This window comes from Adiantum capillus-veneris, chromosome 13 (assembly GCF_014529385.1).
Source record: "Adiantum capillus-veneris isolate H3 chromosome 13, ASM1452938v2, whole genome shotgun sequence".
NCBI lineage: Eukaryota > Viridiplantae > Streptophyta > Polypodiopsida > Polypodiales > Pteridaceae > Adiantum > Adiantum capillus-veneris.
Genome location: NC_140943.1, coordinates 59,379,992 through 59,452,080, shown reverse-complemented (window position 1 = coordinate 59,452,080; position 72,089 = coordinate 59,379,992). Strand labels below are relative to the sequence as shown.

At 40.6% G+C, this 72,089-nt stretch overlaps 2 protein-coding genes and 2 pseudogenes across 8 annotated transcripts in view; all 4 read right to left on the bottom strand.

The window, feature by feature from the left end:
* Window positions 1–3,848, bottom strand: part of LOC147444086 (uncharacterized) — a 4,407-nt gene extending 559 nt beyond the window's left edge. Inside the window, exons 1-4 of one of the 7 annotated variants that reach the window (XR_015190105.1) lie at window positions 3,547–3,848; window positions 363–490; window positions 141–259; window positions 9–66 (exon numbers count right to left, since the gene is read on the bottom strand). Coding sequence is in view for 1 of the 7 variants with exons in the window: in XM_086527787.1 (XP_086383913.1) it covers window positions 9–66; window positions 166–239; window positions 457–490; window positions 760–906 (313 nt within the window). In the remaining 6 variants the exon portion in view is untranslated. Of the gene's footprint in view, window positions 1–8; window positions 260–362; window positions 491–759; window positions 907–3,546 lie in introns of those variants that run through there. The other 6 variants (XR_015190103.1, XM_086527787.1, XR_015190106.1 and 3 more) reach the window with 6 other exon arrangements.
* Window positions 3,849–20,233: 16,385 nt separating this feature from the next.
* LOC147444085 (uncharacterized) lies at window positions 20,234–21,749 on the bottom strand (annotated as a pseudogene).
* A 4,971-nt stretch (window positions 21,750–26,720) lies between these two features.
* On the bottom strand, window positions 26,721–28,677 carry LOC147444084 (uncharacterized). Its single transcript, XM_086527785.1, has 7 exons — window positions 28,531–28,677; window positions 28,228–28,261; window positions 27,937–28,010; window positions 27,780–27,837; window positions 27,631–27,651; window positions 27,519–27,555; window positions 26,721–27,408 (listed from the first exon to the last, which is right to left on the bottom strand). Exons 1-7 carry the CDS (start codon window positions 28,675–28,677, stop codon window positions 27,390–27,392), a joined length of 390 nt encoding a protein of 129 aa, XP_086383911.1. The 3' UTR covers window positions 26,721–27,389.
* A 2,587-nt stretch (window positions 28,678–31,264) lies between these two features.
* LOC147444083 (uncharacterized) lies at window positions 31,265–51,444 on the bottom strand (annotated as a pseudogene).
* Between the last annotated feature and the right edge of the window lie 20,645 nt (window positions 51,445–72,089).

Here is a 72,089-nt window from a genome sequence, read left to right as displayed (position 1 = left end):
AAAATCACCTTCATACATGTCTTTGGAGTGAAAAAAGAACTTATATCCATAGTTTCCTTTTGAAGTCTGCAAAATACTCTCATAAGTATAGAATAGCAATATATGACTCTTTATTTGCTAGACATCAGATGGCTTCTTGCCAAATATGTGTGCCGTTCAGAAAACGTTGCCCATGTTTTTGGAACCTTGTCGTTCTACAAAATGTTTCCCTCGGACAATCAAGATCCAAAATGGATAATCTGCAATCACAAAAAAACAACTCCAATGTACATCTATGTTAGATGGCACTATCTAGAAAACCATTTAAAGTACACTATCATCTACATTGAAAATCAAAGATCATTCAAAATGATAGTACTTACTCTATCTTGGCATTTCATTCTTATGCATAACTTGTAGCCACTACTTCTTTATGAGGACATTATTATATTTTGTAAGTACACAAAAGTAATACACCCTTTCCCTCATTGGATGTCCTATGGTTTCTTGCCTGCAAGAAAAACATCAAAAAAATTTGTTATGTCATGTTGGCAACCACAAACAAGATAGATACAAGGTATAATTTGATTACTTACATGAAATGCACAATTATCAATCAACTCCCATCACAAAATCATTAAACAGCTTATAGTCATTTGAATCCAATTCATACTTATCACTTGTTGCATTGTATGTTAAATTTTCCAATGCAATAATGGACTCGATTGACACCATGTTCAAATCAGTCAGGTCATACATATACATCCGAGTCCCTTTCACCTTTTGGTACCAACCAAGTTGAACTTCAGTTCCTTGAGGTCGTGTTGTCAAATCTAATCCTCGCTTGTAGTCTACATACTTGTTTCCTATCTTTTTTTGCATCTTTTGTACCCTCCCAAGATACCAAGTGTTGTTAATTGTGCCCATGATCTTCTTCCTGCCTGTGGCTTTTCTAGACCTCTTTGAAGTTTGTCCTCGCTCACTTGTATCGTCATCAAAATAAACAGCACAATCAGACCCTATTCCAAGCAAGTTCACATTGCTGGCTGATGGTGATTTTGAGTCGTTACTAAAATAAACTCCTTGCTTCACCCTTGTCAACCTATCCTTTGATAATGTTGAATTTCCATTAAGCTGGCTTACTAATGTAGACTTGAAAATAGTTTCTCCATCAACCTCCACGACTAGGCTGATTTTGTTTTGGTGTATATGATCACTTTCTTCATCTAAAAGTCCATCCACCTCATGTCGAATCTCACTCAAAGCTATGATATCATCATTCTCATCACTATCCTCGTGTAGCAGCTCATCATCATCAATTGTAGGCCCTTCTAAATCATTATGTTCACCAGCATCGCTCATTTCGTCTTCACTCATTTCACCATCTAATTTCGACCATGTTAAATCTGCATCATCCCAAGGCTCCAACCACCACTTCATCTTGTCTACCTTTTTGGGCTTTAGACCCAATGACTCACATAGGCTTTGAGCTTGATGTAGACCCTCTTTTAATGCATGTATTACCTTTGCATCAGAAGACACGCTGTCATAGTTTCCAAGGTCTGCTTGAAGACCACCTTCATGTTTATTCAAATCTTTCCAAATATGTTCCTGTTTTTTATGAGCTCTTGCAAAAGTAAGTCCATTTGAGCTGCACTCATGCATGGCTATGTTGTTTAGGCTACCAATGCTATGCAAAAGGTCTCCAAAGTCCAAAGCTCTCTCTTGCCCAATCATACCTCCTATTTTGCTGAAAAAAAATTATGTTGCATCTGATCCAGTAAGATGTAAAGGACACTTCATATTTGGATAGAATTCCCGAAACATCTTTATCAAGAGCACTACAAAATGGCATGATAGCTGAACATCAGTGTAAGCCTCTTTACTAATGAAGTTTTTCTTCAAGGTGTAAGTGGGATGGTGATGAATCCATGATTTCCAAAGCTTGAAGAAGAATACTACTTTAGAGGCAAGCACAATTCACTCTCGCGAGTTCAAAGATGGTGACAGAAAATGTCAATATAGTCGCCTACAACCTGTAAGTATGACTCCGTCCCTTGCATGCTTCTCTCTTTCTTTTTCAATTGCCTCATACAATTTTGAACCTGTCTACTTGCAATTCTTTCAGCTGCCCCCCAATTTTGGCGATCATTTTGTTGAATATCTCCATCGCGTAGCTTATGCTCATCAATTGGGAAAGAACTATACACCATAGCAACATGGTTGAGTGTAATCCAAACACGCCCTATTGCAAGTTGACGAGTAGGACTATCAAGTGGAGATATAAGCTTCTTTCCATTATGCACAAAATCTTGATCATGCAAACCATATACATCATCGTCAATCAATCTGCTTTTGAGCTTCCATCCACACCAATCGATGAAGAACTGCTGATCACTCTTTGCCATATAGTCCTCAACCATAAGCCTACGGTGTCTGCTATCACCATCTAAAGCATGTCCAATTATAGGTCCGATGGTGTCTTTTAGACTTGAATTCCACAGTCTTTCAATATGACTCCATTGAGCCTTGATGAAAATGCTATCAAAGCGATTGCAAGTGCAATGCACAACTAGCGCAAGACGGGGAAGGCTCTCATGAAGAGGATTGACTATGAGAAGACGAGCATAATTTCCAATCTCATGGTTTTGAAAGGCATTGATGATTTTCTCATATCCTTGTGACCCTTCTCCAATAGTGATAATGTCATTTGAGCAACATTGATGATTCTCTCCTTTACTTCCACAAAATCCTATGAGAGTGTCATCCTTTGCATTCCACCTGATTGAAATTTGGTTGCTTTTTTGCCTTTGCGTTTAGTGGTGAAGATGGATGGCCCTCCAAGATTTCCACTCAAGAAATCATGCAAGCGAGGCCCACCCCATAGTTTCACAACTTCAAAGATTGTCTTCGTGGACTCGGTGAATCTTTGCCCCCTTTTGGGTCTCAAAAGATTTCTTGCAATATCTTGAAAGAAGTTCCATAGAGCTGATTTTCCTCCAAAATTTCCCTGTCTATGAGCCTCATGGATATTATTGCAAAAGCGCCGCACGTCTTTCCTAATTGCAAATTCATCATTTGCTTCTTTCAAAGATCGAACTCTCACAGAGAGCATCACAATTCTCACCTTCAACCACCACATGTTTCTCTTTGTTTCTTTTAGTTTTCTTTTTGTCTCAAGCATTACATGCCTCAACTCTTTGTTGGAAAGATAATCTAATCTCCTTCCTTTCCGGTCTGCCTATCTCCTCTCTTTTCAAGAGAATTATTCTCTCTATAAAGCCTCATGCGAAAATCATCGCACATTGGGATCTTCTTGCAATGGTCACACATATAATCTTGAAAGGGTATGTTTGATGCCGAGATCCGCAAACAATCTATGTGTCTAAAACATCCATCTACCATAAAGGTCATGGACCCATCATGCAATGTCATTTTGGTATAGGGCTCACAAAACCATTCATGTCCCATCAACTGATCTTGTAAGAAGGGCTTTATACAAATGTCACCATTAATATTCAATGTGTGCTTCCAACGTCAAATGCGATGAAAACAAGCATGAATCACCTGAGGCATTTGGAGGCTGCCCTTTGCATTGTGTGAGGAAAGAAGACAAAGATTGTTGGCGAGCATCTTTTCCAGGAAGCTTTTTAGGTCGTCCACGTGTCCCAGACAAGAACATAGATGAATGATCCGATGGCTTTTTTGACCATGCTGTGATGTGAGATTTTGCTTGGATATGTTGTGTTAAGATGGTTTGCAAGTCACTACCTCGAGGACACAAATGTAGCCACTTTCCATCATACTGGCATTCCACTTTGACAATACTTTTGTCCTTATATCCATTTAAAGTAGGTTCAACCAGCTGAAATTTAGCTCCTACATGAACAAAGAAAGAGTATCTTTAAAAAAATGCCAATATTGTCAATGCATCATTGCAAACATCTTCTTCCTTGTTTGTACCCTTGTTCATTGTTTCTACTTCCATTTTTAGCCCTCTATTGCTTAAGTATCGTTTTTGATGTCCTATACTCTCTAGAATGTGATATCTCAAGAAATTGGAGAAGCATGAGTATGCTGATTGCTTTCCTCCACCTGTTCCGGTTCCATAAGCACTCCTACACTCATGACACCACACTCGAATCACTGGATTATTATTGACATCCTCGGTAGCAAGCTCAAAATTATCATCCCTAGGTGGATTCCGCTCCCTCAATTTCTTTCGAGTCTTCTCACATTGAGCCTTCCAAAGCTCAAGAGATGATCTTGTTAACAAAAGACTTTTAAGCATGTTATTGCCTTGCACTTCACCACCTTCAAAACTTTGCACCCTTTCACATCCTTCTTCCACTACATCCATAGCACTATCTTCCTTGGTATCATTCATGCTTCTACAAACACGTTTGGACGATCCGCTTTGCTCAACTGTGCTTACCAACCTTTTGATACCAACTGTCTTGTTTTCTACTTGCAACGCTCCTCTTGTGTCAAATTCAATGTGCAAAGTTCATCATCATCTTCATCTTTGATGACAAAATCAATTCTTGACTGACAATGCCATCATTTCACCCAACAATTTAACATCACACACCTTTTTATTCCTTGCCCAAGGCAATGGCCACAATTCCCTAAAAGGTTTTCGGCCCCTTTCTCACCAAAACTATGGTTTGTTGCCTCTCTATTTACAAGAATTACTTTTGGGCATTTAGGGCTATAGGGTTTTTGACCAAAATAGAACTTAGCACTCTACACTTGTACATATTTGTTGATGCATAGCCTGTATATTCATTGTGGATGACTCGTACCTTCTCTTCATTGAAAATGAGGAGATAATGCCATACGGCGGTATCCTTTGAGTCACCCTCTGTGTGAGATCCACTTTTCCATTGGGCAAACGATCCATCTTGAAGGCGGACTACAAGGAAACAACATTGGATTATGATTGTAAAAAATACCAATTAAAATTGAGAGGAATGAAGTACTTACTAGTGTCACATCATCTTGTTCACAAAGGTTCTTGTTAGTTATGTCAATTGTGCCACTTGATCAGTGCACTCCAAGAAGACAAGACATTTGTGGGGTGAGAAGCTACTCTCTAGAACACTAGAAATCTTTCTCCTCATCAATGGTTTGTAGAGCTAACACCACAAGGGAATCCATGGAATTATGTCCCTCTGGCAAGGCGAGCCTGTTGATGAGGGACAATGGAGTAGTCTTCTTGGAACTCGATCTTATGACTGGGGTTCTCTGTATCATGAATCCCATCATATATTGTAAGGGCAAAGAGGGATTTGTACTGATTCATCTCAAGGGAGTGGGTAATGTCATCAAGGAGTGTTGAGCTTTATGTGAAGCTACTCAATATATGGCTTCTCTATATATGGCACCCAGGTCCCCCTCTATATATACATCATCTCATGTGTGTATTTCAACAACACTTTGGGGTTCTATTCCTTGCTCTCTCTTTCTCTTTCAACATGGTATCAGAGCAGTACGTTTTTGTTTTTTGATTTCTTTGCTATGAAAACGATTTTGCAGAAACAACCCACTAAAGAGAGCAGAATCGATGTGGTCTACAACTTTGCAGAAGGAAGTTTTTTCAAATTCTTCATCGATTTTGAGTTATCGTTCGCGGACTGCGTACATGCCTGAAAAGCATGTTTTGCTTTTTGTTTTTGATTTCTTTGATAATTGAAAACGATTTTGCAGAAAAACGATTTTGCAGAAACTACTCGCTAGAGAGACCGGAATCAATGTGGTTTTTAACTTTGCAGAAGGAAGTTTTTTCAAATTCTTCACCAAATTTGAGTTATCGTTCGCGGATTGCGTACATGCCTGAAAAGCATGTTCCGCTTTTTGTTTTTAATTTTTCTGCTAATTGAAAACAATTTTGCAAAAACTACTCAAGGTAGGGATCAGAATCGATGTGGTCTACAACTTTGCAGAAGGAAGTTTTTTCAAATTCTTCACCGATTTTGAGTTATCGTTCGCGGACTGCGTACATACCCGAAAAGCAACTTCCGTTTTTTGTTTTTGATTTTTCTCCTGATTGAAAATGATTTTGCAAAAACTACTCGCGAAAGGGATCGGAATTGATGTGATCTACAACTTTATAGAAGGAAGTTTTTTCAAATTCTGCACTGATTTTGTGTTATCGTTCGCGGAATGTATACATACGTGAAAAGCAAGTTTCGTTTTATGTTTTGATTTTTCTGCTAATTGAAAACGATTTGCAGAAACTACCTGCGTGAGGGATCGGAATCGATGTGGTCTATAACTTTGAAGAAGGAACTAGCCGCTGCAGGCATCGGAATCGATGAGAAACTATTCGCTTGAGCCATCGGAATTGATGTGGTCTATAACTTTGCAGAAGAAAGTTTCTCTAAATTCTGCACCGATTTTGGGTTATCGTTCGCGGACTGTGAATATGTTTGAAAAGCAAAATTTTACTTTTTGCTTTTGATTTTTCTCATAATTGAAAACTTCTCAATTATATTTTTTCTTCATCAATCATATATTTGTTACTGACGTAACTTTGCTGCAGAAGCCAGTTACATATCGTTCCGATTCAGTCGAGCAGTTTATGATCGTCCAAATTCTATCGAGCTACTGTTGGTACATGATCTTTTGTTATATGATATACTCGTTCATTGATTCTCGTATAATTATTCTTTTAGAGATATAGTTTCGTCGTTTTATTGATAATTTCTCGTTGATACCATAGTGGTTTTTGATGGTACCATGATGATGTTTTGTTAGTACTTTGGTCATGGTGATTTTTGTTGATACCATGATGATATTTCATTGATACCATGGTTATTCTCGGTGATGCCATGATGATGTTTCGCTGATACCATGGTTATTCTCGGTGATTCCATGATGATATTTCGTTAATTCCATGGTGATTTTTGTTGATACCATGATGCTGTTTCGTTGATACCATGGTTATTCTCGGTGATACCATGATGTTGTTTCATTGATACCATGGTTATTCTCGGTGATACCATGATGTTGTTTCGTTGATACCATGGTTATTCTCGGTGATGCCATGATGTTGTTTCGTTGATACAATGATTATTTTCCATGATATCATGATGCTTTTTGTTGATACCATGATGATTTTTTCATTTTTATTGATACAATGATAATGTTTTGTTAATACTTTGATGATATTCATTGATCACTACGTTGATAAATGTTGTTTTATGTAGTATATACACATATCATTTGTATCACGTAATCACGCATCTTGTACTTTTACGTTCATACTCTATGTACCATATGTTTTCGTGCGTATATATGTCGTCAAAAGAGTGGCGTCGCAAACCATATCTTATGGCATTGTGAACGTAAATTATTTCACTAACGATGCTAATAATTTTCATGACTATGTTTTTTTGAGTCTATGATCTATGTAGGATTTATCAAAGAATTGATTTTATGAAGACAAACTTGGTGACAATAAAATATTTATGAAGATATGTTTGGTGATGTCATATTGATGACAACATGAAGATATGTTTGGTGATACGATAGTGATGACAAGCTACATAGCAGATTCATGGAGACACTTCTGATTACGAGCTAATCGATAGCCTTTACACCTCTTTATTGAACCTTTGTATTCATTATTGTATTTGATAGGATAGGAGTAATGTAACTCCTCATAAAACATTCATTGTAAAAGGAGTGATGTAGCTCCTCATAAAATATTCATTGTAAAAGGAGTGATGTAGCTCCTCATGAACATTTGTATATTCAATGATTTTTATAATATAACGGTGGGTGTATATAGAGCTGTGGGTTTTTCCCTTGATCCCCCAAGGGTTTTTTCATCCACAGTTAGGGACCCTTATTTGAGCGGGGGTGTTGAGCTTATATGTGAAGCTACTCAATATATGGCTTCTCTATATATGGCACCCAGGTCCCCTCTATATATACATCATCTCATGTGTGTATTCTACACACTTTGGGGTTCTATTCCTGTGCTCTCTCTTTCTCTTTCAGCAAGGAGGAGAATTCCTTGACCATCCACTATAATTGGATGCAAGGTGCACAAGAGCAGCTCTGGATCTCATCTCTGATATCCTCCCCTTCTAGGTGTTGGTCAACATATTCCAAAGGAGGCTTGCCTTGGAGAAATAGGAGGGCCTTTGAAGCCTCTTCCTAGTTAGACATCGTCTCCTCTTTGGGCTTCACCTCCTTTACAAGAGTCCTAGGAGATGGGTTCTTGCGGTTGCTTACTTTACCTTTCCCCTTTCTTTTATCAATTACCTCCATCACCATCACAACGAAAGAAAGGGGAAAGGTAAAGTAATGTTCCGCATTCCCAATTCTATGAGGTTGTCCTCCTCTTCCTCTTTGTAGTGTTCCTTTGCGAGCCCTTTGATCACCCTACCCACTTTGAAGAGAAAACTATTGTCTTGTTTAAAGGTGTCCTTGAGGAGATCAATCGACACCTAGAAACCTTCTTCATCTTCAAAATTGATGGAGTACTTTGCTATGTGTGTCTCCATGTAGGATGTAAGCGCTTCAAATGCATCAGCATGTAGTTTCATGGTAGCCTCCATGTCGACCTAGAACATAGCGCTAAGCTTCTCCATCATTTGTCCTAGGTCAATGAGGACTTGATTTGCAGCGGCTATGCTTACTGGAGGAGTGCAAGAAACAATTGCACATGCTTGGGGGCAAATAGAGCAAGTTAACAGTGGAGTAGATACGAGAAGCTCAAAAACAAGAAAGTGACTTTAGAATGGGCCTTGAAAGTCACTTATAAAGGAGACAATTTTAAAAAATAAACTTTTAAAAAAACATAAAAGTTCAGAGGTAATTAAAAATTTAACGCCCTCTTTCGCGGATAGCTCAAGGCTATGCTGCATAGTATTGTGGTCCAAACACAATAGTTTTAAACATCACAACTCTACCACCCCCCACAGCTCTAAAGTCACTAGCACTTCTAAAATTGAAAATTAGACATTCCCGAAGCCCACAAATTAGGCAAAATGTATCGTATTAATATGAGAGTATTACATTGCAACAATATGCTTCATATGGATACATCTAGGGAAGGGGATGGTCTTACAAAGACAAGCCCTTTCCTTTGTCTTACGCAAAGGGTTGCCACCAATTACAAACAAGTAGTCTATGTTGAGAGAAAACCTAAGCACCAAGTACTCCCTTAGATTTTCCATATTCCAATCAGCATTGACAGCCACATCCAACATTTCCTCTTGCTTGCATACATGCACTTCAACCTACTCATATTGGTGATGTCTAAATCAAAATGATTCCCATTTACCTCACGTCTGCTTCCACTGTTAGTAAGTTAATATAATGGAGATTTTCTAATTTGCAATGTGGTATCGACGGATGATCATTTTCTCTATCACAACCATGCACTTTAAGGTATCCCATTGTGCTAAAAAGTCTTCGAGTCCCCAGCAGATGTAAGGAAGGCATTCATTGATGTTCCACCCTTAGTAATCCACATGGCAGGCATCCGTCGATGAAAATTATCTACCTTAAACAAAAATAAACAAAAAGATACAAATTCATAAAAGATATCAATGTTGCTCGATGTGACCCGTATGTGCACTTCATTGCATTAAAGATTTCATTTTCAATATGGCGCCTGGTTAATACAATAGAGGTATTGTTGGGTGTTGGTCAATCACCATCCATCAGAGCTAGTGGACTAAGCCTTTTCAAGGTCCTGTAGACATTCCTTGTCCTTGGGACTACATACTCTGCATCAAAGAAGAAGATGGGTTGTTCTACAAGCTGACACGGTGAATTTGGAATATAGCAATGGGCCAAACTCGTGGTGAGCCTCAAAATTCTTAGAGATCAGCGCCTCTAGAGGCTCCCATTCCATACACATTGATGGACTAATATGTGCACAATCTAAACACGATGCCCATCGAATTTCATCATTAGATACTTCATGCGAAAGCATAGCGTTTGCTACAAAAAAAAGCTAGAAATACTTACAATTGGAAGGAAAGTGCTTGTGATCGGTGTCATTGATATGTAGTAGTTAGAAGCTTTGTAGATGTTTGATATCTTCACTTACTTGCTTCTATCGACCACCTGCTTCATCTTCAATATACAACCCTTCCAATGATGGGACTTCAGTCCGATAAATCGATGAGAGACATTGTGGGCTCCCATTGTGCTCGGTCACATTGTTACCCATAGACCTATCACAAATCCTGTGGTTACCCAATGGTCATTGTCATCTTGCTCGTTGATGTAGTAGAATGAGTCTACCCTTGAACAAGGTCTACGACTCATTGTATCCAAGGTTCTTTCATTGTGCAAGCTTAAGATCCCTTATCCCTAAAGCTTTGCAAGTTGAAGGTTCCTAAACCCTAAATCTTTTTTAGCTAAAGCTCCCTAACCCTAAAGCCTTGCAAATTGAATGTCCCTAAACCCGGTAGCTAAAGCTACTAAGCTCTACAAGATGTATGTGAGCCCTCAAGAGATGAGAGTGGAGAATGGATGCAAGCATGAGAGGAAGGCCTCCATGAAGGGGAAAGTAGACTGTATTACAAGATCTCCATAGCCAAAAAGGAGCCACAACTCAAAACTAGGCTTGTGAGAGAATCAAAAGGTAGATTGGAGAGATAGAGAGGAGGTCAGAAAGGTACTCTTCCAATAGAAGAGACAATGAAAATCAATATTTTTGATTCGAGAGGGAGGAGAGGTTAGATCTGGTATGCAGAGAGAGAATAAGTCAGTAGAAAGAGGAAAAATAGACTTGAATGTTAAATTAATGGGGGGGGGGGTCGAAGATTATGTATGAGGAAGATGATATGGACACTTTCCTTGCTGGGGTCAAGGATATCAATGAGCAACTTATTTCTGCAGGTGAAGTCATTTCAGACAGTTCCCTTGTGCAGACTATTCTTGATGCCTTACCAGATTCCTACCAGACTTTTGCTCGTACTTGGAGACTGATGACCCAAGGAAATCCTGAAGTCATCAAGTTTGATGCATTATGCACATTGTTGTTGCAAGAATCACTTTCCCGAAAAAACAGGACTAGGCAACGTGCATTTGAACAGGCTTTTATTGCTTCTCAAAGAAAAGGTGGTAATAGCAATGCCGCCACTTCTTATGGTTCTGCTGCGAGTGGAAAAACTTATGTTCATAATGCTTCTGCTGGCAGCAATTTGTCTGGAAATTTTGGTGATAAGGGGAAAAAGAAGATGCGTTGCCATTATTGTAAAGCTAATGATCACTTGATCAAGCAGTGTCCTAAGTTGAAGGCCAAAGAGGCTAAGAAGAAAGAGGGTGGCTCCACTGCAAATTCTGGTTCCACTACTATCGAGCCTTCTGTAAAAGGAGATTGTAATGCTGATTTTGATGCAGAATGGGCTTTTAGCGCAGAGTGCACTTACAATCATGTTGTCCATGATGCATGCTTGTGAGTTGCTGCAGATTCACATGTGTGGTATTTCGATAGTGGTGCTACAAATCACATTACCTCACATCGTGAAGTGTTCACCTCTCTCGAGTCTGTCCATCATGGGAATTCAGTCACTTGTGCCAGCAATGCCTCTTATCCGGTTCAGGGAGTTGGAAAGATTGTGCTTACTGCTGCAAATGGCAGTTCTCTCACACTTGTTGATGCACTTTATGTACCTGGGATCAAGAAGAATCTTTTGTCTGTATCTACACTTGCTAGACCTTAACTTGTAGTCAAATTCGTGGATGACAGGTGTACAGTTCATGATCTCAATTTTGGTGATGAAATTGTTGTATCTGGGCTTTTGTGCCGTGGGCTATATAAGCTCACTTTTTTTGAAAAGTGTGGACAAAATTTTGCAAATGCAGTTGCAAATTCAAGGGCTATTTCAGATGCAAAACTTTGACATGCACATTTTGGTCGTCTGAATTTTGCCAGTTTACTGCGTTTGCAGAAATCTGATATGGTTGCTTCTTTGCCTCCTCTTGAAGCACCTATCAAACATGTTTGTGAAGGCTGTATTTTGGGAAAGATGCAGCGTTCTAAGTTTCCAAAGGATGGTTCAGTTTGGGCCACATGCAGGTTGCAACTTGTGCATAGTGATGTTTGTGGGCCCATGCAAACTCTGTCCTTGGGCAATTACCTTTACTTCATGACTTTCATTGATGATTACTCCAGGCATGCATGGTTATTTCTGCTTAAAGCGAAGTCTGAAGTTTTTATGTGCTTCAAACAATTTCTGGCTATGGCTGAAAATTTCTCGAAATGTACTATGGGCACCCTCCGTTACGGGAGTATATGTCTCATGAATTCAATGCATTTTTGTCTTGGGATAAAACACCAATGTACAGTGCCTTATACACCTCAGAAAAATGGTGGTGTTGAGAGGAAAAACAGGTCACTTACAAAAATGGCACGATGTATGGTCAAAAGTCAAGCTTTATCGCATTCTTTTTGGCTTGAGGCCATCATGTGTGTCAATCACGTACTAAACAGGTGTCCTACGAAAGCTTTGCAGTCTATTACTCCATATGAAGCATGACGTGATAGAAAGAATTCTATTGAGCACATGCGTGTTTTTGGCTGTTTGGCATATGCTTTGGTGCCACAAACATAGCGCAAAAAATTGGATGATCAGGCTGTCAAATGCTTTTTTTTTGTTATAGTGCTGAAAGAAAAGGTTATAGGTTGTATCATCCGCAAAGAAAATGTATTCTAGTTTCACGGGATGTAGTGTTTGTGGAACATTCTGTTCAGTCCTTGCTGTCATGTACTAGACACAGTAATGTAAGCTCACAGGACATTTATGACACTTTGTTGCCTCTTTCCAGTGCTGGAAATACGCATGTAAGTTCCAATGAGGCAAATGTACAACCTATGGGGTTTTTGAAAATGCTACAGATCAGCCTAGTACTGATGCAGATGTACATGATGTAGTTGATGAGGAAAGGGTTGAAAATGAGCAGGCTAGAGGTATGCCAAAATGGCTGGTGCACACTTTATGTGACAATAAATTGGATGCACCTTTGTTTAGTCGTATTCGTTTAGGCTCTCGCCATGCATCTTATGCATTAGATTGTTATGCTTTGGCTGTGTCCAGCTTACATGATGTTGAGGAGCCTCTATCTTTTGATGAAGCATAGAATTCAAAAAATTGGATGGCTGCCATGCAATCGAAATATGATGCAGTTATAGAAAATTACACATGCACTTTATGTGGTTTGCCTCCTGGCAAAAAGGCCATTGGTACGAAGTGGGTTTACAAGTTGAAACGCACGCCAGATGGTGAGATCGATCGCCATAAGGCTCAACTTGTTGCAAAGGGCTATGCACAGCAAAAAGGCATAGATTATGAAGAGACTTTTGCTCCCACTTGTTGTGTGACTATTGTGCGTTTTCTATGTGCATTGGCAGCCCATTTTGGTTGGGATGTATATCAATCAGACATTGTTACTGCTTTCTTGAATGGTGATATATTTGAGGAAGTTTATGTAACGCAGCCTCGCAGTTTTGTCATAAAAGGACAAGAGGACAAAGTGTGCATATGTAAAAAGGCCTTGTATGGGTTGAAGCAATCTCCTCGTGCTTGGTATGAGAAATTTGACACTCATTTGGTCAAACAAGGCTTTCGTAATAGGCCAACAGAAAGCACATTGTATGTAAAGCGTGAGGGTGATGTACTTCTCATTGTGGTTCTTTATGTTAATGATTTGTTGATCACTAGACCAAATGAGAGACATATTGCTAAATTTAAGGCAGATTTGGATGCTACTTTCAAGATGAAAGATTTGGCGCTGTTGCATCATTACTTGGGTATACAGTTTAAGCAGTGTGAAGGTGGTATTGCCTTGTGTCAAAAAAGTTACATAGAGACATTGCTATGTAAGTTTGGAATTGAGGATGCAAACCTATTGCCACTCCCATGGAAACAGGTTTGAATTTGAGTCTACATGATGCTCGCAATCCTGCTGATGTCACTCTTTATCAAATTGCTATTGGCTGCCTCATTTATGTATGCAACACGAGGCTGGATATTCAGTTTGCAGTCTCACAGTTCAGCAGATTTATGCATAGCCTAGGGTCCAAGCATTGGTAGGCTATCAAGAGGATTTTCCACTACCTTAGTGGCACTTTACATCTTGGCTTGTTTTATCCCAAGGGGGGATGATTGCCGCCATATTTACATGCTTTTTCGAACTCAGATTGGGCTGGTTGTTTTGACACGCGAGTGTCCACAAGTGGTTTTTGTTTCATGCTTGGCAGTTCATGTATATCATGGTTGAGCAAGAAGCAACCTACTTGGCCACTTCGAGTTGTGAAGCTAAGTACAGTGCAGTCCTCACAGCTACGGTTGAGTGTGTATGGCTCAAACGCCTTATGGCTGATTTGGATGTTGGACAGGACACTGCCAACACTATCTACACTGACAATCAGAGCGCATTGGCAGTTGCGAGGAACCCAGTTTTTCATGCTTGCACAAAGCACATTGAGGTGCATTACCACTATGTCAAGGAGAGGCTCTCAGCAGGAGCGATTAGCTTGGCTTATGTGCCAACACAGGACAACCTTGCAGATATTTTCACAAAGGCATTGTCTCGTGAGAAGCTTGAAGATTTTTGCAAATCTTTGGGCTTACTTTCCTTTGTGGACTGATCATGTCCTCGGGGCATGGCACTTCCCTTTACTCATGTGCCAACTCTCGTTCACCGCATCACTCCAAGGGGGATTCATTACCATATACATGTGGTAGTGATGTGTGTGAACACACTAGGACCGCAGGGCATTTTTCCCTCTTTAGGAGGTTTTTTCCCCCGAGCATTGTATATACGCCCATCACTCGGGCTATCTATGTTTCCATTGCACACTAAGTAACATACTCTCTATTGTGTGCCTTGAGCTTCCTTCGTCTTCTCCAAACTGTGTGCGTTTCTCTGCAACCCTAATTCCAACATTTGTGTCCAGTATTTCATGCCAAAGTTGTGGAGGGAGTTGTATCAAATTATGCAGAGTTTTCAAGCTGCATCTGTCATCAAGACATGTATGATGCTCAAGAGGATCTAGATTGGTTTTTGATTTTCTTGATGATGCACACAACTTGCATAATAGTAAATTTGGTAAGAAGATAAATTCGTGCTCTACAAATATCAAGGTTGCAAGAAGTGTGTGAATGTATTTCAAAGCGCTATGAAGAGGAATTTGATGATTACATTAGTGATACTGATGTCCAATTGTCTTTTTATCAACCTAGTACTGGTTCTAACATAGAACAAATTCAAGTTAACAGTTTTCAGTTACCAACCATTTTTCAGGCACCTGCAGTTTCAAAACCTGAAGTTTCAAAGCCTGAATCTGATTTTTCAGCACCTGAAGTTTTTCAACCTGATCTTGATGTTCTTGAATATGGGATCAAATTTGTAGATACTCAAATTATTGAAGAGAAGAAATTGATTCAAGAAGGATATGTTGTTCAATGCAAGGGAGTCCAAAAGATGATGAAGGAAGAAGGAGGAAGCCAGGAGTAGCTAATGAGCCAAAGGAGCCAAGAGGTCTGCCAGCTATCCCCAAACTTCACATCAAAGAGACTCACCTCTTTGCAGGAAGAGAAGGCGAGTTACCCAAAACAAGATTCGGTGATTGAGAACAAGGGAAGAATCCAAGTGGAGGTGAGCAAGATAAGCCACCAATATCCCATACAAACCCATATACGAACCTTGGCCATCAATCTTGAAGAGGATGAAATTCAGATAGAGATCAACTTTCAGTTTATTGATCGAAGTGGAAGAGATGAAGATAGATAAGAGATAATGTGTATTGATGATGAGGATGATGTGATGAATGAGTTTTTGATGTATCTTGATGAGGAGTATCCCGCAAGTGATAGTGAGGGTTGTGTCGATGGAGAAGTGTTTTTTGGAGCCTTGAAGACTAAAAGACAATTTCAAGAAATGGATATGATTTATTCAGGTTGTGAAGTCAAGGATCTTGAATTTCAAGTCCCTAAATTACAAGTTTTAATGCTGAAGGTTCCTGATTTACTGAGTTCCACAATTTAGGTCCCTGATCCTGAGATTACTGATTCTCAAAGAAGTTATGTACCTGAATTTGTTGAACTACAAAGTCTTGTTATTTCTCAAGCGGAGATGATCCATAAGCTTTCTTTGGAGTTGGAGAATGACAGGTATTCAAATATGGTTGTGGAAAATGATGTTGTTTCCAAAATCAGTCAACTTCAAGAAGACAAGGCATCATTGATGGTGGAGATTTCTCACATTCAAGTTGAATTTGACTTGCATATTTCTTTCTGTTATGAAGTTTATGATGCTCTTTACCAAGTTATTATAATCAAATTGAGGATTGGAATCTTCAACTTGCTCAAATCATGAATATGGATTCTTCTTCAAACCTTGATGTTACAGAAGGTGTCTTGAATGATGATCTTGTCATCAGTGATCTTCATGATGTTGGAGCTTTTACAAATTCAGTCAAGGAGATTGAAAGTCCATTTTTTTCCAAGGAAGTTTAGTTTACTGATGAATTCTTGATAATTTATACCAAGTTCCTGTTGGAAATGGTTTTGTTGATGTTGAGAATGTGGTTTTGGCTAATGATTATGAAAGCCTCGAGGGGTGCACTATTAATCATGTTAATGTATAATGCAAGTTCGAAAGGAGGGATTTTAAAATGCAAAATTTTTAGTCAATTTGACAAAGATACATTAAAATAAGGAGTTTTTATATTCAATTTTGGAAAATTTTTGTCAAATAAGGGGTCATTTTATTTATTTAGACATGTTAAAAGAGGGGTGTTTTAAATACGCCGTGAATGCACGTTATATAGGGAGTACTGAACAATGAACCCCCCGAGATGCAAGCAAGTTCTTGATGATGGTGAAGTGGGTTTTCTTGAAGATGGTTCTACATTTCTATGTGATGTTGATGATGGAGAAGATAATGTTGACATTCTTATATCTCATTGGTTTTATGTCTTCATGCTCGATGAATTAAGGGAAGTTTTTCTGGGAACAAAAGTCAAAAAATTTCAATTTTAGGGAGATCTCACTGATTGGAGAGATTTGCAACTACAAAGTTGATTTATTTACGCTTTTGAAAGGAGATGTGAGCAAGCCATCTTGGTGGTGCTTTTTATGTGTGAAGGAGAGTTCAACTTCTTATTTTTAAGCCTTGAATCAGATCAGTTTGATGAAGAAGAAGATTAGTTTTGGTGTTTTCTGAATCAAATTTTTTAGGAAAATCAATGGTTTTGGCATATAGAGCCTAAAACAGGTCTCCCAGTGTTTCATCTACATGCAGAGACATTGTATATGTTCAAGAAGCAGTGTCTAATGGTTGCAAAGTTTTCATCCTACCTTGAATCTTTCTTCAATCTTTTTGAAGAGAAACCTGAACCTGACCTTGAACTTGAACCTGAATCTAAACCTGCTAATGTGTTTAGTAAGCCATACCAGGCCTTTTATGAAGAAGAGGCTAAGGAAGAAAATGTGTTGTTGCAAAAGAAGTTCACTGAACTGAAAGATCATTTTATACACTTGAAGTATAAGGGGGAACAGTAGGTTCATCACCAACCTGAACCAAAGGGTTTTGAATGTGAAGTGATATTCTTGGTCACCCACCTTGGTCGTGCATTGTGGAAGGTGTAGGTTGGCAGCTGTGATCGTTGTCCGCTACATCTTCCATGCATGCAGATCATGGGAGAGGAGATGGGCGTTGCATGCACACTTTGTGCCCATCTTCTTTTTGTTGCATTGCAGGGGCAGCGTCTTTCCTGCCTGCAGATCGTGGGAGAGGAGATGCGTGTCGCATGAACATGCAACCCAATTTTCCCCTTTTCGAAGAATAGCTCGAATATCAATGAAAGTCAAGAGTAATGTTGTGTGCTATTCTCCACCCAACCGTGCCATCTTATAGCCTCCCCCTAGCATACGCACTATCTACTGGCCCTGCCGGTGGCCTTGCCCACAGACCTGTGTCCTTACAATATTATTGATGTGTAGAAAGAAGAGTGAAAAAGGATACATCTTAAGCTAAGCAACATTATAGTGCCTAGGGATGACCACTTTGAGTTGAAAATAGAAAATTATAAAGGGCATGGAGTTGTAAGGATATGGTGTCATGAATGTGGTGAGCCTTATGGATTTAGCTCTTGCAAATGAAAAATTGTAGCCTATACATGTTTGCCAAAAACATTTGTAGCCACATTCAATGCAAGAACCATGAAAGAAGCTACTATTCAAAAGGAGAATTGATGAGTGACAAAGTGGGAACTATCAAGTGTGCCAAATTGGATGATGATCTAGTAATTGCATCCTCCTTGGAAGCAATGAAGAATTTTAATGAAACCAACGAGAGTACGTGTCGTTTTGATTTCAATGCAATCACTATAGTAGAATGGCTCAATCAATATTAATTTTGTATTTTAAGGGCATTATTAAAGTTTCTCTATGATACATCCATGAAGTTCTCATCTTGGGGGCATGTGCCAAGGAACACACTTTTGTGCTTTTCTAAGGGCACCATTAAAGTTGATATGCATATTAAACAAATAATTGGCCTTGACCATTGCTTCATTATCTCTGCTTTTTCATTGTGTCAATTTTTGCGTTCACATATGCTACCATGTCTATCATCACCAATGCTTCTATATTGTTCCTCTTTTCTCAACTTTAGATGATGCAGATCAAGAAGTTCAAGATCAATTAATTGAAGATACATTTCCAATCACATGAGAGGAGAAAGAGGTAGAGCATCTGCATTTTGGGGAGGCATTATTGAACACTGTCATGGAATTGTTGGCTAAGAACATTGAAGAGCATACAATGGATGAGGTTGCAGCTGAGATGGAAGTAAGTATTGACATAGAGGAAGAAGCAAAGGAGGAGAATTTTGTATTGCAAAGGAAGTATGATCAACTGAAGCATCAGTATAAGGAATTGTAGAAGCAATTGGAGCAATAGAAACATCATCAACCTGAACAACTGCGCACTAAGAGTGATACTATAATGCTGGAGCAAACTAAAACTGAAGTTAAGATGCAATTACAATTAAAGTTGCAGGTGAAGAGGCAAGTGGTGATGTTTAAGGCACAGACATTCAGAATAGACAAAACAAAGAAATCAGAATGGAACTGGAACTGGAACAGAACGCAGAAACTGACAACAGACTAAAATCCACCATAACTTCCACTTTCACATTCCCAAGAAGATACTGATCGACAGTTACATAGTTCGATAAGACTAATAGGCAACACCCTTTCCCAAGAACACCCCTTGGAATCCCAAAAGTACAAAATTTAACATTCCAACTTCCACTAAGGTAAAACATCCAAAAATTCCTAGGCTTAACACCTGGCACAGCCCAGTGGCTAGAGCCATAGGCTGACCTGGACCCACAATCCCTTGATCAAACAACCTGCTCCCCAGCATCCCCTTCTGCATCTGCCTTTTCTACTGCAACATTCGAATCCGCCTGCTTTTCCACTTCCGATTCCACTCCTCCTGCTACAATCCGATCTGGTCCCAAAACATCACTGCTCAGCTCCGCCGTCCACTTACTCAAACCCCCTGCATTCACTTCAATCTCCTTACTTTTTTTCTTCAACTCTTGCATCTCTACCACTAATTTCTCATTCTCCACCTTTAATTCCTCATTCTCCCTCCTAATGCTCTCTTTTCCAGCTAGCTGAAACTAATTTTTGAATCTGTCAGCCGTCGACACCTCGATGTGCTCCCTCCAAAGCCTAGTAGCTTTATTCCACATCTCTTGTGTATACTCCAGCACTTCCTGCTTCAGAATATCCGCATCCAAATCAGCTACTAAGAGACCTGTCATCCCCGCCATCAGCTTTTCCTTAATATTTTCAAAAAACATTTCGCCCGTCTTCTCCTTAAAACAGTCAGTGAACTGCGACGTTCGCACACATGGATATGATCTCCAACACTTCTCACCACCTTAATCTTATAATTATGAATTTTCACCTCGATTCGGGCACGCCATTCAAGATTCGTCCAAAAAATATTCGTCCTTAAGTGAGTCACATCAACACTAAGCGAGTTTTTTGCCTTAAAATGAGTACCCCCACTTATTAATACCTATGTACCCTTTTTCCCAATTCCATTCCTCCAACTTTCCAGTTTCGAGACTTCAAATCCGACAGTCCAAATTCCGACTTCCAGTCCGCAATCCGAATTCCGAATCCCAGATCCCTTTACATGTTGAACATACTTTGACATTAAATCTGCATTCTGCTGAACATCCTCTACTTCCACGTTTACATCATCTGCTTGACTCTCAAATTGACAAATGGCTTGACAATTGCCATGAAAAAATTCAGCTCCATCTGCATTTCCAAAGATGACTTCATCATTTGCTGCAATGTCTTTAGCCTTCCGCAACATCCATTGTGAAATTTCAAGAACTTTTAATATCTGAATTTGCATTTGCATTTCCGCCTGAATCCGAATTCCAATCTGAATCTGAATTTGAATCTGAATCTCACTCGGAATATGAATCTGAACCAAAATTTGACACTTGGGATACTCCTCGTCATGTCCCTTATACAACAGTGCCCTATCAACTCCTACATATTTGTTCTGATTTTGTCCAATCCAAGAAGCAAATGATGTTAATCCCCACTGAGTATTGATGTCATCCTCCTTGTGAAACTGATTGTCATACCTCTTCATCAAGCTTTCCACGGCTTCCATTAAAATTTGCATCTGAATTGGTCTTTGCATCCAAAATTGCAGTTGAATCCAAATCCAAAATTGAGACTGAATCTGAATTGAAATCTGAATTTGAGTCTGAATCACATTCGGCATCTTCCAAAATTTGACTTGCTTTATCAACTGAAAATTTTCCCTCAATATCTCTTCATATCCATCTATATGAAACTGCTGCAATATGGAATTCCACCTCCAACTTCCAATATGAATATCATCATCCTCAATCCCCTCCGTTATGTTGTTGTCATCTTCTAGTCCTTGTTGCTGCAATTGTTGCTTGGCTCTTTTGACATCCTCTTTTGACATTTGCTTTGAAGTCCACTTGAAATGACAAAATTCTGACATGATATCTGCATTAGCATGCACATCCTCCATTTGCTGCTAACAACTATCCTCTTCAAATGTATGTGAATTCCCAATGAGCATGACACTTTGATCAGTCAAAAAGGAATAATCCTCCTGTGCTTCATGGACACACTTCTGTGGTAGGACAGAGGTAACCACGGTTCCTGCCCGGCTCTGTTTCCTGACCTCATGTTGCTCCTCCTTACCTTGCTGCCTTTTATCATGTTGATATTGTTGATCCTCCACATGGTCTTCTTTCCAACTTCCCACTTGCATTTGTTGAGCTACCATCCATTGATTTTCTGATCGAAACTGCTGTATACATTGTTGGGATACAATTTTCACAAGATTTTCTAACTGCATATTTCCATCAGTGGATCTTCGTGGTGACAATTCCTCGGAAACTGAGTTGTTCATTGTTGTTGCTGCAAACTCCTCCTGAGTACATCTGATTTTTGAAACTTCGTCCTGCTTTGACTCTTCATTTGTAATCCTACATACATTCTCAATTGAACCCAAAAATAAATCAATCACCTCTTCTTCTTCATTCCTCTCTCTATCCATCACCTCTCCATTCATCCGACTATCCACCTGTCCATTCCTCACATTATCCCCCTCTTCAAATGGTCTTTGATTTCCATGAACAACATCCTCAATATGTATGATTTTCTTCTCCTCTGAATAATAAATCTCATTGACAAGTGACAACACCGACATCAATATCAGCAATGGATATTTTGTCTCCACTCTATGAGCACACTCCAGTGGTAGGGTAGGGGTATCTAGGGGTAGTATTAGGCTCTCTTGGCCAACCTCCTTTTGCACCTCCTTCTCCTCCACCTTTGGTATCCCCACATGATGGATGTCTGTCTCCAAGCCAACCCATCTGTCATCATCATCACTTAATTCATCTTCGAACTCAGCCGCATATGCATCCCTCAATCTCTCACATGCTTCTTGCAATTTTCTCACCTCCTTCCTACTGGAACATGATGTCCTCCTCTTTCCTTTATGATTAGTCAACCACTCATATGCCCTCTCTAAGTCATCCTCAAAATCTTCCAACTTATCCCATGCTACCTGTGTCCCATCAACTAATGCTTTATGCATTCTTCGGCTAAATTTTTGAATTTTTGAACACAAATCAACCATACACCACTTCCTACATGCATCTCCCTCTGAACACTCATCAACTCCACATGGGCAATCCTCCACTTCATGCTTTCGACTCATGCATACCTTGCATTTCTTTCTCTTCTTCTTTTGACTCCCCATGGCACTTATCCGCTAGAACTTTGATTTGAAATTTGGCTGCTTTCTGACTTCCACATTTGCAACAGTTCTAATTCCAGATTCCACAATTTGACTTCAAACTCTGCAACAACAGTCATTTTGATTTGAATTCTGATTCTGCAAACTTATCTGATTCTTGATTCTGGTGGTACTCAACTTCCTGCACTTGCTCCTAGTGGAACTTGACTCCCATAACTCCCCCTCGTGGAACTGATCCCCCGGAATTTCTTCTTGATGACCCTCAAAATCTGTGATAATAAATCTGGTTCATCTTCCACTTCTTCCTTATGTCTATCTCTCTGATAATCCTCTGGTACATCCAAATCTTCTTGTCCAATCTGGATATGTGTCCTCTTTTGCTTCTTTTAGGGCAACATCTTAATTTTGACGACTTTCAAAAAATCAGCCCAACTCCATCAACGTGAATGTAACTGTCTTCTTCTAGAGCGCAAATAACTGCCCATAAAGACTTGCCCTATTTTGAACGTCCTCCCTTCATTCAGTAACTACTTCCGTCTCTTCAGCACTTGCTCCCACAAGAGAAATCTGAATCCGTCCATACTACATCACACATACACCGTGATCGCCAAGTGTTTAAGGCACAGACATTCAGAATAGACAAAACACAGAAATCAGAATGGAACTGGAACTGGAACAGAACACAGAAATTGACAACATACTAAAATCCACCATAACTTCAGCTTTCACATTCCCAAGAAGATACTGATCGACAGTTACATAGTTCGATAAGACTAATAGGCAACGCCCTTTCCCAAGAACACCCCTTGGAATCCCAAAAGTACAAAAGTTAACATTCCAACTTCCATTTAGGTAAAACATCCAAAAATTCCTAGGCTTAACAGGTGCAGAAGGACAACAAAAATGTAAAGATCCAATATTGATTATTGTTGAAGACGGGGATTTTATTTTTGCGAGCTTTCAATTTCGAGCTTACAATTGAAACAGTTTTTTTGAGATTTTGAACCCTGATTTTACACTAATGATATCTTTAAGTATCATTGTGTCGTGGAAAAACTCAAAACCTCATAGTACAATCCTTCAACTACCAAACAATTTTAAGAAATATGGAAGCATGTCTATGCTTATGCGCAATGCAACTTTATAAAAAGCACCATTTGTATGTATTTTTGAGCTTGTACATAAAACGTGAGTCTTTAAAATTTTGCTAGAGTCTCCTTTGTATGGATACCTCTTTATACAAAAAAACCGTACACACTTTCTTGGGCTCCCACATGGGATTTCCTTCACATAAGCTCTTATTTTCATCACTTTGATGATTGTGTTATCTCACAAAATTCAACACATTCTCAATAGTGTCAACATAATCTAACTACATAGGAAAGCTCTAATCAAAGTCATTAGAATATCATGTGGCCATCATGTACACAACAAACACAAATGAAATATCCAAATGAAATGTATGGGTTAGAATATCATGTGGTCATCATGTACAAAACAAACACAAATGAAACATCCAAATTTTTCATGGCATTTTGGTATGGAGTATACCAAAATGCCATGTCAATGTCATATGGCTGCCATGTACATAGAAACATAAATCAAAACATCAAGATGTGTACTGTTAGAGTAGAGTTTCCTCAACCAAGTGTGCATCCGCAATCACCATTTCACAGGTCCACATGCAATGTCGGAAAAACATCTTTCATAGAGCACATCATCTAGCTCTAGACACATGCAATGCCTCATATCTTCTGCAAAAGCTCAACCTAAACCACAACATCCTGCAAACAAGTCTAAAACTTAGTCATGAGGCTCAATAAATGTTGCCAGCAACCACCTGACCATATAAAAAGTAAATTAGAAACCTATTGCAAACACATATATACTATAACATTCACTAGTGTCATACTTTGAACTAGTCTTATCGAAAGAATAAAGAAGACCGCTCTGCCCCGTCTCTAAGAATAGCACCATCAATCTCAATGGGGAAGACTACATCATCTATCATGTAGCTACAATCTACTGTAAACAATCTCTCGAAAATTTTCTCCCCTGCCTCTCTATCATAGTGTGGCGCAAGATGGCTAACACAATACCAAAGACACATGGTAAGATCAAGTACCTGCATAAATAAATAACTCAAAGAATGAATGTCTTAGCTATAATGTTTTTAGTTAGGAAATTGAATTATGAAACTAAGTTTGTTATCTCACCACCTCTCTAGTGAGTGGATGCCAATATGCCATCTTATTACACATGAGAGTCCATGTACGTAAGAGCACAAGTCCTACCCTAGTTGCATCTACAATAAAATGAAAAATGAAATAGCACAAACATCATATAGAAAAATAAAATAGCACAAACATAATTATCAAATGAGAAACTAATAACTTCATTACCTCTCATAAGTGATTTTTGAGCTTGTCCAACAATAGAGCTTATCTCTAGTGATCTTAATCATGCCAGGTTCATCCCATTTAGCTAAATAGAAACTTGGAGAACTCATCACCATTAAGAGGATTGGTGATTGATAGATATTTGTATCCCCTATCTTTCAACCGTTCTTCTTCTACCTTTGTGGCCTTGTCTCTTGGGGGGTACACCTTAAGTAGTTCATATATATAACGTGCGTTCGTAGGATTGTATAAAAACCCCTCTTTTAACTTTTTCCCCTATTTACCATACCCATCCTGTGGATTTTTTGCTCAATTTTTATATTTTATATACTTCTAGTTAATTTAAATATAAAGAGAATGCGTTTTTCTAAATCCATCCTGTACAATCAAATGCAACTAAAATCAAATGTCAATCACAATAGTTTTTGCTACATGTGAAATTTGATGTTTTGACATTTTTAAAACTTCACATTGCAATGATATTGACGTAATCAAAGTACTAGGAGTTTTCGATCTTGGTAATACATTAAAGTGCCATTCAATTTCATATTGAATACTTCACACAAAAGGGATTGTTTTTAGATGCTAACTTATGGTTTGAACTTTGAAATTTTGATAAAGCCTTCTTAAAATAGAATATCACTATGCATTACAATATGAAACAAAGGTTATGAGATGCAAAAGTGCATGGGTTCTCTTCCTCTATGCAAACTGAGTCTTCAAAAATAATCTATGCATCTTGTTTTTTATAGATATATGGTGAAAATGTAACATCATTCTAGCTCTCGAAGTTTTTGGATTTGATCAAAATCTCTCTTTTTTAAATCAAGAAAATTTTGTTGAAGCATCATAGGACATATGTACCACTCAACATGGAAGATTTTACAATATCAATGAGTCACAACTTGGACAAAAAAATTCACACTTTGGAATCTACATGGGTGCTAATGTCTTAACTATTTGCCTAGATGAATCCACAGAAAAGCCCAAACTCGCCCATAAAGCAAAGTGCAGCTATAAGTTCATGGTAGTTAGCCACAAGACAACACAACCATCAACTCCATCATGAGTGAAAAAAATATTATGACATCATTAGTGGCCACCAATAGAGGGTGTAAGACCAAGCATGAATACTCTCTCTCTCTCTCTCTCTCTCTCTCTCTCTCTCTCTCTCTCTCTCTCACACACACACACACACACACACACACGTGTGTGTGTGCATGCACATGTGCGCAAATACCCATATGAAGCTCTACAAACTAATTTTTGCCATTTCTTTCTTGCGTCTCACCAATAATGATGCTTAACATAAAGAAAAACATTATATAAAGATAAATGAACAAAAAGTGAACCAATAAAGATACAAACGACAAAGCATACACACTATTAAACATGGAAAGATTTAAGCAATACCAATATACTACATTTCAAATGAAAATTGTACACTAGAATCACCGTTATTATGACAAAACATCATGCCTAGATGAATCCACAAAGAAAAATTTAGTTTTAAGCTCATGGTAGTCAAATACACGACTATATAAATAATGACCATTAGTTTCATCATGTATATTATTGACAAACTACTATGAGGTCCTCGTCATTTACATCGTCAACACACAATAGAGGGGGAAGAACCGTGTATGACACCCTACCCATGCACACATTAGCATACACACAATTATGAAGCTCTAAAAACTTGAGTTTCTGTCATTGCTTCAGATATGCAAGGCAAACTCAACCATAATGAAGCCAACCAATAAAGAAAAACATTAAACCAACAAGACTAAAAACGATAGGGCATATACACCACTTCACATTTACAAATTTTAGCAATATCAACTAGTCAAAAATCTACCAATGTGTGTCCATGTCCATCAGCTAAGCTTTAAATATACCCTGATGCTTTACCTTGGTGACATTTGTGCATCCAAATGCAAAGCATGTGCTTTGTGCTCACATTCAACATATGCTCCATTCATGCATTCCATACAACATCATCTTGATTGTAGGGGAGTTGGCTAAAAAGGCTTCTTCCATTCTTCTACAAATGGCATACATATGGATCAATTATATGGTCATCTTCAAGTCCAAGAATAAAGACATAGTTATTCCAAAGGTTCCCATGATCTAGTCTCTTCAAACTTGCACAAGCCTTGTGAACATATGGAACTATAATCTCATTCGGTTGCATTCCATTCAATTGCATGTCCTCAAAAACCTGCATGTCCTCAAAAATCTCATTGGGCTGCATGCCATTCAACTGCATGTCCTCAAAAATCTCCAAGCATTTCATGTCATAACCATGCAAAGCATATATAGAGATAATCACGGACCATGAAACCACATCTCAAGTTAGCAAACTTTCAAAGATTGTGTGTGCATCCTCTAGACTAGCATACCTTATATACATGCTCATCAAGCTCAGATTGACACCTAAAACATATTCTGATCAAAAACAGTCTCCCTACTAGTTCTATCGTCACGATCTCTTGTTCAATACCCTCCTTTTGCTCTTGGAAGAGATGATGAATATAATCGAGCTTACTGTCCAAGAACTATCTTTCCAAATATCTGGTGTTGAACTAGCCTCAACCATACTGCATCAAAAATATTTTCCCTTCAACATTGCCAAAAGCTAGACTGTAGATCGCCATTTCTCAACCATAGGTAAGGTCATCTTGGCTCAGCTTTCAAATCTGCACCTAATGAAGAACCAGCAAGGTGGACACAATTGTTACAAAGTTGACGTAATTTTTATCGAGACACTCAGCTATGAAAAAAATATATATATATTTCAACATTTTTCATGTACCTCTGGTCAAAAAAGAGTGAACAGGTAGAGTCTACACCTAATTTCCCACCCAGTTATCGCTGCCATAATTGAGTCAAACACTCTTGCATCCTTGTAGATATCCAACATCTACCAAGTGTTGATGTGCCATAACCTGGCATTCACCAAGCAACATGTCAAACACATATAGACCACATAACCTAGCATCTCATCCACTAAGAGGTTCATATCCATCATTCATAGTGTGAAAGCAAGTCGCTAATGGGAAACGACTAAAATCACCTTCATACATGTCTTTGGAGTGAAAAAAGAACTTATATCCATAGTTTCCTTTTGAAGTCTGCAAAATACTCTCATAAGTATAGAATAGCAATATATGACTCTTTATTTGCTAGACATCAGATGGCTTCTTGCCAAATATGTGTGCCGTTCAGAAAACGTTGCCCATGTTTTTGGAACCTTGTCGTTCTACAAAATGTTTCCCTCGGACAATCAAGATCCAAAATGGATAATCTGCAATCACAAAAAAACAACTCCAATGTACATCTATGTTAGATGGCACTATCTAGAAAACCATTTAAAGTACACTATCATCTACATTGAAAATCAAAGATCATTCAAAATGATAGTACTTACTCTATCTTGGCATTTCATTCTTATGCATAACTTGTAGCCACTACTTCTTTATGAGGACATTATTATATTTTGTAAGTACACAAAAGTAATACACCCTTTCCCTCATTGGATGTCCTATGGTTTCTTGCCTGCAAGAAAAACATCAAAAAAATTTGTTATGTCATGTTGGCAACCACAAACAAGATAGATACAAGGTATAATTTGATTACTTACATGAAATGCACAATTATCAATCAACTCCCATCACAAAATCATTAAACAGCTTATAGTCATTTGAATCCAATTCATACTTATCACTTGTTGCATTGTATGTTAAATTTTCCAATGCAATAATGGACTCGATTGACACCATGTTCAAATCAGTCAGGTCATACATATACATCCGAGTCCCTTTCACCTTTTGGTACCAACCAAGTTGAACTTCAGTTCCTTGAGGTCGTGTTGTCAAATCTAATCCTCGCTTGTAGTCTACATACTTGTTTCCTATCTTTTTTTGCATCTTTTGTACCCTCCCAAGATACCAAGTGTTGTTAATTGTGCCCATGATCTTCTTCCTGCCTGTGGCTTTTCTAGACCTCTTTGAAGTTTGTCCTCGCTCACTTGTATCGTCATCAAAATAAACAGCACAATCAGACCCTATTCCAAGCAAGTTCACATTGCTGGCTGATGGTGATTTTGAGTCGTTACTAAAATAAACTCCTTGCTTCACCCTTGTCAACCTATCCTTTGATAATGTTGAATTTCCATTAAGCTGGCTTACTAATGTAGACTTGAAAATAGTTTCTCCATCAACCTCCACGACTAGGCTGATTTTGTTTTGGTGTATATGATCACTTTCTTCATCTAAAAGTCCATCCACCTCATGTCGAATCTCACTCAAAGCTATGATATCATCATTCTCATCACTATCCTCGTGTAGCAGCTCATCATCATCAATTGTAGGCCCTTCTAAATCATTATGTTCACCAGCATCGCTCATTTCGTCTTCACTCATTTCACCATCTAATTTCGACCATGTTAAATCTGCATCATCCCAAGGCTCCAACCACCACTTCATCTTGTCTACCTTTTTGGGCTTTAGACCCAATGACTCACATAGGCTTTGAGCTTGATGTAGACCCTCTTTTAATGCATGTATTACCTTTGCATCAGAAGACACGCTGTCATAGTTTCCAAGGTCTGCTTGAAGACCACCTTCATGTTTATTCAAATCTTTCCAAATATGTTCCTGTTTTTTATGAGCTCTTGCAAAAGTAAGTCCATTTGAGCTGCACTCATGCATGGCTATGTTGTTTAGGCTACCAATGCTATGCAAAAGGTCTCCAAAGTCCAAAGCTCTCTCTTGCCCAATCATACCTCCTATTTTGCTGAAAAAAAATTATGTTGCATCTGATCCAGTAAGATGTAAAGGACACTTCATATTTGGATAGAATTCCCGAAACATCTTTATCAAGAGCACTACAAAATGGCATGATAGCTGAACATCAGTGTAAGCCTCTTTACTAATGAAGTTTTTCTTCAAGGTGTAAGTGGGATGGTGATGAATCCATGATTTCCAAAGCTTGAAGAAGAATACTACTTTAGAGGCAAGCACAATTCACTCTCGCGAGTTCAAAGATGGTGACAAGAAAATGTCAATATAGTCGCCTACAACCTGTAAGTATGACTCCGTCCCTTGCATGCTTCTCTCTTTCTTTTTCAATTGCCTCATACAATTTTGAACCTGTCTACTTGCAATTCTTTCAGCTGCCCCCCCAATTTTGGCGATCATTTTGTTGAATATCTCCATCGCGTAGCTTATGCTCATCAATTGGGAAAGAACTATACACCATAGCAACATGGTTGAGTGTAATCCAAACACGCCCTATTGCAAGTTGACGAGTAGGACTATCAAGTGGAGATATAAGCTTCTTTCCATTATGCACAAAATCTTGATCATGCAAACCATATACATCATCGTCAATCAATCTGCTTTTGAGCTTCCATCCACACCAATCGATGAAGAACTGCTGATCACTCTTTGCCATATAGTCCTCAACCATAAGCCTACGGTGTCTGCTATCACCATCTAAAGCATGTCCAATTATAGGTCCGATGGTGTCTTTTAGACTTGAATTCCACAGTCTTTCAATATGACTCCATTGAGCCTTGATGAAAATGCTATCAAAGCGATTGCAAGTGCAATGCACAACTAGCGCAAGACGGGGAAGGCTCTCATGAAGAGGATTGACTATGAGAAGACGAGCATAATTTCCAATCTCATGGTTTTGAAAGGCATTGATGATTTTCTCATATCCTTGTGACCCTTCTCCAATAGTGATAATGTCATTTGAGCAACATTGATGATTCTCTCCTTTACTTCCACAAAATCCTATGAGAGTGTCATCCTTTGCATTCCACCTGATTGAAATTTGGTTGCTTTTTTGCCTTTGCGTTTAGTGGTGAAGATGGATGGCCCTCCAAGATTTCCACTCAAGAAATCATGCAAGCGAGGCCCACCCCATAGTTTCACAACTTCAAAGATTGTCTTCGTGGACTCGGTGAATCTTTGCCCCCTTTTGGGTCTCAAAAGATTTCTTGCAATATCTTGAAAGAAGTTCCATAGAGCTGATTTTCCTCCAAAATTTCCCTGTCTATGAGCCTCATGGATATTATTGCAAAAGCGCCGCACGTCTTTCCTAATTGCAAATTCATCATTTGCTTCTTTCAAAGATCGAACTCTCACAGAGAGCATCACAATTCTCACCTTCAACCACCACATGTTTCTCTTTGTTTCTTTTAGTTTTCTTTTTGTCTCAAGCATTACATGCCTCAACTCTTTGTTGGAAAGATAATCTAATCTCCTTCCTTTCCCGGTCTGCCTATCTCCTCTCTTTTCAAGAGAATTATTCTCTCTATAAAGCCTCATGCGAAAATCATCGCACATTGGGATCTTCTTGCAATGGTCACACATATAATCTTGAAAGGGTATGTTTGATGCCGAGATCCGCAAACAATCTATGTGTCTAAAACATCCATCTACCATAAAGGTCATGGACCCATCATGCAATGTCATTTTGGTATAGGGCTCACAAAACCATTCATGTCCCATCAACTGATCTTGTAAGAAGGGCTTTATACAAATGTCACCATTAATATTCAATGTGTGCTTCCAACGTCAAATGCGATGAAAACAAGCATGAATCACCTGAGGCATTTGGAGGCTGCCCTTTGCATTGTGTGAGGAAAGAAGACAAAGATTGTTGGCGAGCATCTTTTCCAGGAAGCTTTTTAGGTCGTCCACGTGTCCCAGACAAGAACATAGATGAATGATCCGATGGCTTTTTTGACCATGCTGTGATGTGAGATTTTGCTTGGATATGTTGTGTTAAGATGGTTTGCAAGTCACTACCTCGAGGACACAAATGTAGCCACTTTCCATCATACTGGCATTCCACTTTGACAATACTTTTGTCCTTATATCCATTTAAAGTAGGTTCAACCAGCTGAAATTTAGCTCCTACATGAACAAAGAAAAGAGTATCTTTAAAAAAAATGCCAATATTGTCAATGCATCATTGCAAACATCTTCTTCCTTGTTTGTACCCTTGTTCATTGTTTCTACTTCCATTTTTAGCCCTCTATTGCTTAAGTATCGTTTTTGATGTCCTATACTCTCTAGAATGTGATATCTCAAGAAATTGGAGAAGCATGAGTATGCTGATTGCTTTCCTCCACCTGTTCCGGTTCCATAAGCACTCCTACACTCATGACACCACACTCGAATCACTGGATTATTATTGACATCCTCGGTAGCAAGCTCAAAATTATCATCCCTAGGTGGATTCCGCTCCCTCAATTTCTTTCGAGTCTTCTCACATTGAGCCTTCCAAAGCTCAAGAGATGATCTTGTTAACAAAAGACTTTTAAGCATGTTATTGCCTTGCACTTCACCACCTTCAAAACTTTGCACCCTTTCACATCCTTCTTCCACTACATCCATAGCACTATCTTCCTTGGTATCATTCATGCTTCTACAAACACGTTTGGACGATCCGCTTTGCTCAACTGTGCTTACCAACCTTTTGATACCAACTGTCTTGTTTTCTACTTGCCAACGCTCCTCTTGTGTCAAATTCAATGTGCAAAGTTCATCATCATCTTCATCTTTGATGACAAAATCAAATTCTTGACTGACAATGCCATCTTGCACAATTTCTTGGCGTATAGCACTATAAGTACAATCAAGGTCTGCTCTAACATAGCCCAAAAGATTCTTCTCATCAACTCCATACTCAAAGACCTTGATGCGAGCTTTTGATGCCATATCAAATTAAACATGTAACCTTGTCAAAAACAAACATTCATTTTATTTGTTAATGCTCAAAAAGCAAGAAACAAAGTTAAAACATGTGCATAATTACATAATTGTTGTCGCTAGTTGATAATATGGAAAGTGAAACCCTAATCAATTGGTTAAAATCCTAATCTTAGAAAACCCAACCTTAATTTTGAAACTAAAACCCTAATTGCAGTGTTCAAACCCTAACCCTAAACCTAATTGGTGACATGGCATGGCAAGAAAGCATTGAAGCAATAGCATAAGAATCAAATAAAATCTCTTGCACCAAGAAACTGATAAAAACATTAGTGAAACAGTATCTACGTAAAAAATTCTCTCACAGCTAGAAGGGCACCTTTGGGGCTGATTTGGATGGTGATATATGGATGATCTCAATATTGACTTATATATGCTGAAAACGCACGTCTTATGGGCTGATTTAGGCTGATATGGTGGGCTAAATATGGCTGATCTGAATGTTGACTTATAGATGCTAAAAATACAGCTCTTGGGCTGATTTAGGCGAATGTTGACTTATAGATGCTGAAAACACAGATCTTATGGACTGATTTAGGCTGATCTGAATGTTGACTTATAGATGCTGAAAACATAGATCTTATGGGCTGATTTAGGTTGATTTAGGCTGATATGATGGGAATATGGCTGATGAATGGCTAAGAATTTCCTCCTAACCCTAGGTCTACAGATGGCAATGAGAGAGGAAGGGGGGGGAATGCTAGCATGGGGGTGGCCTCATGATTGCCAATGATAGCTAGCATGCTCTCTATCTCATACAGCTAGCAGGTGGTGATAATAGTGAGACCTCACCAAAGCTTGTTGATCCTTGTGATGCATGTGAAGAGGGTTGATCTTAGCTGATTTGAGCTACATTTTCAGCTTGTGGAGTTTGTTAGGTGCGTTAGAAGAGATAAGAGCACACAAGATATATGCTTTGCACAAACTCGCAATCTAACTGTTGATGTGTTATGGTTCCTTCAATCTAACTTGCAAGCTAATCTAAATCTTGACTTACACCTGCTGAAAGTGCAGATCATATGGGCTGATTTAGGGCTGAATATGGCTGTAGATATGGCTAAGAGTCGCCTCCTAACCCTAGGCGATGGGGGTAGAGAATGATGATGTTGATGATAGACAAGGAGCAACAGATGAAGGGAGCCAAAGCGCAAGCATTATGGTAGCCAAGAGAGCATGATGGCAGTCAAAGGGAAAATGCAGGTAGATTTTGGTCTACATATGGCAATGAGAGAGGAAGGCAAAAAATGCTAGCATGGGGGCAACATGATGATTGCCAATGATAGCCAGCTTTCTCTCTACTTCATCCAACTAGAAGTGTTTGTCATGTGAAGAATCTATATCTGCTTACTTTTCCCCTTGCACAAGAGGCAAGGCATACTACATCTCATTTTGTCCCAGTAACCTCTCCAATAGTGCTTGCATTAGCTAGGAAGTTCTTGCATACTTTAAGAGGAAAGTGGTGGAGCAACCATCGTTTTTGCTTGGCAAAGAGGTTACCTATACCTTTTCAGCTAGAAGGTGGTGGAGTAGTCTACATTTTTGCTTGGCCAAGGGGTCATCCATTTCCATCTTGTCATCACCTAAAGCGGGCTTTTTTGCAAGCTGTTTCTTAGCCCTTAGAAGCTCCTACAATAGGTTTTGGTAAGCGGTGGGTAGAAGGAAGGAGGGTTGATACCGAATCTACCCTACCCTTTGTGCTTTCGCACATCTCAACAGGGTGCATACCTTCAAAGGGGCCTACGTTTTTAAATTTGCCAGCCTCATGGCATCGTCCCATCTAGAGGCAATGGGACACTTCCACTCCGTGCGTGAACCTCATGTGGTGATTTTCATGTGGATGATCACCTCATCTCCTCGTACAAACCTAGGATGAAAAACACAAGGTAGAACCCTTGTTGGCCATCACTGCCGATGGCATTGGCTTGCTATTGGGGATGACAAACGCTGGGGAGAATGGGAGAATGTGGGGCTGATCTACAGAAAAAACGCTGGCTAATCTGGACCAAAAACGCTGGTTGATCTGAGCCAAAGATGTTAGCTGATCTTCTAGACTCTCTGTGGATCACCCCTCCTAGGGCTGCCCCCTAGGGGCACCCTGCACCCAAGGACCTTTGTGCACACTGCTCCCCCCAAGAACCCCTACCCACTCAAATGTACACCATGCAATACCTCAAATGCGGACTCTACTAACTCAAATGGGAAATGTCGCAATGGTAACTCTTCGAAATGAAGCACCTCTGGGACTGATTTGATGCACCTTTGGATCCGTCTTGATGTGGGATTTCTAATGTCCGCCAAGTGAAGATCTGGGGCTGATTTGCACTCTTGATGTGAGACAAATGAAGGGCTGAAAGCTGGCTGCAAAAATGCAAGTTTGGCATGCAAAACGCACCAGATCTGATGCAAGATATAGAGCTGAGAACACAGCTGATGATGAAGCCAATGATGGGCAGCAATGGGAGCACTCAATGCGGCAAGGGAATGCCCAAGCAGAGGTTGAATGGGCTGCTAGAAAGTCCGAGATGCAATAGAGTGACGAGAGTTAGCAGATCTGTGCCACATCCAATGAGGGAAGGGGCTAAAAAGTGAAAACACTCGGTTAATCTATTGCCAAATGGAAGCGCTAAGCTAATCTGTATGCTGGGCTGAATCTGGCGATGGATGCTCCTCTGCAAAAACACTAGGCTGATCTGTGCTTTGCAAAAGCGCTATGCTCCTCAAGTGCTTGCGATCTCAACTGATATAAATTGCTAGCTCTCTTGCTTCCCTTTAAAGGTGAGGTATACTGCTTCAGAGGTTTTTAGGGCTTAGGTAGGGCAAAACCTTTGTCAAAGTCTATCACCTCGTTTGGATAATCACTGAGTCTCCTCATAGATGCCCTGACATGAAAAACGCAAGGTAGAACCCTTGCTGCCCATCACTGCCGGTGGCATTGCCCTACTATTGAGAATGACAAACGCTGGGGCTGAATGGGAGAATGTGGGGCTGATCTGTAGCGAAATTGCTGGTTGATCTAGACCAAAAACGATGTCTAGTTTGAACCAAAAACGTTGGCTGATCTGGAACCTTTGCCCATCACCCCTCCTAGGGCTGCCCCTAAGTGCCCTGCACCCAAGGGCCTCTGTGCACACTACTCTCCCCAAGTACTCCTCTATACTCCCAAGAGCCTGGGGCGGGCAACTATCCACCAACCCAACAAACACATCCTGGCATGTGAAAACAACCTCACACTGGCCGAGTACAGCCACAAATCAGCCCTCACTCCCTAACACATCCCTGGGAAAAACTGGGACGAACTGGATGAATACAGAGAGATGCATGAACTCTAACATCTTCATTGGCCTAGGGCATCGGATACCTATCTACATCTGCTATGTGTACTTTTGTTGATTGCACATAGATGATTTCTCTAGGCAGAGAGGGCATCCATCAAGTATTGTCATCTACTAAATAGAGGTGGTTTTGCAAGCTTTTTTTCAGCCTTTGGAAGCCTCTACGTAGTGTTTTGGCAAGCGGTGGGCAGGAGGAAAAGGGGGTGATACTAAATCTAACTCTCTATGTGTGTTTTCTCATGTCATGAGAGTGCATACTTTAAAAGGGGGCTACGTTTTCCAAGTGTGTACTCTGATACATGCTTCCACTAGGTGGACCTTCATTATCCTATGGCATCGAATATATTTCTACATAATTACTTGTACCTTTGTTGATTGCACTTGGGTGATTTCTCATCTAGTAGAATTTGGTGAGACCTTGCTAAAGCTTGCCGAACTTTGTAGTGTGTTTGAAGAGGTCTAATATTTTCTGATTTGAGCTGGAATTTTAGCCAACATTTTGTGGAGTTTGTTGCGTTTCTTACACAGAGAAGCTCCATATGTCTATATTTCCCCTTGCAGAGAGAACGAGGCATATTGTGCTATGTTTCCATCATGGTAACCTCTTTAAAAGTGAGTACCTTTCCAACCAAAAAGGGCTTGCATTATTGGATTGGAATAACTGAGGTAATCGGCATTTTTTCTTGGCCACGGGCCATCCATTTCCTTATTGTTATCACCTAAAGAGGGCTATTTTGCAAGCTATTTTTCAGCCCTTAGAAGCCCCTAAAGATCAGCCAGCATTTTCTCATCAAAATCGTTTTTTGATCAGTTCAGCCACCACCAGCATTTTGTTTCAGTTTATTCCAGCATTTTAGAGTTTAGCAGATCAGGGCATGAAGCATTCAGTTTTCAGTCTTTAGCCTTGTCATCATCGGGCATCATCGTCACAGTGCCTAAGTACCAACAGTTCCCTAGTACCCGCAGTACCCCAGTACCCATACCATCAGTAGCGTCAAATAACAATAGCATCTTAGCCTCTCATCATTTAGCATCATTCTACCAGCATTTGTGTAAGTCAATAAAGCAAGTACTTGCTCTGGCAACGGAGCAAGGGGGTCCTTGAGGGTGGTTGGAACCTGACGTGTGGTGTCGTCTCTCTTTTCTCTCTTTGTGTCTCTCTCTTTCATTCAGTTCAATTCAGTTCTTTCAAGTGAATTAAAGTAACCCTTGTGTTTGTGTGGAGTACTAGATCCAAGCTAAATCCTTAAACACTTCTGTTGCACCCGACATTGGTATCAAAGCTCTGGACGTGCTTCAGCTTTGCGAACTCAAGGAAAGAATCAAGAACCCAAGGACCTCTCTCAATTTTTTTCTATAGAAGAAGCTTCACATCCCTGCACCTGACATTGGTATCAGAGCTTTGTGTGTGCTTCGGCTTCGCGAACTCAAGGGAAGAACCACCAAGGACCCAAGCAGAACCGAGAACCCAATGAACCGCTCTCAATTTTTTGTCCTTAAAGAAGCTTCGTGTCCCTACCTTGGACTTATAAGCCTCTCAACACCCTCAATATCAAGCATCCATTACAATCTCCCATCTTCATCGCTATGTCTTTGAACAAAGATCGACATCGGATACACAAAAATCCAGATCTTGAATACAAGATTTACTTGCCTTGTATGCAGATATGGAAGGAGTTGGAGAAAGGATCCCTAAACCTCTTCTGCATTCGCATTCACATATAGTGTGTATCCACTTCCGTTGACAAGCAACCCTTCCATCACATGTGCACTTCACTTGGGCTACATGGACATGCTTCTGCTATAGTCTAGCATTAGTCTTAGCCTAGGACCTAGCCTGGCACCCTTGTGAGCTTCTAGCAAGACGTGCTTACACAATATAGTCACTTAAGCATATAAGTGTAGCGTGGGTGCTCTCTACAGTGTGGGTGTCCCCAGTGCAATGTGCGTGACAATCTCACTCAACAAACAGAAACTCTCTCAACAGAATGAAATACACGAAACAATGGATAATAACAGAGACACAGCAGTAGACCAGAACATGTGGACTCGACTAACTCAAAGGACCATGTACAGACTCTGGAGTGGCAGCACACTCAGCTCCAACCCAGGACTCACAGGTACAAAATAGGGTGTCGAGGCTCAAATGTGCATGGATGGTGTAGCATTGCTCTGTGTAAAACTCTCTGGACGACTACGTGCAAGATAAGATAGATCTGCCCCCAAAACACGACTACTCATATGTACAACCATAAGAGCCACCAACGGCCCATAAATGTCCAGCCAGCTAAGTCTATCTCCAAACTGAGTGGTGGTGGTGACCTGGCCACGATGTCCACTAGACCACCGTAGGTACCCTACCACGTGTCACTCCCAGCCCAAAGGGTCCGTCCAGTGTGAACCAGACCAACTGTAGCTAACTGTCCAACTGCCTGTCCTGTGAAGTGATTGTAGCCCTGCTACAGGTTGCCCGCCACAAGACCGCTCACCGTCTCGGTGAGAGGAAGATTGAAACTTTGAAAGAAAACTACTAGTATGTACAATGGTGAGTTCCTGGATCTGTCATCCAAGAGATAGAGTGGTGGCTACTGTTGCATCCGAAGGATCAGCTTCTGGAGGTGGGGCCATCAAATCGATTGTGGGGCCTTGCTGTATGCGAGCTCTCCTGTCAGTAAGTGTGTCTCCTAAGAAATGACTAGCCACCTGCTGCTGAGCCGATGGTAGCACCTGTCCTGTAGTGTACTGAGGACGTCGAGTAACACAGCCATGCCAATGTGCTCCAACAACTCCATTACAACAAGTCATATTTTGCATCTGATGCAATGGTGAAGACTGAAACCCCTGAGGAGGAGGATACTGTTGTTGTTGGTTGTAGTACTGAACGGGAACTGGAGTCTGTGAGTAAAGTCCCATAAACTGTTGAGAAGGACCCGTTGCTGCCTGCTGCACTGGTGTACCTGCTCCAGTCCACCCATATCCCATTACCATCATCGTAGGCTGCGTTGCCCTATTTTCCTGTAACAGCAATTCTCTAAATCCTTGGAGTTGATTCTGAAGGTCACTAATCACTTGAGACTTTAATTTCAGGGCCTGTTGGAGTGTGAAAATAGTGGCATCCCTATCCGCGATGGCGCTCTCAGCAACCTTCAGAGCGCCCTCCATAGCTGCGTAAGTAGCTGCGTGACGCTGGTGTGTGGCTGCTAAACGCTCTGCTCCCAGCTCAATGGTGGCAATGGCTTGCCTAGACTCCTGCAATATATCCTCCGATAGCCGAAAAAATGATGTAGAGTCCGATCCTGTAGAAGGTCTTGTAATAGTGTCAGGGTGAAGAGATCTGGAGAGTGGTACAGCTGGTGGGACTGCTGGTGGGACTGCTGGTGGGACTGGTGTGACAAGTGGCACTGCTTGCGGTGGACTAGGAGCATGCCTCTCTGGACTAGGCGCATGCCTCTCTGTCGAAGTAGAGATGGTAGGAGTGGTTGCCGCAGGACTAGGCATAGGAGAAGAAGCAATTGCCACTGGGACATGGGAGCTAGTCACTGTGGTAGGTGTAAAAATAGCGGCAGTAGAGAGAGGAACACACACTGTAGAAGTCACAGCTGTGACATGCATAGTGTGATCTGGACCACCTGAACTTACCATCGAATCAGTAGTGACCGTATGCGAGGAACGTCGAACTGGTTGCTTCACTCGAAGCTGTTGGCTTTCGGAGACTGGCAGGGATACTAAAGATGCTACTGTGTCCTTCACTACCTTTGCCCTCTTTTTCTTTGGCTTTTCAGATAGATCCATTGTTTTTTCAATATCTTTCCCTTTTTTCTTACAGCTTTTACGCTGCATAGTAGCATCCACATCCATAGGACTAACAGGTATATTAATCACCCAGGCCAACATCGGAGCTGCGAAGCATTGAAAGCTAGATTGCACAGATTGCACCTGAGCTCTGAATCTTTTAGCCCGAGACTGTAAAGAGGTAAATAAAATTTGATAAAAGCCACATGGGATGGTGTGGATGAGGCAGTATAGGCCTTCGCAGTGTGAGAATATAGTAGGCACGTCACATCTGGCCTTGCCCTTGCCCTTGCCGACTTTCGGATCTCTGACCAAAAAGTAATACTTGAAAATGGACCAGAGCTGTTTATTCCTTGCATAGCCAGCATGATTCGTACTGAGTAGTTCTTTGCATGCCTCGATTGTCGCATCTTTCGAAAGTTGGGAATAGGTGCGTGTAGCCGGTTTCACTGCAGGAAAAGTTGTCATCCCCAAGGCGTTACCTATTCGTGTAGCACTCAATGGGTGTCCTCTGACCTGGGGAAAAAACTTGAGGAGTGCATGCACCATATCCATGGGAATATCCGAAGGCAGATCGATGTCTGCTAATGCTGACAATCCTAGCTTGTGTAGCTGGTCTTTTGATAGGACTTCTCGAAGCGACGGATGAGGCTGCTGCAGATGGAAGTTCAATGTGAACTTGGTTTGGGTCTTGGAAGAAGGAGGCCGAGGAATTGGATGACCCAGTACCTGCCTGATGGCTTTTCTCTTCTTTTGGTTCTTTACAGCTTCTTCTTCATCATCCTCTTCCTCTTCCTCGTTGCTCGAAGACTCGCTTGATTCGGACTGCTTGTAATTTTCATCACTGTGATCAGTGGAGGACACATCAGTGAGGCCATGGCTGGACGTATCCACATCCTCTGCCTCTGCAGAACTTTGGGATGTCTCAGGTGGCCTCTCTGGAGAGAGAGCTTTTTTTTTCCTTACTTGCTTGCTTGTTCCAGCCATTGTAAAGAGAATTCCTGGTTGTGTCAATCTGCAGTGTGCAGTGCTAACTCTGAAAAAGCTTGAATATGCAAGAAACGAATAGCTTGTCCTTGCAAAGCTATGGAGGCAGCGGATGTGGAGTTAAAAAGCTATGGCTGTTTTAAAGCACGCGATGGATTGAAAACGATGGGTTCTGATTGCTAATCGATGGATGCAGGCGGAATTAGGCGAGGGGTTTAGGTATGTTAAGGGCGAGGGATGCGTATAGGATAGGGGCGAGGGAGGTAGGGTCGAGGGATATTTAGAGGATAAGGGCGAGGGGGGAGAGAGTGGTTATGGGCGAGGGGGTTGAGGGTGGGTAGTGGCGAGGGGGGAGAGAGTGGGTATGGGCGAGGGGGTTGAGGGTGGGTAGGGGCGAGGGGGAATAAGTGAATAGGGACGAGGGGGGAAGAGAGTGAGTATGGGCGAGGGGGAAAATAGTGGATAGGGGCGAGGGGGAGGGTGGGTAGGGGCGAGGGGGAATAAGTGGATAGGGGCGAGGGGGGGAGAGAGTGAGTATGGGCGAGGGGGAAAATAGTGGATAGGGGCGAGGGGGAGGGTGGGTAGGGGCGAGGGGGAATAAGTGGATAGGGGCGAGGGGGGAGATAGTGGGTAGGGGCTAGGGGGAATAAGTGGATAGGGGCGAGGGGGGAGATAGTGGGTAGGGGCTAGGGGGTTGAGGGCAGGTAAGGGCGAGGGAAGTAAGGGAGGGTAGCTGCAAGGGGTTGGTATAGAGTAGGGATGAGTGTGTTTGCGGAGAGGTTAGGGACGAGGGGTTTGGGGTTGGGATAGGTAGGGCGCAACAATCACACTCGGCACAAGGTGATAAAAGTGATAGCAGAAGCAAAGAGAAGTTCAAAGTGCTAATTTTTGAGCAGCTACAAATCTCGAGCAGATAAAAGGGAGGGGAATTTTGACTCATTAGGAGATTAAGGTTCTACAGCAAAGCTGAAAGTTTAATGGCACCAAGGGATTTTTTTGCTATTGGAATCAAAGTTCTTTGACATAAACTCTGCCATATTCTTCCCCTAGACAGTATGTCATTGGGAGTCTCATCAAGTCAATTCCTTGATTACACCTTGTTCATTATCCCAATTGCCATCTAAGCAGAGTCCCCAAGAGTCCCCAAGCAGATTCCACTTGTCAAACTGAACAAAACCACTCCGACGAGAAGCTTGACTGAAAGCTTAACTGGAAGGACCTTAATACTTAACCGCAAATAACAAGACATAGCAGAAATTGAGACAGTAACAAACAGAGCATCCATTCTGGTGGAAAGCTAGTCGTGAGGAGAGCATAACTGAGACAGTAACAAAACACCCGTTCTGATGGAAAGGTAGTGGGGAGGAGAGAGATGGGACATAGAACCTACAGATGGAGGGATAGTTGCGGACCCTTTACTCAGAGGAGTAATAGCACTTGATTCTGGAACCATTTACCAGTGGCAAAGGGACGCCTTCCAAAGTGACTAACTGGACAGCCCCCTGTGGCAAAACCTCCTATACTCTAAAGGGCCCTTGCCAAGCTGGAACCAGCTTCTTTGCTTTTTTCAAATATTTTGCCTGATAGAGTAGCACCAATGTGCCTTGCGTAATTTTTTGCTTTCTGAGGTGGCGATCATGCCACGCTTTGCGACGAAGTTGTTCCGCTTGGAGAGCACGAGAAGCTAAAAGGCGGCTTTCATCCAATAAGGTGAGACGGAAGATAGAGGCAGATTCCATGCCCCAACTTGCACGCAGACTGCCCACCCTAGGGGAACCGGAGTTGAACTCAAATGGAGCTATGGCTTCCAAACCAAAAGCGAGTTGAAAAGACGTTTGATTCGTTGTTGCTTTGAAAGATGTGCGGTATGCCCAAAGAGTGCCGTGCACAGCCTGAGCCCACGATGCTGGATGGAGATGACATGCTTTCCTCAGTAGAGCGATCAGAACCTTGTTGGTGCTCTCGGCCTGTCCATTGGCTCTAGGGTAATAAGAGCACGACTTGCGATGAAAAATCTTGTAATTGGCCAGCAAATTTGAGATCATGTCATTGACAAAATGACTGCCTCTATCACTGGTGATCTCTAAGGGACATCCAAATCTGCATAACATATTTTCATATAAAAATTTGGCCACTGTATTGCCGGTGCAATCTACTGTCGCTAGTACCTCTGCCCACTTTGTTGCATAGTCTGTAGCCACTAGCAGATATTTGCGATTACCTGGTTGAGCCGGGGGATATATTGGTCCCACAAAGTCCAAACCCCATCTCTCAAAAGGTAGCCACGCCATCGATACCTGCAAAGGACGGTTGGATTGCTTACTCGGCTTCGGCCCACATCTCTGGCACACATCACAAACCTTAGAATATGCTATTGCATCCTTAAAGATGTAGGGCCACCACAGACCACTCTGTAGTATCTTCTGAGCAGTGATGTGACCAAGGTAATGGCCACCAGTGGGACCATTGTGGGCATCCTCCAGAATATGCTCCACCTCGTGAGGCGAGACACAACGCTTCAAAACACCATCTGGTCCCGCTTTGTAGAGCTGGCCCCCGATCAGAGTGAAAGGCCTGGACTTCAACAGCAATCTCCTCTTTTGCAGTGGGGATGCCCACTCTGGGTACAGCCCAGTAGATAGAAAATGTAGGACCTCGCCGTACCATTCGGGTGTTTTTTTTTTTTAAAAAAGACTGCTATCTGGAAAGTCATCCGCAATCCCGGTAGCTTCTTCGCCTGTGTAAATGCGAGAGAGATGGTCAGCCATTACATGATGCTTACCAGGACGGAGTACCACTTCGAAATCAAACTCCTGGAATAGGAGGAGCCATCGCCATACTCGACCTGCAACCTGTGGCTTATTAAGCAGATAGCCCAAGGCATGGTGATCAGTGATAACTGTGAAGTGGACCCCTAGCAAATAGTGACGAAATTTGTGTAGAGCATACACTATAGCCAATCCTTCCCTCTCTGTGGTGCTATAGTTTCGCTCTGCTTTGGTGAGCAGGCGACTTGCATAATGTACAGGGCGATCCAAGTTGAACTCTTTGCTAGGCTGAGTCAGCACAGCACCCACAGCCAGCAGACTGGCATCTGTATGCACATGAAAAGGTAGGGCCCAATCCGAGGCAACTAGAATAGGCGCTTCAGTGAGACGTTTTTTGAGGTATGCAAATGCTTCGGCCTCAGGTGTTGACCACAGGAAGGGAACAGCAGCACTGGTGAGCCGGGTCAATGGTTGAGCCACCTGTGCATACATACGTATAAACCTGCGATGATAGCCGGTGTGGCCCACAAAGCTCTGAACACCTTTGGGATTTATGGGAGGAGGTAACTTCAAGATGGCCACTATCTTCTCTGGATCCGATGCCAAACCTTGAGCAGACACCACATGGCCCAACAGTGTGCCCTCTGTGACCAAAAAATGACATTTGTTCGGATTGAGCTTCAAACGTGCCTCTCTGCACCTGAGGAAGACTGCAAAGAGCTGAGCAAGATGCTTCTTTAGATTTTCTACTAGGGTCGAACATTGAGCACCCGAGAAGGTGGAAAAGTCATCCATGAATATGCGAAGGTGATCAGTAAGCACAAGACAAAAGATGAGATATACTATGCGATTGAAAGAAGGCGGTGCATTTTTAAGCCCAAAAGACATTCTAGTGTAGATGAAAATACCCCAGGGAGTCACAAAAGCTGTTTTGATTTGGTCGTCAGGATGTATTCCTAACTGATTGTAGCCGCTGAACCCGTCCATAAAACTATACAGTACATGGCCAGCGACATCTTCAAGGACTCTCTCAGTAAAAGGTGTCGGAAATCCATCCGGGATTGTGACCTTATTCAGAGCTCGATAGTCGACACAAACTCGAATTTTGTTGGACTGCTTCTTTGGGGCAATAACCATAGGAGACAACCATTCTGAGTGCTCTACTGGTACAATAATACCTGCTTCTTGCATTTTTTCCAACTCGATTTTGACTGCTTCTGCATACTTGGGATTCAGTTTGTAAGCACGTCCTCTGACCGGCTTAGCCCCCTCAACCAGAGGAATTGTGTGGACTCCTAGCTCTGCTGGGATTCCTTCTAAATCGTGGTAAGACCAGGCAAACACATCTTTGAAAGAGCGCACGAAGGAGATTACCAGGTCGAGTAGAGCGGGGTGATCCCATAACCAAGTGGCTAATAAGATGGGCTGATGGCTGTCAGGGCCTCCTAGGTTGACCTCTCTGACAGGGTCAGGCGGTGCAATGGTCGAGGCTGCGTCAGGTGGAGAAGATTGTGCCGCCTCTGTTAGCCTTTGGACATTATGAGCTGGCGTCTGATCAATGTTGAAATCAGCATACTCTTCCTGCAACCAACCTGATGGAAGCTCTGCAAATGGTAAATCCTCAGATACCTCAAAGTGCTCCGGCATGGGTGGAGAGTCAGATGGAGTAGAGGCTAAGGAGGGAGCTGGGGTGTTGGCCAACTCTTGCAAGGGAGACTTTTTTCCCCTTCTATGGTGGGTTATAGGCTCACCCAGGCCGACGGTTTCCATCAAGGGACCCTCTGAAGGATGGGCACCAGAGACCGGTCCACTTGGTTCTGACTCACTTGAGACTGGTCCACTTGGTTCTGGCTCACTTGGCTGACTGGGATTCTTGGTCTCAGGTGTAGCTTCAGATGTAGGATCAGGGGGATAGGGTGAATCTGTTGGCAAAGGTTGAAGAGAGACTACATAGCATTGCATCGAAGAGGTGGCTTCTAACCACTGCAGTAAGTCTTCATCGGACCCATCAAGAGGGACCGGCTGGTCCAAGTCAGGGTTGGACTATACTGACAAAGAGCTATGCTGAACGACCGGATCCATACCTCCTTCGAGACGAATTTGTTGCATTGGAGAGCCAGGAGTATGTATCCACATGGCGTCGGTTCCCCAGTAGTGAAGTGCTTTCGTATGTCGCAGCCATGGCCTACCAATCAGCAAGGGATAACCTCCCTCTACCAGGGGAAGATTAACTAACACAAAATCCAAGTTAAAAGTGAAATCTTGTACCTTCAGAGGCACCTTGTCGACTATGCCCACTGGGTAGACTGTTCTCTGATCAGCCAATGTAACAGTGAAAGGAGCAGGTCGGGTAGGCTTTAGACCTAAGGCCATCATAGTGAATTCAGGCATCAAATTGATTCCAGATCCTCCATCAACGATGACGCCGGATAGCTGGTGCCCAAGAATAGATACAGTGAGGCGAGGACTTTTATAATCGGTGAGGGGAGCAGATGGATAGGAAATCAAATAGGACTCTGAGGGCTGTACAGGGAGGTGCCCGCCACTAGGCCCAGCCCCCGGGTACAGAGACTGGATGACTAACAGGGTGTCACTTCTAAGTGTTGCATCAAGCCTTAGCATGTCGTATAGTGACACCTGCTGAAAAGTATTTTTCAAGATGGCTTCTGCTGTGGGCTTGGCGCCTTCGAACTGGGCTCCTTTTGTGACCTTAATCTGTTCCAAGTCAGCCACTGCTTCTAAGAAGGCTCCATCAATGTCAGATAACAAGGAAGTTGGTTTGCTCTGAGCAATTGGGAAGGACTTGTCCTTTGGGTCAGGTAGACCAGAGTGAGGAAGTGGAGACTGGCGAGGTGGACCTGTGGGTAGACTGAGACCAAGAGCTGCTCTTTGTGCCCGAGTAAGGACACCAGCAGGCTCCTCCACTTGCAGAGGCTTAACCACATGAGTAGCAGGTGAAGGTTGAGGCATGGTGTTCACAGTAATCAAATTTATCTTCGGAAAGGTGAATTCGGGTTGGTTCTGAGTCGAGCCTGAAGACGTGGATGCCCTTTGCCTGGGACAATCTTTACTGTAGTGATCCTTCGAATCAGGGCAATGACGACAAGGAGGGGACCCCTCGGGTAAAGGACACTTGCTCTGATAATGCCCATATTCTCCGCATCTGTAGCAGAGTATGGGCCGATTGGAAGGACGAAACGGGGGACGAGGTGGTTGCTGCATAGAATTTGAGGCTGAGGTGTAGAAACTTTGGGGAACTGAGGGAGTACTGGCATGATAAAAACTGTGGGGTGCAAAGTTGTTGTGCATACCTTGCTGCATAGGGGGTGTTGTCAGCAGAGGAGGCAACTGGTTTGATGGCCATAGGGTGAGACCATGTTGGATGCAGGTGCTAGCCCTTGTTGGAGAGAAGGACCAAGATTTTGTTGTATTTGACGCAATCCCTTGAGGTAGTAACAATCCTTATCCTCATGTCCAGCTTTTTCACAGAAGTGGCAGTAAAACCGAAGGGGGCATTCCTGTGGTGGGTGCCCTGGAGAGCGGCATGAGCTACACCAAACCATAGCCTTAGTCTCTTACTGACACTTGAGCTCTTCTAACTCGCGCTTAATCTGTTCCAATGCCTCATTATGTGTAGGCTTCTCTTGTCTAAGAGAGAAGGACCTCTCCTCTTGAAGAGCTCGTTGTAGCTTTAGGGCTTCCAGTTCCCTACGTAAAGAAGTTAAAGGATCAGTAGGACTACCTTCCGAGAACACAGAGGGAGTATCTATTTGAGGAGAGTTGTTGAAGAGCTTCCTAGCTCCCTCTATTCTAGTAGCAGCTGCGATGAACTCGTCGAGAGTGGCGTCGGGTCGGAGACTCTCTCGGAGTTTTTGCTGAGAAGTTTTGGGAAGCGCCTTCTCCACCCACTTTTTAACCATGAATTCACCGAGTTGTTGGGGAAGCTTGGCCACCAGCGACTTAGTTTTCGTCATAAGCTCCGCAAAAGTCTCCTCAGGTTTGAGCACCATGTTGGCCAACTCATCCAACACCTTCTCTTGGTAGTCACCTGGCCTAAAAGCTGCACAGAACTACTGTCTTAAGGCTGCCCAAGTTACAAAATGGTTCTCTGCAAATTGGCTGTACCATTTATCTGCTAGGCCATCCAGGGTGGATGGAAATAGTACTAAGTAAGCATCTTCTCTGTTCAGCCCACGTCCCCTACAGAGAGATACAAATCTCCTTGCATGGTCGTCAGCATCTTCTGAAGACAACCCTTTGAATGTAGGGAACTTGATGTTCACTTTGGCCAAAACACTAGCTAGTGGCTCCATGATTCCTTGCTGAGTCTGTTGCACAATAGCTTGTTGTAGAAGAATAGGAGAGAGCTTTTCTGGAGAAGGTGATCGCGAAGATGGGGGACCTGATGAAGGAATGGGTGATGTGATATGTGGAGGTATAGGTGATGAGGTTGAAGGATTTCTACAAGGTATCAAAGGTCGTCTTTTGTGATAGTACTTCAGAGGGCTCAGTAGTGGGCTTTGACGCTCAACTGACCTCCTTGTATGTGTCATGCAGTGACCTCCAATCCAACCAAGCTTTGGGCAAGAGAACCTTGAACTGGCTGAAGACTGGTCTAGACCCTACTAGACCAGACGAGTGACTAGACTAGCTGGACCAGGGACGAGGGACGAGGAGGACTAGACCAGGGTCGAGGGGTCTAGACCAGAGACGAGGCAAGTTGGACTAGGGCGAGAGGGGACCAGGCCAGCAAGGCGAGAGACTAGACCAGCTAGATTAAGCTATCAAGGGTGAAACTGGACCAGACCAACAGGCTGCACAGGCGAAGCGACCAACAGGCTGCACAGGCGAAGCGAAGAAACCAGCTACTCAACAGAGTGAGACTTCAGTTGAGGTCCCACCGTGATCGCCAAAATGAGAGCACCTGTAGCGCGGATAATGTGTCGTGCTCTCTACAGTGTGGGTGTCCCCAGTGCAATGTGCGTGACAATCTCACTCAACAAACAGAAACTCTCTCAACAGAATGAAATACACGAAACAATGGATAATAACAGACACAGCAGTAGACCAGAACATGTGGACTCGACTAACTCAAAGGACCATGTACAGACTCTAGAGTGGCAGCACACTCAGCTCCAGCCCAAGACTCACAGGTACAAAATAGGGTGTCGAGGCTCAGATGTGCATGGATGGTGTAGCAGTGCTCTGTGTAAAACTCTCTAGACGACTACGTGCAAGATAAGATAGATCTGCCCCCAAAACACGACTACTCATATGTACAACCATAAGAGCCACCAACGGCCCATAAATGTCCAGCCAGCTAAGTCTATCTCCAAACTGAGTGGTGGTGGTGACCTGGCCACGATGTCCACTAGACCACCGTAGGTACCCTACCACGTGTCACTCCCAGCCCAAAGGGTCAGTCCAGTGTGAACCAGACCAACTGTAGCTAACTATCCAACTGCCTGTCCTGTGAAGTGACTGTAGCCCTGCTACAATAAGCATGTGAACCACCTCTTATAGAGTCACTTAATAATAATAAGTGACTCAAGTAGTTTAATAGATTGTAAGCTGATCATACAAATTTCTCGACCAAAGCTTTATGTGGGTATATGGCCGGCGTGGGCCAGCACAAGAAGGGCAAAAAGCGAAGGGAAGACTCATTGCTCAGCCAACATTTTCTCATCAATTCAGCCAATGTTTTCTCATCAATTCAGCCAGCGTTTTTTGATCAGTTTAGCTAGCGTTTAGTTTCAGTTCAGTCCAATGTTTCAGAGTCCAGCAAATCAGCGCATGAAGCATTTAGTTTTTAGCCTTTAGCCTTGTCATCTTCGTCATCGTCAACCTCATCATCGTCGCCGCACTCTCGCCGCAATGCCTAAGTACCAGTAGTTCCCCAGTACCCGCAATACCCTACTACCCGTAGCATCAATAGCGTCAAGTAACAGTAGCATCTCAGTATCTCATCATTTAGCATCATTGTGCCAGTATTTGTGCAAGTCAATGAAGCAAGTACTTGCTCTGGCAATAGAGCAAGGGGGCCCTTGAGGGTGGTTGGGACCCAACATGCGGTGTCGTCTCTCTTTTCTTGTCCTTTGCGTCTCTCTCTTTCATTCAGTTCAGTTCAATTCTTCAAGTGAAGTAAAGTAACCCTTGTGTTTGTGCAGAGTACTAGATCCGAGCTAAATCCTTAAAACACTTTCGTTGCACCTGACAATTAACATTGGCACAAGTACTTTCATAAGACAACCTAAAATTGAACAGTGGCTTTGTGGCACCATTTGGTGCAACTTACAAGCAGAGTTAGTAGAAATTGAAGAGCAAGAGTTACAAGCAAATCAAGCGAGAGTTAGCCTCTAGCCCCACCTATACCACAATGACTTGCATTTTGTATAACACTACCCCTTTGAGCATGCGGGATCCCCTTTCTTGCCTCTGTCTATCCTAGAGTGCCAATGTTTTTGCACCAACTCTCTACAAACCCCATCTAATAGCAGTTGCACTCTCATAAGCATTCTACAGATCAGCTAGCCTAATATTGTTCCATCAGTAGCCCTCTTTCCACATAGGTGCCCCCTTTTTCTTTTGTCGAAAACTTCCCTTAGGTGCTACATTTTGTAGAAATACCTCATCCAGGAGAACAACCATTTCAGCCATCTCGATCAGCCCGTTGCATCATCAAACATGGCCGTAGTTGACCCATACAAAATCAGTCCTACAAAAGTCCATTTTCAGCCAAGTAGAAGTCTCATTCTAGTTTTGGCACGTGCTGGGAGAATACATACCACAACATGGTTTTAGTATGAGAATGTTTCAAGGATCTTCATGTTCTAAGAGGTCTCTACTTCAACCTTCATGCAAGATGAGGAATTGGTGATTTTATGGCTTGACTTCTAAAAAGAGCTATGATTATGTTGATCGGAGCTTTCTCAAGAAGATTATGCTGAGGATGAGGCTCTTTTAAGCCCCAGATTCTTCATGTTGTAGCACTATGCACTATTGCGCATATCTAGGTGCTTATGGTAGGAGGTCGGGGAGGGAGATCTTTATTGATCGGAGATCAAAGAGACAAACATACAATTTTGTAGTCTTACAAATTGTTCAAGACCCTTCTAAGTTTGACTATGTAATGTTAAACATCAAAATGTTGAGTTTCTCAGAATCGAAAAACGAATGTTTAAACTCCTTTTCTTGCAAACTTAATTGAGCAAACTTAACATTATCAAAACATAGACAACCAAAGCAAGTAAGTACACTTACCTGAAAAATAGCATAGGGATTCTTGTAAAGCTTGCACCTCGTAAGATTAAAAATTAACATAGTGTCCAAGAAAACTCGGCACGCCAAGAGTAAGTAGATGCTCTTTGATCTAAAATAATCACAAACACGATGAAGCTGGAGTTAAAAAACTCAAAGTACAAAGCAATCAAGCCAAAACAGAGAGACCTGCAGTCAAGCATTGCATTTATCCGAGACTAGATCACAGCCCACAAACCTCTCCACAAAGCAACTATGTCTTGCAACTGGCACCCACAAAAGACCAATGAGTGTATTCTAGATCGCTAAGAGAAAACCTGAAATTGAAAAAAACAATTGTGTTGATATGACACAAAAAAATGCAAGCAACCAAGCGCTAAACATTTGATCTAGTAGATAGTAGATGACAATGTTGCTGGAGAAAAATGCCAAGAGAGGGCAGTTAACGAAAGGACCTGCGATGTTGCTGTTAGGGTAGAGTAAGGGTACCGACCTGAAGGAGCTGATGGAAAGAGCGCTGGAGGATCAAAAATTCCCCATCGAGAGCTATGCATAGACAACTACAAATCCCAGCATTGTGTTTGAGAAAATGTTGGCGCCAAAGTCTCACGCACAGTAAAAGAACCTTTGCTTTTGAAAAAACGCTAAATTCAAGGCCAAGCACACATGGCCGCCTATTGTACAAGAGAAAGCTTATGTCACATGAATATCCAACAAGAATATACTCTTTTCAATCAACAAAAAGATGATGGTTGGAGCGAGAGACCGATCACAATGTGAAGTAGTGTGTGAGAGAGTGTGTGTGGATGGAGCTTGGGGGGCGAGGGGAGGTTCAAGAGGTTGATGGCCATGACTTGGAATACCACACAAATGTGACGGTGTTGGGTAGGTGGTTGTGTGTGACAAGCAAGAGGAAAGGCAAACGTAGGTCTTGGGAAAAAGACTCAATTATCACATGATAGGGAGGTCCTGGGAAAAATCAAATAAACAGACCCCTCCTGTGAATTTTAATAAGCATATTATAAAAACCCCACCTATCAATGAAATTATGTTAATGTGAGAAATTATAAAACCCCTTCTTTCGAACTCACGTGGTATATTAACATGACTATAAAGTGCACCCCCCGAGCCTTGTCTAGTCTCATTTTCTTCTCAGCATCATTTAGTCCAAGTGCATCAAGCTTTGCTCTTTCTTTGGACATAAATGCAGTGAACCCATCCTAAAACAAAACATTTTTTGAAACCATAATAAAATTTACATTAATCTAAAAGCATGTAGTGTAGGTATCACCTTCCACACAAGTTGAGATATCAATCCATCCCGCCAAACTGGTCCCCATTCCTCCAAATCCACTGCAGTCGCGGGAATGGTAACTCCTCTAGAATCCCCAACCGACACAAGAAAATGCCCCATAGTTTCTAAATACCCAACAAAATAGAATGAGGAAATGAGCCATTCTACATCATCTCTAGCAAACCTAACAGCCTCATGCACCATGAGTCGACAAAGTGGAATAGGAGGACACAATGTCCCCTTCTTGACATAAAACTTAGAACATCTTTCATCAAGCCAAGCAAAATTTACTTGCCTAGGTGTTTGGAATGCTTATTCTCATCATTCCCTTCTTGATCACTATCTTCTTCATTGTCATGAAGATCTTCAATGTGCACATTGGTCTATGCAAAGAGAAAACAAATGACAAGCATGTACAATCCAAAAAAAAGGATTAGGTAGTCACAAGTGTATGATTTACAAAAATTTTACCAGAGTCTCCTTTGTACAAAGACCACTTTTTCAAAAAAAAACGTACACCCTATATAGGGCTCTCTTATGAGATTCAAGGACCTTGTCTCCAACATAAAAATAAACAATACTCATTATGTTCACTAAATTTTATCTATAGTCTGAATTTAAAAAGAACCAGTCCACCCTTTCTTAATCTCCCAAACGGAATATAAGGAGTTTTAGTATCGTTATTTATCACCCAAATTTCTCAACCAAAAAAAAAAAGTCCACTATATTTAACTATCAACCCTTGCAAAATTTATAATACAAACTACACACCAATATAAATTTATAACATACACTAATAATTTACCTGTGATCTCTACATCATCTTTGATGTTGTTGGAGTCTTCATCAACTTGAGCCTCATTATCAATCAAAACAAATTTTTTAAAAATCCTGTTCTTTTTATTGGGTGGAGTATGTCGAGCTCGTGATGAGGCCATTTAATCGATAATTCCCTTAGGAATATAGCCGGGACCTAAGCTTCATGCTCACTAAAGAGACTCGAGGTTTTCTTTGCTTGCTATCCCTCTTAGGTGCCATTATCTACAAGACACATATTATATAGTTCTTAGTTTATATAAACCAATAATATAGAGTTTAGTACATATTACATAAAGTAGACTACATACTACTTACATAATATACAATAAAATGTAAACTATAGTATATAACACTTTATGTGGTATACTTTAATATGTAGTAAGTAGTATATATTACTATATGTAGTATGCAGTATATGTACTACCTATAGCATGTAGTCTATATACTATATGTAGTATACATTATATATAATATATGTAATATGTAGTTTATATACTATATGTTATATAAAATATATATACTATATATCGTGTGTTGTATATAGTACTATATTTTATATAATACGATATATTATATGTTCTATTTTATATTTTATATTTTATATATTCCATACTATGTATTAAATACATATTATATTATATATTATATACTATGTACTCTTTATACTATATAATCTATATACTCTATATTTTCAATATACTATATTTACTTTATAATCTATATACTATATACTATACACTCTATATTATACTATATATTATATACTCTATATTATATATATACTATATTTACTTTATACTCTATATATTATATATACTATATACTATGTATACAATATACTATTTACTATACAACAAATGCAAATCATGCGCAACAATAAGCTCCAAAATGCAAAGCATGACTTCATAATTGTCGTCAACAATACCTTCAAAACGCAAAAAAAAGGGGGAGGCAGAGCTCCCCCATCATCTGCGCGCGCGTGGATGATGGGAGAGCTCTACCTCCCCCCTTTTTTCTGCATTTTGAAGGTGTCGTCAACAAAAATTACGTATTTCAACTTTGATTTTCTCAAGGAAATTCGTTGCTTAAACTCCAAAAATGGCAAACAAAAGGGGGAAAAGAGCCGTCCCGTCATCCGCGCGCATGGATGACGGGGGAGCTCTACCCTCCCCTTTTTGTTGCATTTTGAAGGTCTCTTCAATGGTAATTATGTATTTCAACTTCGATTTTCTCAAGGAAATTCGTTGTTGCTTAAACTCTAGAAATGGCAAAAAAGTGGGGGAAAGAGCCGCCTTATCATCCACGTGCGCGGATGATGGGGGAGCTCTGCCTCACCCTTTTTTCTTGCGTTTTGAAGGTGTCGTCAACGACAATTATGTATTTCAACTTCAATTTTCTCAAGAAAATTCATTGCTTAAACTATAGAAATGGCAAAAAGGGGGGAAAGAGCCGCCCCATCATCCACCGCACGGATGATGGGGGAGCTCTGTCTCCCCCTTTTTCTTTGCGTTTTGAAGGTGTCGTCAACGCGCGGATGATGGCGGGGCTCTTCCCCCCCCCCTTTTTTTGCCATTTCTGGAGTTTAAGCAATGAATTTCCTTGGTACTGGCCTCATGGACCTAGGCTTAAAAATGCTATAACACGAGCTAGCGACGTCAGATTTCAACGTCTTGAAGTGCTATCCTGAGGTTTTTGGATGTTTCGGATGCATTCATGGTATTCTTTTTGTATTTTGAAAACGTCTATTATGTGTTTTCTCTCATTGCACATCACATCACTCATTAAGATTCACAAACATGGATTTTTGTGTACACTTAAGTTGGGCTCTCGAAAAACATTTTGTACGAACATGCACTTAAGTGATCAAGCACACTTTTATGTATGTACTATGAGAAATAGAATTCCAAAGAACTACTTTTGCATTTTTCAGAATTACATGTATAATGTATAATATAGCTATGTAATATAAGTATATACTCTATAAATATATAATATGATATATATGTATTATTTAAGTGTATATATATATATAATGTAACATAACTCTATATACTATATACATATAATGTAAGTTTCAAATATATATTATAATATAGCTAAATAGTATATAACTCTAAGTATGAGTATAGTATGTATAGTATACTAATGATATAATTATAGTATATATAGTATATAATATAATAAAAAATTTACTCTATACTATAATGTAACATGACTCTATATATTGTATACATATAATATAAGGTTTAAACATATATATTATAATATAACTATATAGTATATAACTCTAAGTATGAGTATAGTATGTATAGTATACTAATGATATAATTATAGTATATATAGAATATAATATAATAAAAAACTATACTCTATACTATATATATATATATATATGTATATATTATTTATGCTATATACCATATATTATATATATACTAAGTCCATTTTTTCAATGCACGTATTTGGAGAGATTTTGAAATCTCGATAAGTTAAGAGATGGATTTGACGAAATTTTGATTGGAATGTATCTTAATGACTATGACTATGCATATCTTTAAGAGAGAATATTTCAAATCTATTTTGAAATATTAACAGTTTGCAATGAACACATCAACTTTTTGCAGCTGCATGCTTTTACACTTTCTTTATGCCTTATACACATTCTCTGCCTTCTCAATTCTCACCTATCGTTCCTACTTTCTAGCAAGTGGATATTGGAACCAACTTATCAAGGCAGAGAGTGACAGTTTGGTGCAAAGTGGATTTCAATTTACAGATTTTGCAACACCACTACGACGTATGAACAATACAAATGCTGCTCTTACACAAGGAGGCTCCAGTAGTAGCAGGAAGTGTAAGTTACATCGTATTTCCAAAGAAGCACAAAAGAGATCCGAGTCAGTTGCAAGTATGGTTGAAATGTTCTTGGACGAGAAACTAGAAAGTGAACAACACATAGTTTTTCTGGTTTTGACAGAAAGTTGTTATGATGTACACATTAAGGTAGAACCTAGTTGCACCTGTCTCAATTTTTAGAAGACAGAATCTAGACATAAAGCTTTTTTGGCATATATGTAAGCATATGTACTATGTGTATGTGCATATTCTTGGGCTTCAACCAAAAGAGCACATGGTCATTCATCAGCCTACACTAACTCCCACATATCTTGCATTTTTATTAGGGTAAACCCGCAAGATAAAGCATGTGGTATAGTGAACCTAAACCTTAGAGAATGTCATCTAGAGTTATGCATTGAAGAAGATTTCTATTATGTATGAGCTGTGGAGTAGCTTTTCTAGACACATGAAACATTTTTTGAATCCCTTTTAGTTATAGAAGCATGCTTTGTGATATCTATCTAGAAATCTGTACAAGCTCGCAATTAGGGCTTTTGGAAACTTGTACATGTTTTTGGTGTGTATCGTTAATTTAAAAAGACTCTAAATCTTAGGCCAAGTTGTTGCAAGGTAATCGATATTTTTTTTTTGTGTATCACATATATTGATATCTTTGTTTTGGATTAATTATTTTGTGTCGTTAGAAAAGGCTCTAAATCTAAAATCAAAAGGCTCATAAAATTGGTTTTGATTGCAAAAGATCGAAATCGAAAGCTCGCAAATGAAGCACACTCTTTGAAGATATACTCAATAAGGAGACTACTCGATTACAAAGGAAACAGTTGAAGTTGAAGTGGATGCAAGATTTGGTGAAGATGCTAAGGAAACTGCAACAGAAGGGAAAAGTTCAAAGCAGACTAAAATTGAAGATCATGTTGATGTTGAAAGTTTAATCAAGGAATTGTGGGTCCTCACAATGTTTGAGAAACATTGCCCACCAGGTGTGCCAGGTGTTAGGGCCTGATGTGTCAGGGTACTTATCTTTTTGGACTTTTACCTAAGGTCTTAGCTTTGAACCTTAGGAGCATGTTTACACAAGGACTTTATGCCTAGGTAGATTGAAATACCCAAATGGTCACATGGCATGTAGCAATTTTTTGGATGTAACCAAAACGCAGTTTGCAGTTTGTAGTCTTCCTGCAGTCATACTGCTGTTTTCAGGAATGTAACGGACGTTGATGATGAATACATGGTAGCACAATACTTTCTGTTTCTTATCCATGGTCTCTTGTGTTCACACAATTTGCAATTTTCATGTTGTAAAGTGCAGTCCCATGTAGCCGTTTTCCTTTATATTTCATGTTTCTTGCACTTAAAACCTATTAGGGTTGTGTACCCCTAACAATCAATTATAAAATGGGTACCATTATCACTCACAAATTTCAAAAGGACATGTGAATCGTGTAATATTGTTCTCAAAGAATAATTAAGTTGTTATCCTTTTGGTAGCCTTATATGAAGCCTTAGCTTGAGCCCACTTTGTCACATAGTTATAGGCAAAGATAATATGATACTAAGATTGAGTGTTACGGGTTGTAGCACTAGTTGGACCTAAAATATCTAAGCCCCACTTTTCAAATGGTTGGGCTACTTTAATAGGATATAAGGGTATCATCACACACTTTTTCAAAAAATGATATATTCTTAAATAAGGTGGCCACCAGTAGCTTGATTGTAACACCTTTCTGGCAATCCAATCTCCCAAAAAATGACCCCCATATATGTCGATATGTGCTTCTTGCAGAATGTACAAATACTTATCCTGATGGGCACATCATCTAAGGATGTATCATATTTTCCTAGCTTATAGAGAGTTTTGGCAATTAGAAAATAGGTTTCACGTTCCTTAAGTAGCTTTTGAGCAAAATCCTTACAAAGCTCCTTGGGTCAAAACCGTTAACAATCCAAAAGTTAACAATCTTCTCACTCCACTAAGGCATTGTCTTGACTATAAATAAAAAGATATCAAGAAATTCATCATCGACTTTAGTAGGAGCTTCTCATGGGATATACAAGACAAATGATCAACCATGAAATTTTTTTTCCAACCCTCACAAAAACAATGAGGTAAAACTCCAGAAAAATTCATATCCATCATGTACTTCTTCTCATGGAGCATGGTTTGTTTGTCAGATAGAACAACGCTTTATGATCCACATTTAAAAATTAAAAAAAAATTAGCAAGAAAATAATATCAAAATTTTGATAATGCATAAATTATAGCCAAACATTCTCTCTCCATAGTGGTGTGGTTTCTTTAAGCATCATTCAACTGGTGACTAGCAAAGCTAATCGGGTAGTCCAATAAATGTCCTAGTTGACTTAAACACACCAAATCGTAAAGTTTGATGCATCAATATGCACATGGAAGATAATGTTCCAATTAGGTTCTCTTAAAACTAGGACACTTGCTAGGGCATGTTTCAATAGTTCATAGGTTTGGTCACATACCTCGTTCTATTTTAATCCAATGAGAATCTTGTACGAAGGATGAGATATCTCATCAAAAAATAGAATAAATCATAGATAATAATGGACATGGCCCATGAAGCTTCAAACTCTCTTATAGTTGGTGGATTGTGGCAATTATAAGATTGCTTTAATTTTGCCTTCATTTATAGAAATATCATTCTTGGATACTATACGCCCTAAAGTAACAATTAGCATTTTTAAAGGGTTTAATGAAATATGATACAATCTGCACTTTTCACATTTTTAGACGTGATAAATGCTCTTTCCAGGAGGAATAAACACAAAAGTTATCTAGGAAAGCCTCAAAAGACTCCCTTTAATAATCCTTGAAATCAATGTCTATTGTTGGAATGTAGCAAGGGAATTGGTAATAAACACAAATGTTATTTAGGAAAGCTTCAAAAGACTCCCTTAAATACTCCTTGAAATCAATGTTTATTAATCATTGGAATATATTAGGGGCATTGGTTAAGCCAAAATTCATCACACAAAATGTAGACACCAAATCAATGTAGACACATTGATTTCTAATATGAAGGCAATTTTAGCTTGGTCCTCTCTAGAAATTGTGGTTTGATTGAATCTATAATACCCGTCTAAAAAGCTACAAGCCTCCTTGTCGGCTACTCTCTCAAGTACATGTTCCAAATATGGCAATGGATAATGGTCTCTCCTAGTGGCTACATTAACCTTTTAAAAATCCATGTGCACATTGACTTTCCTACTATTTTTTGGCACAATGACTATTGGAGAAACCTATTCTGAGAGCTCAATAGGGTATATGAATCCATAGTTGATAATCTTGAATAATGTTTGCATACTTAGGACTCATTGTGTAAGATCTTTGCTAGCTTTGCAATGCTAATCATAGGAACAGTACGTTGTACCACAAAAGGTGGTACACCCTTCATGTCATGGTATGTGGTATGTCCAAGATGAGTCCTTGGGTAATAAAATCAAGCATGGACTCCTTACCTTGGTCTACTAATTCTATTTTTGTAACTATCATTGGACCATCATAGAGTCCATTATCTCCATCATTAGGCGTTCTTTGGCCTTTTATGTACACAACTGAGGTCCCTGCCCCTTTTTGAGAGGAGCGGAGTACCTTTGATAGGTCTCCAATCCTGAAAAAGAAAAACCAACGGACATTGGCTTAGCTACTATGTAGCCACGGGCATGAACCGTTAGTGAAGGATTGGTCCTATCTCGCTATGGCGGAGCGTGACCACCATAACCCTATCTAAAAACTATCTATAATCAATTATACCTAAAAGTATAAATCTTAGAGTGACCAACCTGTGCGCTTTTTTCCCCATGTTTCAGAAGCACAGCCGCCAAGGTTTGTCTCTTTTAAGATTTATGACTAAAAATTTTAAAAAAAATTATAGCGTTGGAAAGTTACCCGACTCATCGGGTCTACCCGTCCATAGAATGATACCGTCAGGGAATCATTCTCCCACTTTCCACACCACACTCACCCTTCTTTTGTTATCTAATTACTACCACACGGTTTAAACATACATGTTCCTTTAACTTATTTATGATACTAGTTTGTTAAAACAGCCCTTCAAACAGTATTACAAACAATAGTCAAACAAGAAGTCGTCCAATTTTAAACCAAAAACCCTTGGATTAGGTTCACTTAAGAATCTCTAAAGGCGCTATTATGTCCAATCGGTATATACATTATTTATAAAAACCCTTGTCCTCATGAGCATCCCATACCGCTCGACAAGTACTTGTTTTGCTAATCTGGACGTAGTCTCGCCACAGCAACAACGGTGCCAATCTGGGCGTCATCCTCACGCCACGACAAAATAAAACTGCAGTATCCAGCTAGGCTAATCTGGGTGTACTCCCACCACAGCATCATCGGTGCCATCCTGGGCGTCATCTCACGCCTCGGCAACTGCCACATAATACCAGCGCTAATAAGTAGAGAGACTTGAGAGAAACCATACCGAAGGTTTTGGACAAACATTCTTTCTTATAGCAACCAGTTTAACCAGACAATCTTTCCTACTTGTCAAACATATGACGAGTTTCTTGGGGTTAAGCCCCGTGGTTTCGATCCGTGTTTTCTTTTCATAAGGTAAATAATATATTCCTATGGTCTCGCATATGCAATGATGCATAACTTGAAACTGCAATACTAACATGTACCATAGCTCCGATTGGTGGAGACATAGCATGTTTCGCAGGAGTTCCACCGTTACTTGTACCAGCTTCATGATCATTAGCGCCTTGGGTCCGAGCACGCTTTGGAGCCATTTGTTTTTTGTACTACACTTATGTTATACACTGAGAACTTTAAATTGGTCAATTTCCCTAGTAATCTCCTTGTTTCCAAAGAGAGTCTGCAATTTGAACCCTCGCCAACTCGGATTCACACTTATTGTTGTTGTTCTACATCTAATTTCTATACATCAAATATTTGCTAATCGTAATTAATCAAAAATTAAGTGTGTAAACTATGAGTGAAAGTTTAGGAATGCATTACTTTTATGCTTCACATTTCTAATCCAATTCTATACTTCAACTAAATCAATTTTTAGTATTATTCAAAATTCTACTTAATCTAGTTGACAATAAAATTGGTGAATGAGAATTTCATCATGTATAATAAGAATATGATGAGTTCTCTTATGTATTAACTTTCAATTAACTATGCATAAGTTAATAGTTAGTGAAGATGTACTAACTAGAGAAAGTAGGTATACTTAGAGAGATTAGAGTAGGAGAAAACATACACACGCATCTTTTCTAAAGTTAATTGAATCTTACTAATCCATTAGAAAGATTAGAGTAAAAGAGAATACACACACATCCTTTTCTAAAGCTAATTGAATCTTATTAATCTATTAAAGAGATTAGAGTAAAAGATAGCACACACACACACACACACATATCCTTCTTAAAGGTAATTGAATCTTACTAATCTATTAGAGAGATTAGAGTAAAAGATAACATACACACACACACATATCCTTCTTAAAGTTAATTGAATCTTATTAATCTATTAGAGAGATTAGAGTAAAAGATAACATACACACACACACATGTCCTTCTTAAGTTAATTAAATCTTACTAATCTATTAGAGAGATTAGAGTAAGAGATAGCACACACACACATAGATAATTGAATCTTACTAATCTATTAGAGAGATTAGAGTAAGAGATAGCACACACACACATAGCTAATTGAATCGTACTAATCTATTAGAGAGATTAGAGTAAGAGATAACACACATACATCATTCCTAAAGTCAATTGAATGCTTAATTAATACGCACCTTATTAGTCCACTAGAGTTTTTGCTCTCTTAGTGGTTTGTGGACGCCTTCTCTCTAAGAGACGTGGCAGCACTTCGTGAGTACTATAGAGGCAATCTCTATGTCTAAAGTGTGAGCATGGATGCTCTATTTATAGCAGAAAAGAAAACGTCCAACTTTTTTTTTCTAAAAAAATAAATTAAAAAAATAAATTTAAAAAAAATATTTTTTTTCAAAAATCATACCCGCGTTTTTGGTACCCTTGTGGTACCCATCAGCTTGACCACTTTGTCATTATCATCAAAAGATAAGGCCACACAGCTCCCCCTCATTATGATTAGTCAAGACTAGCCTCTCCTTTTCATGTGACTGTGTGTCCCACTTTGTCCCCTCCTATGTGAGTCCAGGTGAGTCCATGTGCCTTCATTTGTCATCCCTGTGTATTCTTTTGTCTTTATAATTATTTTATTTATTTCCTTAATGATAATTTACTTTATATTTTTAAGTTAAACTTTACAATCTTATATTAACTTTACAGTAGTAAAAGAAAATTCTACAATCAGTAACTAAGTCTTACAATAAGTTAATTAGTGATTCATATAGCTAAACATGTCAGAATTTTGTAGCGTAAATTTTAAATTCTAGGTTTTCTCAACCTACGATTCAAAATTTGAAATTGAATATCTTAAATAATGAGTGATGGTTAAAAAAAATTCAACTGCGTAATAGAACTTGTGTGAAATTTGAAAGTAGAGACCTTACAATGCTCCCCTATGGCATAATATTTGAAATGCTCAGGTGTAGGGTGTAAGTCTGTGGGCTCCTATTGTACTATGGATTGTGTTTTTAATTATGTTTCCTTTTATTGTTGAGCTAACTCTTGATTTTGGCATCTTCTTGCAGCTCAATATTTTGCTTTTTTGTGATCTCTATTTGGGCTATGTCCTGAAGTTGCAGACTACACCACATGAAACTTTGGGGATATTCAACCCAATTGTCTACTAACATCTGATGAGCATCCAATGCCCCCACGTAAGCCATTTTGTAATGGATTTATTTTCATTCACCCTAAGATCACATTGCTTGATATGCCTCCTATATCTCTTACTTCTCTTGTCTAATTTTTTATTACGAGCTGCCTCTAGTGGTGCAGGATCACTAATTTGATCCGAGTACATGTCCTCTTTACTCAAGGATAAATTTTCATACAGTGTACTACTATGCTCCAAATGTTTAGTTCCAAAGTTGGCCTTCTCGGAAGATGAGTGCATGCTTGCATTACATGCTCTCAGCAAAAGAAATCCACTGGCTACGATGGTGTAACCACTAAATTCTCAAGGAGTTATGGGATGACCTCAAGGGCCCGATCACATATATGGCTAACCAAGGTTTTGTCAAGGGGATGGTTGGATCCTTCTGTGAAAAGAGGGCTCATTAAGCCTATGTTAGAAGCTGGACACACCCCATGGAAACTAACTACTCGGAGGATTGTCATTTTTTGTAATTATTCATTTATTGAGGGAACCTGATTTTTCACCTTGTAAATATTGGGGCTTACAGAAGTTTCCAAATTGTATCCCAGTTTTGATAGTTAGATTGAGTAGATGGTTGATTTTGTAACTTTAGGGTTTGAGAATTGTAAGATATTTATACCACTTTTTGACCTTAATGAAAAAACCCTTTGTCATTTAAAAAACAAGTTTTGAAGTCTGAGAGTGAGCGTACTATGTACGAGAGAGAGTGTGAGCTTCATCTTGACGCTACGTGTGCACCGGTGGTCGGAATTGAGTGCGAAGAAGTGCAGCGTGTTGCCCCCAATGAGAGCTACATGCCGATATCTACATTGCGCGCGTACGGTCCGGTTATGCGAGCTCCTTCTACGAGCTTCATCTGGTGATTTGGTGAGCATACGTTGTCCGATTTTGCATTACAGCATATCCACGCGTTCACATTGAGTAGAACTACACATTAGGCACTTTAGATTTTGGAAACGAGGACCTGCAAATTTCGGTCAGACATCCTACATGATTTTGCACCAGGTGTTTTGGGTTGGGGTTTTGGTTCATAGACCTTAGGGAGAGCGACCTATTGGTATTAGTAGGGTCTCCTTCAAGTTCTATGGTGTTTCGAGATTGTTTGATGGGTGTTCGGTTCTGGAAAGCGTTGTAGAAAGTTTCCTCTTATGCACTCTTAAGACTGTGACTTAGACAATTGGTAGAGACCTCTGTAGGAATTAGTTAGGAGTCGGTCGAGTGTAGGTTGACACCTTATGCTTGCTTCCACGCGCCTGCGGGTCGAGCTTCGTCCTTAGCTGACATTATATTGTTAGGTGAGTTCTCGCTGTGCTGACGTCCGTCGCGGTGTATCCGTCTAACATTGGCGACGCTGCCAGGGACGAAAACCTTAGGTAGGTGACCGAGACTAATCCTTGAGGATAAGGATTTATGGCTTGCCAAGAGTCTCGTTTTACATTTAGATAGGATCAGAGAGTGGAGGACTCTATATGTCTTAGGAAGCGGGTGTCTGGCCTAGATCCTTCGACTTAGGTAGACTAAGATAGTTTTAGGTAGTAGTCGAGTTCCTAAGTAGGAGTTGGAGTGGTAGAAGCGGTGAGAGGAGAGCTTGAGAGTCCTGGGAGGCCAGAAAGCAACCAAAACACCGTTATCACCATTTGTAGGAGTAGAGTAAGTAGGACATCATGATTCAGGATCTATAGCACTTCATGCATGTATACTTGCTTCGTAAATTCATCACAAGTTTGTAAAAGACGCAAAAGTGTGTTTGAAAGCCTAAGTGAAGTCCAAAAGTTAATGCAAGTGTTTCTGATAGAGCTACAAAGCATCAGGAGCATTTCTGTCAAAAAAAAATTAAATTTCAAGCAAGGAGACATCCTACGCGTAGGATGTCTACAGGTTAATCTGGTGGGAATTTTGGGATTTTGAGTTGACCAGTGTGTTCAAAAGGTGGGGTTTACCCAATTTTCAACTAGAAAGTGGAAATTTGACCATATCTTGACATGATAAGGCAAGGTAGACTGAAATTGCCAGACATCCTACCCAAATTGTGCCAAAACATTATTTTAAAACCAAAAACATAAGATGGCTGCATGAGCATGTCTTGTATGATATATTGAGTGACTGAGAGGGGTTTCATCTCATTTGGGTGAGAAAATTGGGTTCAAAGCAAACTTTAGCACTTTTGACTGAAAAAGGCAAGAAAAACTAAAATTGGGGACTTTTGAAATCCAAACCAAAATCTAAGCATACCACTGGGTTGCTGACATCAAGGGGAAGCTGTGGGTTTAGTATGGGGTCAAACAGGTCAAAAAGACATCCTACGCGTAGGATGTCTTCTGTGTGATTTTGTACTCCAAACCAAATTTTGAGCATACCAAAGTGATCAGCAACTCAAGGGGAGCCTGTGTTTTGAGTTTGAAGCCATTCTGATGAAAAATACATCCTACGCGTAGGATGTCTAAAGCAAGAAATTGAAGCCAGATACTGACTATGAGCATAGCAAGGTGTTGTATAGCCTAAGGCAAGCCTCCTGGTCAATTTTGATCCAAATTAGAGTTGATTAGACTGATCAAGATCAGCAACAGGCTGTCGGAACAGATTTCTAACTCATTGACCATCTTATAGGTGTCCAAATCAAAAAGTAAAAATAGCTGTGGGCTCAGCACATCAAGGGAAATGCACAGTGCAAAAATCCAGGCAAAACAAAGCAGGAGACATCCTATGCGTAGGATGTCTATAGGGGCCTACTGAGGAGAAAATTTGACTGGGCTTAGACAGTGAGATTCCATTTGGCTTAAGGGTTCCAGAACTTCTTTCAAAAGTGAATTTGGACCTTGTTTGTCCATTTGACGGAGCAAAGACTGAATTCAAAATTTTTCGCGTAAATTGACCAACATTCGAGGGAAGTACAGTTCCAGATTGGCAGACCTAATCCAGAACATCAGCATTGTATAAAATACAGTAGTGGTTGAGATTAACTCTCCAGTTATACCAATCATTACTAAGATAACCTCTAGCAGATAAATGCTTTGATTCAATTGCCGAAAATAAACGCTTGTGTACAGGTATATTCAGCAGCAAAGCAAGAAGTTGTGCGGAGACTGATCCTTTGCCAGGTGAGTGGTTGGATTTGTGATAAATTGCATTGATAAGTTTGATGAATTTAAGATCAGGAAGACACATTGTTAGAGACCAGAAGGTGGCAGGCGACCAAGGTAGCTTAGTGTCCATCGAGGAGAGTGTAACTCAGGCAAGGCTAGATCCGCTAGCACCGATTATTGAGGAAGGTAGTGATTCTGACACTTCGTCTGACAAATCTTTCTTCATGATGGGTAGTCAACAACCAGGAGGTTTCACCTATGACGGACCAATGCCACGAGGAAGCACCTCCCTAAATCCTTTGAATGATTCCAAGCTCACTGTGATCTTCTTAGAGGGAACAAACTCGAGGGGATCCCTAGTCTATTCTAACTATCGAGGACGCAAGTACACTTGTATCGAAGAGAAGCCATCTCAGAGATTGGAGATAATCCGGGTCTATGATGATGGAGATAGATTCCGAGATGAAAAGGGGAACCACTATCTAATAGTCAGTAACCCTGAAGATTACAACAGATATGGAGATAATGTGGTGAAAGGGAAAATGGTTTCAGAAGCTCAAGAACCGCCACCAAACATTGATCGGCGCGCAGCTATTTTTATGTATGATAAGAAAACAACTAGGGTTTCAAATTATAATGAGAACGTGGGAATCTACAAGCATGAGAGTGAGGGTATAGTCGCTTACGTTTGCAGCGAAGAACCATACGTAAACGAATTAAGCAAAGACAAGTTTCTTTACTTATTCTCTTATGAAATTGCTATGGGGAAGGGTATAGTTTTTGTTGATAGATACGGGCGAGAATCCCAACGTATTCTCCCAGAGGAGGTAGAAAGGGCAACAGGTCCAGGAGCATCAGCATATGCCCCTGAGGAAGTGCCAAGAGCCACCTACACCCCAAGCAATTCAACGAATCCTTTTTCAGAAGATTATGACGCCACCTCACATTCCACCCGACAGGCATTCAAAAACCAAAACCAACCGACAAACCAGCCATCATTGCAGGCATGGCTTCGACAGAGTGCTACAATGGAACAAGACCGAAGCCGAGATGGTTATCAAGCCGCACGAGGGCTAAGGGATTTGCAAGAATCACCACTCTATTCAAGGTATCAGGGAGAGAGTAAGCCAAAGACTCAAGGGTCAACCGAGCCTAGAGGGCCACCCTTAGAACGCGTTCGAAGAGATGAACCATCTCTAGCGAGAACTGTTAGAAATTATGGCTTAAGAGCACCACTGGGAGAGGAACCAGTCTACTACCGAAGATCTGAGGAGGTATATCGATTAGGACGTGGAGATCCAATGATGAGGTTTGTAGACCATCGGAGAATTAGACCTTCGCAAGTGCAAAAATGGGTAAACAAGAAATACACAGGAAGCAGAGACCCAAGAGATCATGTAGCAGCCTTTGTGCGTGTAATTAGAGCCGAAGAGGTGTTAGACTTTCCTACCCAATTTGCAGGGTTTGGATTAACCCTAGAGGATGACGCTGCTACTTGGTTTGACTCTTTAGAACGTAGAGACTTTGAGTCTATAGAGGAAGTGTTTGACGAATTTATCGAGGAATTCTCACAAAGGGGGATAGTTCATAATACCGTCTCACAAATCCATAAATTCAAACAAAAAGATGGGGAATCTGTACGAAAGGCAACCCTAAGACTAAAAACATATGTTAAGCTATGTCCAGTGGAAGAACTACCAACTCAGTCCAGACTTATGCTTATATTCATCCAAGGACTAAGGAATGCGGATCTCCAGAAAGATTTACATATGAAGAGGAGCACGACGTTGAATGAGTTGACCAAGGAGGCTCTTTACCTTGTGGACAATTGTGCGGTCTACAAAGAGGGGGAGTTCAAGGACCTTGACAACGATTCATCTTCACAACAAAGTGGAAGCAAGTCTTCTAAGACAGCACCGAAAGGAGAAGTAGCTATAAACCAAGAGCAACTTGTAGATGAAGTGCTAAAAAAGATAACTTGTACGCCAACAAACCCCAGGCTAAACAGCCCAAGTGGTGTGCTATTGAACAAAAATGGACAAACCATGGGACAGAGGAATGTTATTATAACAAGGGATATGTGAGAGAGAGACCTTACGCTCCCCAAGCTCCGGTAGCTTCTCCTCAAGTTCCACCGATGCCTAGGTATAAAGCAGGTAACCTACCAGGACCTGTAGGTGTAGAAAGACCACAACCGGTGTTGGGGCAATTACAACTACTCCTACCAGGATTACGACCAGTTGGTATAAGATATACACCAACCGTAACTGAATCAGAGGATAAGGCTTTGGTGCCTATGCATCCATATTATGAAGATCCTAGTGGATATGCGGCAAACTCTGTCTATTATCCACTGGAAGAACCCTCGACTCCAGAACCATGGAGCATGATAGGAAGTACATGACCACCAACAACTGCACAGACAGCAAGAGAAGGAAGGTATAGCTTAGGTGAACGAACATTGTTATTCATAGCCAACGGAGGCATGGGCGGACAGAGACATACATACCAACAAAGAGGAGCTTAAGGAGAACCTCAACAACCCAAGGGACCCTGGTATAAGTGTGGTGGAGACCATTGGCTAAGAGACTGTCCTCATGATGAAATCATTAGAGTCAACGCATATTGCACTGAGTGTGGAGTTACTCATTTGATTCCCGATTGTCCTAAAAAACCGAGCAAAGGAGCAAAAACCACCTTGAACATGCTAGAAACAGTACCTTCCAGTGGAGGGTCAGAAAATGAAACAATCATACCTATTCAGGCGGTAACACGCGTCCAAGCTCATAGAATGATGAACGAACCCATAGTTGAAGAGCCAAAAACCGATGCCCAAAGTTCAGAAACGAAAAATCAGAGAAGCACTTGGAAAGCTAGAAAAGCGCGTATGAAAGCCAAGAAAGAACGAGAGGAAACAGCTCTATCCGAGGAGTTGAAACATACAAAGGATAGATTAGAGCGGTTAGAGGATCTAGCTAGTTTAAGCCCACACACAACGGCAACCATAGCACCCAAGGAAATAGCAGAGCCCGAAAGTGCAGGATCAGGAGGATCTGTACTGTGGCAGACAAGGTAAATAAGTAGTTGGATGTGCTTCTAAAGGCTTATGAAGCCAGACTCAAAAAGAACCAAACCCAAGAGCAAAGGTGGATGACTTATCCATATGCGGAAATAGAAAAACAGAGGTTGGAAATGTGTAAAAGAATGATTGAAACATCTCAATCATTGATGGAAGACCCGTTGGGTAAACCTGCAAATTGGCATGAGGCACCAGCTCCAACCCCTATCCAACCAACTTTAGAGGAACATGTAGAAACAAAGGAAAGACTCACTAATGCCTATGAGTCCAGAGGAGAGCCTATCATAGTGCCAAATACAACAGATGAGGCAAGTGACGGGTTCCAGCCTAAAACATTGACAGAAATGGGTAAGGACTGTAACGGTCTAGACGATCTGTGGAAGCAAATCCGTGAGGCCAACGAGGCTAATAGGATGAGTAACCACATGAATATCACGAGAAAAGAAAAGAATGTAATCTTACCTCCTATTGAAGAATTTGAAGCAAGGTCACAAATGAACTTTGAGATACATTCACAAGGGGGAGACCAAGGATCAATTAGTTCGGGGCACAGCCAACCAGACTCGCTGAAAACTTTACCCTCGTACCTAGGAGAGTATGAAGCCAAGTCTGAAGTGAGAGCAATCCCATCTCAAAGACTTTCTTCTAACAAAGTGATGGATTCACAAGGATTGATCGAGTTATTGTCCACCCCAGTGGCATGCACAATCACATTAGCCGAACTCCTAAGGTTACGACCAAACATGTGGGCCACAGTAGGTAAATGCCTAGAAAAATTTGGAGTGAAAGACTCCACCTTGAGGCTACAGGAAGGGATCAGAGAGTTGGATAGACCTCAACTAAACACTAGGCCAGTACCATTAAACAAGGTTGGAGAGTATTGGGAGGGAGAAGATGGAAACACCACGCTACCAGTAGAATTCCAAGGAGTAGTTTCCAAAGCTATTCTTGACAGTGAAGCGGGAGTTGCTATCGCCACCAAGGAAATCTGGAAAAAATGGGGAAAACCAGCTTTGAGAGCTACCAGAATGAAATTGCAATTGGCAGACGGGTTCATGGAGAAGCCTCTAGGACTCTTAGAAAAAGTGATTGTCACTTCGTGCGGGATCGAGTATGAGCATACATTTGCGATAGTTGATTTCGACAAAAAGAACAATTATGAGATGATCTTGGGAAGACCATTCATGTGACAATTGAAAATGGTCCAAGATTGGGGTTACGACCACATATACCTCCGACATGGCGAGACAACAACTAAAATACACCTGAAAGACCATAGTTACAAAGATGTGAACCAAACACCTGTGGAAGAGTTTGATTCAGCTACAGTAGCAGGATCAGAACTCCCAGCATGGTTAGGGCAACAAAAAGAGCTATGGATGTGCGGAGCTTCACATTGTGGAAGCTTAAGAAGAGAGAAATGCGTCTTAGAAAGAGCAATTGAGGACAAGGAGTATATTCCGGAACCTTTCCCTGAAGATGCCTTGGAACCTCTAGAATGGGAACACATAGTCGCAACATTGGATGTCTGTACCATTATAGATAGTCCAACAACAAAATTTTGCGATAAGGATGGCTATGATGTGCTACCCTACTACATGGTAAGCATTATATCCGGAGAAGATGAGACGATAGAACCACCAGGACAAGAAGAGTTTTATAACTCCTCTAAACATCTGGAAGTAAATGATGATGCAGATAATGAGTGTTCAAACACCTCAAGTGAGCATGGAAGGAAACCAAGAATATCAAGTTTTATGATTTTGCTAATCGGCACCCTAGACGCCAGGAACGCTATAGGAGGAAACGAGCAGGAAACAAAGCAAGAGAGAACCTGATGCCCAGGATAAAAGGTAAAACTCACTATTTGATGCTTGTAAAAGTAGAGGATTGTGTAAAAGATCAAATATCAGGAAGATTCTCAAAAGATCGAAGGGAAAGAACGCAAGAGGAAATAAAACAGGAAAGAAAAGCTAAAACACAAACAAAATCTCAAAAATCTCAAAAATAAAAAAGAAACAACAAAAGACCAAGAGTGGACCAAACTGGAGCGTAAACAGAAATACCAAGAACTGAAACGGTCTTTACGTGAGATATGGACTACTGAAGAAGATAGTGATGGTAAAGGAGAGTCAGAAAAGGGAAACATGAATGTACCATCACACTATCGGAAATTTACCATCCAGGACAGAAAAATCATCATGACACCACCAGTCAGGGAAAGAACCAACCAAGAATCTTACGATGGGCCAGAAAACGCAAAAAGAATAGACCTTGCGGAACCAAGAGAAAAACCTCAGCCGGTCTATATAGCAAACGATTTAGAGCCTGAAGAAGAAGAACGGCTAACACAACTTCTCAAGAAGTATAAAGATGTGTTTGCATGGTCCTATAAAGACCTCAAAGGAGTTGATCCATTGATATGCCAACATACAATTCCCTTGAAATCGGATGCAAAACCTAGCAAACAACGTCCTTATAATTATAATGACATATTTGCTAAACGAATCAAAGAAGAGATTGATAAGATGATGGAAGCTGAATTCATCTATAAGATTGAACATACAGATTGGGTGTCACCCATTGTGGTAGTTCCCAAAAAGAACGAAAAACTGCGAGTGTGTGTAAACCTCAAAAAGGTAAATGCAGCCACCATAAGGGATAATTATCCCTTGCCAATCACAGAACATGTACTTGAGCGGGTGGCTGGAAAACGGGCTTATTCCTTTCTGGATGGGTTTTCAGGATATAACCAACTGGCAATAGTAAGGGAGGATCAACACAAAACAACGTTTGCCACAGAATGGAGAATTTATGTGTATCGAGTTATGCCGTTTGTCTTAACTAATTCCCCCAGCTACCTTCCAAAGGTTAATGATGCACGCGTTCAAAGAGTGCCTGAGAATATTCTTAGAAATATACATGGATGATCTTTGTGTACACTCTCTTCTACGAGAGGAACATATTGACCATTTGCAAAAGGTCTTTGAAAAATGTAGGACATATCAAATCTACCTTAACCCGGAAAAGTGTATCTTTATGGTTAAGCAAGGCCGCATCTTATGAAACATTGTCTCAAGAAATGGCATAACCACTGACCTAGACAAAGTCAAAGTCATTGTAGACCTACCCAAGCCTACTAATGCAAAACAAGTGCAATCCTTCATGGGACACTGTGGATATTATCGAAGATTCATATACATGTATGCAGTCATTGCACAACCTCTCTATCGTTTGCTAGTCAATTTCTATTGGACCGAGGAGTGTGAAACTTCATTCCAAAAGCTAAAGGAAAACCTTATATCAGCACCTGTACTTAAAGCACCAGATGGGAAAAGATATTCCATGTTCACATTGATGCTTCTGCATATGCAATCGGAAGTATTCTGGCTCAACCTGGAGACGGAATAATGGATTTTCCAGTGTGTTATGCAAGCCGACAGTTAAACAGTGCGGAAAAGAACTACACAACCACTGAAAGAGAGGGGTTATGAATGATTTATGCTGTA

Excerpts from the sequence above, each read along its gene's own strand:
- LOC147444084 (XM_086527785.1), bottom strand. The coding sequence starts at position 28,677 with ATGGGCACAATTAACAACACTTGGTATCTTGGGAGGGTACAAAAGATG. Across the intron at positions 27,838-27,936 it reads GTTCCAAAAACATGGGCAAC|ACTTCAAAAGGAAACTATGG; the intron begins GTTTTCTGAACG and ends AGTATTTTGCAG. Across the intron at positions 27,556-27,630 it reads TTATGGCACATCAACACTTG|GTGTAGACTCTACCTGTTCA; the intron begins GTAGATGTTGGA and ends GTGGGAAATTAG.